The sequence below is a fragment of the Chinchilla lanigera genome, unplaced genomic scaffold (assembly GCF_000276665.1).
Source record: "Chinchilla lanigera isolate Chin_1 unplaced genomic scaffold, ChiLan1.0 scaffold00180, whole genome shotgun sequence".
Lineage (NCBI taxonomy): Eukaryota > Metazoa > Chordata > Mammalia > Rodentia > Chinchillidae > Chinchilla > Chinchilla lanigera.
The window spans coordinates 999,512-1,057,076 of record NW_004955581.1 but is presented as its reverse complement, the minus strand read 5'-3'; the positions used below and the strand labels follow the sequence as shown (position 1 = coordinate 1,057,076).

The 57,565-nt window shown below is 44.6% G+C and overlaps 1 protein-coding gene and 1 pseudogene across 3 annotated transcripts; both read right to left on the bottom strand.

Annotated features, from left to right (window-relative positions):
* Nucleotides 1–5,960: 5,960 nt before the first annotated feature.
* Nucleotides 5,961–33,005, bottom strand: LOC102029023 (butyrophilin subfamily 1 member A1-like). 3 transcript variants are annotated; one of them, XM_013509720.1, is made up of 9 exons: nucleotides 32,748–33,005; nucleotides 31,062–31,209; nucleotides 24,550–24,897; nucleotides 19,895–20,176; nucleotides 17,442–17,549; nucleotides 15,242–15,266; nucleotides 9,842–9,868; nucleotides 9,709–9,741; nucleotides 7,738–7,849 (listed from the first exon to the last, which is right to left on the bottom strand). In XM_013509720.1, exons 2-9 carry the CDS (start codon nucleotides 31,126–31,128, stop codon nucleotides 7,831–7,833), a joined length of 909 nt encoding a protein of 302 aa, XP_013365174.1. In that variant the 5' UTR covers nucleotides 31,129–31,209; nucleotides 32,748–33,005; the 3' UTR covers nucleotides 7,738–7,830. The 3 variants fall into 3 exon arrangements, with proteins under 3 accessions (XP_013365172.1, XP_013365173.1, XP_013365174.1); XM_013509718.1 differs by lacking the exon at nucleotides 15,242–15,266 and having other exon boundaries at nucleotides 5,961–7,849; XM_013509719.1 differs by lacking the exons at nucleotides 15,242–15,266; nucleotides 32,748–33,005 and having other exon boundaries at nucleotides 5,961–7,849; nucleotides 31,062–31,538.
* An 11,136-nt stretch (nucleotides 33,006–44,141) lies between these two features.
* LOC102028357 lies at nucleotides 44,142–45,105 on the bottom strand (annotated as a pseudogene).
* Between the last annotated feature and the right edge of the window lie 12,460 nt (nucleotides 45,106–57,565).

Sequence of the window (57,565 nt, the reverse complement as noted above, 5' to 3'; positions counted from 1 at the left end):
TGGGGCCTACCTGGCTCTGTGCGTGCTTTTCAGCTGGGAATCGTGGTAGTATGAGTCCGGCCCACACTTGGACCCAGGAGCCCTGCCGCTCCCGGAGAACTCGCTGCTTGGGCGCAAGGCGCGGGGGGGGAGTTCTGCTTCTTATACTGCTGGCAACAGTCCTCAGGTGGGCCTCCCACACTCAGACTCAGTTCAGCTGGGTGTTACAAGTTGAATACCAGTTGTCAACCCACCACACATTCTTAATATTGCATGCCCACACAGACATATAGGAAAAGGGAATTATCTTACAGCCAAGAGATCATACATAAAATATCATTAAGGGGTAGATGATCGTTTATTATGTATGTGACCTCCAAAGAGGAAGCAGTTCACTGTAGAGGACACCACAAGGGAGCTGATGAAGTATCTCAAGGTAATCAACAAGCTGATGCAGCAGCAAAAGAAGCTGCTCAAGCTTTCCCCTTCAGGCGAGTTTGATCTGGGAATGGTCCCTTGATCATACTCAGGCCAAATATTTTCAGGTAGAAATTGAATGGGCTCTCTGTGGGTGTCAGTTCCTCCCAATGGGATGGTTACAATCAGATGATGCTAAATTTTTCCTTCCTGGTGCTAGTCAGTGGAAAATTATTAAGTGTATACATCAAACCTCTCACTTGGGGAGAGACAAGACCTAGAAGATGCCCTCAAAGTTATTCACAGAAAAAGGATTTTCTTAGGCAATACAACAGAAAATTAAGACATGTGAGTTCTGCCAAAAGAACAATCTTAACTGGACAATTTCTGCTCCAGGTATACAGAGACATGGTAAATACCTGGGGGGAAGAGTGGCAGCTCAGTTTTACTCATACACCAATGAACAAGGGACTTCACTACTTACTGATCTGGGTAGATGCTTTCACAAACTGGGTTGAGGCCTTTCCTTGTAGAACAGGGAAGGCACAAAAGGTGGTAAAGGTTTTAATCTCAGTAGTCATCCCCAGATTCAGGCTCCTAAGAGCTTACAGAGATAAAGGGCCTTCTTGTAAAGCAAGCATCACGCAGAATGTCTCTCAGGCACCTCCATTCTTGATCAACTCTACTGGGTATGGAGGCCACAGTCATCAAGAAAGGTAAAATAAAAAAAGTGAGACCCTAAAGAGCCATCTTCACAAAAAGGCTCAAGAGACCCACCTACTGTGGCATAGCTTACTACCTTCAGCTCTTATCAAAGCAAGAAATACCCCTCAAACCCCAGTCCATTTGAAATGCTGTAAGGACACTGTTTTCTCACTAACAGTTTTCTCTTCAATAGAGAAACAGATGCCTTACTAAAACATGTCCCTTCATTGGCTAGATTTTGGCAGATGCTTCAACAGCAAATGGAAGTTCAGCCTCAATAGGAGGGAAATCTCATATTCCAACCAGGAGATTTAGTACTGGAAAAGAATCTCCCCTCATTATCTCCTTCTCTATGACCAGTTTGGGAAGGACCACACACTGTGATATTGTCAATTCCACCAGCTGTCAAGCTGGCTTGCCTGGGTTCCTGGATACCAGCACACCCAATCAAGGCCTGGGAATCAGAAGCTGTAACTGATGGTGAGGAAACCATCCAAATACTCCTGTAAACCCGTAGAAAACATGAGATTCTTGTTCACAAAGAAAGCAAAGCCTTCAGATAAATTTTTGCGATGTTACTCTTAGCCCTTTTACTCATCACTTCACCACTTAAAGGAGAGCACAGTTCCTTTCTAATGTGGGCACAGAAATGTACAGGGTTGTTACCACAAACATCTTACTGGAGATGTGGCCTGCTCCCTTTGTTGAGTACACTGGACTTCCTTGGTGGGTATCCCCACTTCCAGGAGATGATTAGAACAAACTACAAGACTATGTCAATGAGTTACAAGGTAACTGAGTGGCCTATAAACTATACCCTTAATGATCCTAGCCATAATCCAAGGTTTTCTACCAATGGCACTAAAGCCTCTCTACAGATATTAGTAAGACCACCAGTAAGTAAGAATAAGTGTCCCATCCTGAGGGCCAACAACCACAGATACCGAGATAGCCATTTTCAGATATGTGTTGATTTCATATGATCAACTCCCACTATAGGTCAGCTTGGTAGAAAGGGCCCCTTATGTTGGGAACAGAAAAATCACTTCTTTTCTCATTGGCCTAACTCCACTTATGCTTAGTGGTATAGGTGGGGCCTTGGTTGTTCTTGTGATGCCAATTCCTCATACTGGCTGACCCAAAGTGCTCCATTTGTAATCCTCCTCTGCTCATCTTTGGGGCATTTTTGAGCAAACCTAGACTTTTTAATTCCTAATTTTCAGTATAAACCTGGCTAAAAGCAACAAACCACATTCATGCTCCATGCTGAAGGTTAGGATGATTTAAAATTTCCTCTGGAAAATTAATTAGTCTGCTGGCCTTAATTTCAGTCTCCCATATAGTTTCAGGACTTGAGCAAAATTTAGGCAAGTTTTCTACCAGAGTATAGCACACATGGCCCAGAGTCCAACTGGCCATGGAGTCCTTGTTCTCTGCTGAAACCGCCTGACCTGGTCTTTACCTTCTGGTTTTTCATCAGGATTCTGGCCTTCTGAGCTCTAAACAGAACCTTGCATTCAGCTCAGCTCACAGCATCCTTAGGGCTTTTCTAGCTAACATCCATAAACCTTTCCTAATTCTACCACTGAACCAGGTCCACAGGCTTCAGAGCCACAGGGTCAGGTTAGCAGTCACAGCAGCGACAACCAGACTCTCAGTACCAGAATCTCTCTCTGTCACTTCACTTGTTGCTGGGGGAAAATATCCAACACCAGAAGCTTAAAGAAAGAAGGACTGGGGCTGGGGATTTAGCTCAGCGGCAAAAGCGCCTGCCTGGCAAGCGCAAGGTCGTGAGTTCGGTTCCCGGTACCAGAGAAAAACCAAAAAAAAAAAAAGAAAGAAGGACTGAGTTTGGCTTGCAGTTTGTTGAGTTTTCAGCCCATAGTTGACCATCTCCTGGGAAAAGCGGTATGAAAGAAGGGAATGGCAGAGGGCAGCTGCTTATTCCTTGGCATCGAGGAAGCAGACAGTGAATGCAGGAGCTGGGCAGTAAACAGACCTCACAGGCCACTCCCCCAGTGACCCGCCCCTTCTGACCAGGCCCCACCTCCTAACATCAAGTCAGTCTACACTGCTGTAATCCAGTCACTTCCTCAGTGCATCACCTGTAAGCGCCTGATGCTCTGGAGAAGCAGCTAGACGCACAGCATAGCTCTGACGGGGAACCCAGAAGATAGATGTCTAACATCGGTTATGAAATGCAGACTCTGTTTTCCATAGCCTTAACAGGGCCTGAACATGTCCTGTGTTCTCTGAGGTCCTAGGGTCACTATGTTGCAGCATTTAACCCAACCAGGTACCCAGGCGTCATGATCACATATTCTGCCTACAGGTGGCTGCATCACCCTGAGTGGTTCAGGGTCTACATTCCCTGGTTCACACAGTTCACACCACTCACTTCCCAGTCTGTGACACCAAGGAGATGCAGCACTTGCTTGGACCACAGCTAGTCTCAGACTCTCCTGTGAAGACTCCATGGTGCACTGGGATTGTCACAGGAATTCTGGGAGTTTTTTCCTTTCCCGGCTATTTTAGCATTTTACATCTACATATTAATACCCACAATTGCTTCTATGTTATGTGTAGTGTAAATAAACACACATAATATTTACAATTACTGCTGATTTTGTTCTTTTTGTTTGTTTGTTTTTCTTCCGGTACCAGGAATCAAACTCATAACCTTGCACTTGCCAGGCAGGTGCTGTGCCGCTGAGCTGAGCTAAATCCCCAGCCCCTACAATTACTGCTTGATAGATGAATCAACAAGTAGGTGTTTTCAGTTTCTTTCCAAACTATCATAGAATATATTTTATCTTTCCCTTGTTTCATCTTAATCTCACCAACTGTGATTGACTTTATCATTTTTAACCTTGAAATTCCCCCCAAATGATTTCAACAACTGCTACCAGTTCTGCAAAGAGCAAACCTACTAAATGGAGTGTTGTTTTGAACACAAGGATTAGACTCCGGAATCTGGGGATGCTTGGTAAGTACTTCATTCACTGTTGCTTAAAACTGAAATGACGCCCACTAGTCTGTGACTTCTGGAACGCAGTTCAAGCATTCGGGGCTGGTGAGGACGCTGCATCTGGTTCTCTCAGGACATTGCAGTCTGCAGGTGCTTTGGCTGGAGCTGCACGATACACAGAATGATGATGTGAGGCAGAGATCACTCAACAGGCTTTTGTGAAAGCAAGAACGTAGACAGCTTAGTACCTGGTGCAGGCTGACAGAGTGCAAGAAGGCCATCCATAAGGAACAGAGAGGAGTAAGCCTTGTTCATAGGGATTGAAGGAAGGCCAGGGACATTAGACAGAAGGGTCTTAATAAACGTCAGTGATCACAGTTCTCCGGCTGTCTTGTACCTCAGCCGGCAAATGTGGGGGACCATCCAGCTGTGTGCTCCTGAGAAAGGAAGTCCCTTGCCTCAGTCTGTCCCTGACCTCTCCTTCAGTCATATTCACTAAGATATATAGAGCTGGCTCTATTGAAACAGATGTGCCCTTAATTGGCTAAAAGAATATGATCCAGTCCAGCTGCAATGCCAGTGTGTCTCATTACTACACACGGGTGAGAACTGCCTCCCCTGCAGATGGCTGGAATGGAGGCTGGAGCAGAAGCCTGTGAGATTCCAGGGCTGAGACATGAGACCACAGCTCCACTGAGGCCATGGGACTCAGAAAGAATTATTCCTTCCTGACAGTAAAGGTGCCAGCCTTGCACACATCAAATTGTTGTACTGCTAACTGGAGAGCCTTTGTGCCTGATACAAAATTTTTTTGGGAGGGGTACTGGGAATCGAACTCAGGACCTTGCACTTCCCAGGCAGACCCTTGTGCACTGAGCTGTATCCCTGGCCTCTGATACAGAATTCCTGTTTCTTATTACAGCTGAAACCTGCAACGTTTCTTTGCCCTGGCACTCTACCACAACCCACACCCACATCCTCAATTGATACCAATAAAACGCAGGAGCTTTTGGACACGGAGCCATTTGTTCCACAGAGAATAGTGGCCATCCCAGAACTCTCATTTGCAGAACTTTCTCTCTTTCTCTATATCTTGCATCCATGTGCCATAATTCCAGGTGAGAGACCTGAAACTCTTGGTGGAGGTTTCAGTAGGCAAAGTCCTTGAGGCATCCATGTAAGTCTTTGGGTGTCCAGATGTCTGGGACCCTAAAAGATCCCTTGTCCTGTCTCATGTCTTGAAGACATCCTGTGTTTGCCAAGAACAGTGTTGGTGCTGAGCTGAGTCTCTGCTGAGAACAATGCTTCTGCTGGCAAAAGGTTCAGTGCTAGGAGAGTCACATCCAATTCGAGATTTACACACATCCCAGCTAGGAATTTATATGCCAAGGAGCACCCAGTCACAGACTCTGTGAGTGTCACCTCCCACAGGCGTCCCCCCCAGTGGCTCCCATGGAAGGAGTGAGTGATGCAGGTGACCCAGTACACTGTGGTCTGTAGGATGTGACTTCCACGCACTGTTACACCTGCTGTACTATGTTAGTCACAGCCCTTACTCTGTGAAGGTGCTTGTACACAGTGTCATCAGGACCTGAGTGAGAGAAGTTAAAGGTCCTCAGGGGAGATGGACACAGATGCCATCAGTCTTAATCTTACAGTCAGATAAGCTCTGCCTCACGTGTACATCCATGAAAACTGCACACATAAGAACACGTTCATCACTTCAGGAAGTGTCCTTGGTCCTCTCTCAGTCAACACATCCCAAACCAAATAATCCTGTACTTTGCTTGGAAAATGTAGAGTAGTCTGTTCAAGAACACCAGACGTGGAAACAAACAGTACGCAGCCTCTGATATTCAGTGTATTTTGCTCAGCATAGCTCTGATACTTATATTATTCACTGTAATAGCAGTTTTTTGTTTTACAATTATATTCAATTGCATAAATGCACTGAAACTTGTTTTTAAATTATTTTGATGAGAGTTGAGTACATTTGCAGTGTTTACAAAATTATAAAAAGCTGCTATGAGATTTTTGTGCTAGCTTCTTGATTCATGTTCCATTTGTCTACATCACAAAGCTAGCAGTGGGGATGCTGGTCATAGGCTGACTGTGTGTTTATGAAAATCTTCCAGTAACATTCTCATGGAGTTTGTCACTGTTTTCAGTCCCAGCACCAGTGTGTGAGAGTTCAGTGTCCTCTTTCCTCGCTGAGATTTGTCAATGATTTCCCCAGGCTGGAGCACGGGTGGCCTGTAGACTTCCACTGTTGAATATGATGGATGCTGGAGACCACTTGGTTCTATTCAGTACTCCCAGTTAATGCAGCCTTTTACTTCAAGAAGCGGGGATGTCCTTGAACTGAGAAATCCAGTTGTCTGGCCATTTATTAAATAAACCAAAGTACATATGAAATCTAAATATTTTATAAAATATGTTCAGTCCATAGAAGTAGAGAGTGAAGAACTGTTTACCAGAAAATGGGGTAAGGGGGGCAACAGGGAAACACAGTTAAAGGGCACAACTTTGAATTAGAGGGTGGACGTGTTCTGGAGTTTCACTACCCAGCACGGGAGGTGATGGCTCTTAGTATGATTCTGGTAAACATTACATAGTGTATACATATCCTATCAATAAATCATCTTTTATATTTTCCATATATATCATTGTCAAGTAAATATTTTAAAACTTAAACAGGACAAGAAAATTGAGAAGTACTGGAAAACGTCTTTGCAAGCATTCTTGCTGGTAAGATTCGATCTTAATGTGGCTATCCTTAAGTTAGGGTCTCCGTGCACTGATGTTAGCACAGATGTGGTTAGACAAATAAGCAGCACCTCATTTTACCAGTCAAAAAGCCACAGTTATTGGCAAAACATAAAAATACTGTCACTCTGTTCTAGAGCACGGTGAGAAATGCACGGCAGTGATCTACTGAGGAAGCAGACAGCTCTTCAGAATCTCATGCGCAAATCGGGGAGAAGAAGAAGCTGCATTTCTCAAAGGAAGGACAGACGAAAATGTATTAAGGGGAAGTGGGCTGCATGGCGAGCAGTGGAAATGGCCAAATAACAGGGAATATACTTAATTATCCACACGGCTAAGAAGCAGCCTGGGCCTTTAGTGACCGATGCCCCCAGCCCTGCCCTGCGGCATCCTGGCTGGGACGCTGCATGCTGTCCTGGTCCGTGGGTACGAGCCTGTGGAAGGCCCCTTAGCTGTGCTCCTGGGGGGCAGCTTCCTCTGGTGCTCACACTGGGAGGATGGTAAGGGCAGGACACACTCCTGGATAGGGACGTTTCATCAGAAAACATGGCCTCAAGGGCTGCGTGAAATTGCCTGTGAATGTATGGAGTATACTAAATTGCTTCACATCAAAGAAAGAGATCAGTCCTTGCTCATATTGCAGAAAAATCCCCACTATCAAGGGAGGCGCTACAACCTTAAGATCAACACGGGATTGAAAAAGAGCCTGGTAGTTATTAAAAATCCTGCTTATGTTCCAAAAACCATTCTCAGGATGAATATCCTCAAAATTTAGTTCCCTGTTGACTGAATCCGAGCACAGTCCCACCGTCCAGATTTCGTTTCTTCCTACATCCACCTCCCAGTAATGGTGCCCACTCGAGAAGGTGTTTTGACCCAGCACAGCTCGGAGAGAAGTAAATCTTCCAGGACTGTCAGGAACAGCTCGCTCTCTCGACAAATATTCAACACGTTTTCCACCCTCTGACACAAAGAGCTTAGGGTGAGCAGTGTTTTCATCCAGAACTATGTCTTCTGCAAAAAAGGAAGAGACCCATTACCCATAGGCCTTGAGAAAAGAGCTTTGGATTATGTGAGTGCTGTCAAAGGAGGGGCGAGGACACAGCACAGGGGTCCAGGAGTCCTTCCCACAGCCCACGGCCCATGACCCCGCCCATCTACAGGTGCAGAGATCTTTCCTTTCAGGGAAACCCCTTCAAAACCCTTCACCTCTGGACCTGATCTGTGCTGTCACCTCAGTTTCTGAGGACACGGTTGGTAGGAATGGGGGACATGGGGCCGACACCTGGGAAAGGTGTTACCAGTGATCTGATGCCTATGGTGCTTCCCGGGTTCTCACACAGGACACGGCGTCCACGGGGAGAGGCAAACTGCCACAGAGGGAGCAGGAGACCACGGGACAGCAGCACAGAGCAGCGTGGTCAGTGTGTTTGTTATGGTTTGTGTCTGTGTCCCCCCAAAGCCTCATGCAGCCATGGGGCAGGCTTTTAGAGTTTGATTGAATATGGGTGTGAGAGCTACACCCACCCTAGGGTGGATAGTTTGCATATGTAAGGAAGAGGAAGAGGCTGCTTGAGGCCATTCCTCCCCCATTCCTCGCTGGTGTGTGCTTGTTGCTTTTGCTGTGTTCAGAGGCCAGGAGCGGTAGCTCTCTGCCATGTGCCACTCTGCCTTATAATCTGCCAAGTACGGATTGAAACTTCCAGAAACTGCAAGCGAAATAAACCCTTCCTTCCTTAATTTTGGGCATCAGGTATTTTGTCCCAGCAACGAGAGAAAAGTATCCAAGAAAGTGTTCATGGGGAGGAACCCGGGCAGGGCAGGGAGGAGAGTGAGGGGAGGAGAGGAAGGAGGGAGCTGGAAAGGAGCAGGGCCAGAGGGTGAGGACTGCTGGGCCGGGGGGCTGTGTTTAGGGTTGGACCCTTATTAGGTCATAATGGGGAAGAGTGAGGTGGTGAACATTGGAGAGAATTAGGATTCCCAGCTATTTATTAAGGCTTTCTGTAAAGACAGAAAAGACAGTGTAACAGCAAATGGAGAAATTAAATCAATACCAGTTATTGTTAACTGGTTTTCTTTCTTTGAAGGAGAAAAGCCATCACATGTGAACGTAGAGGGAGAGCCTGACAGACCTAAAGGATGTCATGCTACAGGAGCCAAGAGGAGGAGGGGAGACTTTCCTATATTCAAGGCTCTTTCATAACTCTGAGGTGTTCAGGTGCTGATGCCCCTGGGTCAGGGAGGGGAAGCCCCCTGCTCCTGACTGGCGCAGACCTTGCCCTGGCACTGAGGTGAGTTCCCTGCATCTGTGCTCTGTGAGGTGCTGTGTGCGGGTCTGGAATCCTCCTTGGCCTGGGTTCACATCCCGGTGCTACTAGGAAGGGAGGGGTTTTCAATGGTGGGGCCTGGTGGAAAACCCTGGGTCACCGGGCACAGCCTGTGCAGGAGAACTGGGCGCCCTGCTCCTGTTTTCTTCTCCGCCTTGTGGTCAGTGGTTCTGCTTGTCTCCCACCCTGACTGCTGCCCTGACTCAGGAGTGAAACCCACAGCACGTACTGCCCATGACCTGAAACTTCCAGAACCCTGAGAGAAAGTGAAACTTCCCTTTGTACAAGATGATATGGCAGGCATATGCGAAAGCACAGCAAAGCATGAGTCCCTTGTCTATTCATTGAAGAGTGTTTTCTCACATCTCCCACCTTCAGTGTGTTGGTTTTTACATAACCTCAGGTGCACATGTCCAACATCAAGACGCTTCTTGCTTCACATGCATCTTCCAGATTATTGGGCAAAACCTTTCCTTTCACACTAGAATCCCACACAGGTGAGGTGGCAAACATGAAGTCACTTTAGGTTGTTTCCTTTGCAATTACCTGCAAATCCTCGAGCTGTCTTCAGACCTACAACTAGATGGAGACATAAAAGTTAGCGGAGTGGCTGGGCAGGCAGGGCCGATGTAGGTAACAGGTGTGGGGTGTCAGTGGTGAGAATCAGGACTGTACTTACCGTTCTTTTCCAGAAGATTTCTTTGTTCTGCAAATGATCAAACAGAGAGATAAGTATTTTGATAACACACAGACTGAATTTTCAGTTTAGCCCTGGAAAGAAGACAATTTACCAAGTTCTTCAGTAAGTCTCTCTAAAAGTAAACAAGATACAAAATGTACAACAGACATTCTGAAAGGGGAAGAAACTGCTCAAAAACAAAGAACAACTGGGATGAGGGAAAGGAAAGAAGAAGAAAGGGAAAAGAAAAAATACATAAGATAGATAAGATAATTATACCACTGACTTCTATTAGTTCATTGAAAGGACTGGTTTGTGTTTATATTGTCTGATTGATTTATCATGCCTATATCTTGTAATCTCAGCAACTACTTTGAAAATAACAGTATGCCATATATTTACCATTGTTAATCTCATATTATCTTGTTTTGAAATTCTGTATCACTGTTTTTATGTTTTTTTCTCTTAAAATGTAAATTTTAAAAATGTCAAAGGAATATGAATTTTTGAAACCCTAAGAAAATTTTCCCTAGCCTTTGTCTTGATATGATTTTTAAAATATATGGAAATATTTGTTGAGCTTTCTGGACTTTGAAGCAGAGGACAAAAAGGGCCACTTGTCCTCAATTTTTATGTGGAACACCACCAGACTTGTTAGGAATAATACCATTAAGGCAGTATTATTTAAGACCTTCAAGTTTCACAAGCAGCTTGTTATTGCTAACCTATTGGTCCATTAGTTCAGTTTATATCTTCACCAGATTCCTGAGTTTACTACAAATATTTCCTATATGCTCAGCAAACATTTCTGAGGTCCAGCTCTAGCCAGGTGCAGTCTCTCCTCTCACAAGGAGACCTCTGCAGCCTTCATTACAGCCCAGTGCAGGGAGCAAAGTGGAATATAAAACAGAAAGGGACCTCAGCACTCCCGGAGGGGGATTTTTGTGTCTGTTTCATTACAATTATTTCTTAGAAGAAAAATAGGTTCATATACTTGGAAATGTCAGAGAAAAGAAAACACATTTCACTAGTTTCCTTTACCTGCATTTAATCACTTAAGGTATCTCACACTTACATCCAGAATATTTTTATTCCACAACAAATATACAATCCAAAAAAATCTACCTCATCATTTGTCACAGTCACGGAGACAGTAATTTTAAAGTACTTGCTCATAAAAATCAGTAAGTATCACTCAGTGCCATCAAATAGCTAGATGATATTTCTTTTTATTAGTAATGTACATTGAGCTAGTCCTCTCTTGGCACTGATGTAGCAAAGTTTTTCCTAATGATAAAACAAAGAATATTTAAATTTTCCTCTGGTAAAAAATAAAGACATAGAAATCAGCCTTGTGAGCGAATGTGTAAAGTTAAATAGTGTCTGGAGGGGGCTGGGGATTTAGCTCAGCGGCAAAAGCGTCTGCCTGGCAAGCGCAAGGTCGTGAGTTCGGTTCCTGGTACCGGAGAAAAACCAAAAAAAAAAAAAAAATAGTGTCTGGATATAACAGCCAAAGACAAAGCAATAAATTAAAAACATAAGAAATCCTAGATACATTTTCTTGGTCCAATGTCACACAAGACCCTGTCCCATTATAAACGGGGCTGTGACCTGCAAGAGATCATTACTGGAGGAGAATTAATAAAAGATCAGATGTAGGAGCTGAGAATGCGCTGGATCTCCGGTCAGGGAGTGGACAGTGTCCACAGATGCCCAGGCTGGAACAGGGCCACTCCCTCTGCCCTCCTCCTCACCCCCTCATCTCCTGCTCCACCTTGGATTTTCCCCAGGCCCTGATTCCAATCTCACCAAAGCACTAGGACGCTGTTTTCTGTCCTCCCTCCACCGTCTCTGTTAGAGTTTTGAGTCTTACAGTTACGGCTCCCTCACTGAACTCTAATTCACAAGTCAGTGGACTCTGGTGCAGTCACGTTACAGCCCAGGCCATGGGATCACAGTGCTGCCCTCTCTCCACTCAGAACCCGGCCGCGCTCTGCACCACTTAGAAGATAAATATGCAAATTCTAAACTTCCCTGCAGTGGTGCTGACCATTGGCCCTCTGTCCACCCCTCCACTCTCATCTCTTCTGCCAGTTCTTCCCTATCTTTCATGTTTAGCATTTGCTATTTTTTAGTATCAAACATAGGAGATAGGACTACTTATATTTTACTTACATATATATCATCATTATAAACTGCAGTGTGTAGTATATGGGATTGTTTGACAAATGACAATAAAAGTATGATGAGTACAAAATAACTTTTCTGATTGGAATAATTTCATATGACTTATTAATTTAAAAATAAATGATTTCCTTCTCATAGCTGTGGTTTTATTGTATGTTGAATTCCAAATATCCTTTTCTCCGAAGTAGTATTAATTCAATTTAAGGAAAAGGAATTTAGCAGAATTATTGGAAATGTAAACATACCATTGCAGAGGCTTTCATATTGGGATTAATGTGGCCAAGATAAATTCAGTCTGGATAGATTTGTGTTGGGGAGGTTGATCTAGAGCCTGATCATATTTAATCAATTGTTTGTCTATGGGAAAAGATTTATTTAGATGGAAAACCTGAAACACTGAGTGTAATTTAAAAGTTAAACAAGAAAGGCAAGGTTACAAGCATCTTCATACTTGCAGCCAGGTCCACAGCCCGAATTTTTCTGATGTTTACAATGGCAGAGGTGATACATAAACTCTCTGAGAGCTTTTTGATGGTGCTTTTCCTTAATTTAGTTTTAAAATTTGCTGTCCACAAGGCTGTGTGAGCCTGGAGAAGCTCGGCTTTGGGAGAGAAGAGAGACAGCAGGACCTGGGGAGCAGCTTCCTCACCCCAGAGGGAGCAGCCTCACCAGGAGCAGCTCGGAGCAGCAGTTCAGGGTCTTTAGCTGCGGGGCTCAGGAGAAGCTGGGGTAGACTGGGGTCTCTTGAGTAAGCAGGACGCAGCTCTCCGCAGGGCTTGGAGCCTTGGTGGGGACACTGTGTGGGAGGAACAGGGTCCTGGGCCCCTTTGGAACAGGGCAGGGGCAGCTTTCTGACATGAAGAGCCAGGGGAAGTGTACTTCGAATCTGCACTCTGTGAACTTTATTTCCAAGAAAAATGTAGAATTTAAAGAGCAAATTGCCCTCATTCCATTGACTATGGTGAAAGAATCCTGGGTGTCATAACTCGTGTTTGCTGCTGAGTTGTGATTGCCTCTGACCCTGGGCTGTGATGGAAACAGGAGAACCTGTCCTCCCCCATGGTCACAGAGTCAGCCAAGAGCGTTTCCTGGGCAAAGACCCCACTGTCAAGTTCATGAGCTCATGTAGAGATTGGCTTCCTAAGGGAAAGTGACCTATTTAAATATAAAATGCCAAACGAGCACCACGTTTCTTAGAGTGCATCTGAAAAGCACATAGCAAAAGCAATCAGGAGAGAACAGTGAACATAGGGTTACAATAAGTTTTAAATAGTTATTTTGTTACTCTATGAGGGTAAGTTAATGATTTAGGGCACGTGATGTTTGTAATATCATAACATTAAAATTAGGAGTACATGCTGGTTGAGTCTTTTTAACTTCAACAAGCATATAGGATGAAAATGTTCATTCTCATGATAATTTGTTTTGTATGTAATGATTTTAATGGGTGAACTTGTTCTTTTGTGGAAGAAATTTCATGATCCCTAAGTAGATATCATAGATCAATCGTAATTTCATTGGGATCCAGATGTAGATATAAAACCGTCTCCTTTCCAGGACCACTAGCTGCACAACTACTATCAAGAATTGAGAAACTGCCTCTGAGTCAAGGTGCTTAGATGTGTCAGCATTCAATCCTGAGTGTAACCTTGTGTCACAAACACCAGCACCATGACCACTTAGAAGTCAGATATATATTCGAGGAGGTTGATATCATGATGTCTTTTGAAAGAGCACCAAAGTTACTAAGTATCACAATTTCACTTAAACCCAGATCTGCACTGTCAGTCTGGAGCAGATTGTCCTCATATCTCATATTTGTCTTCACATCTTAAAAATGAGTGCTGATATTATGCACGTTGTCCACCTTGAGAGAAGCTAGTGACTGCCTTGCTGACTGAACATGAAAAAGAACCACACAAGGCACAGAGAATTTCTCTCTCTCACCCAAACTGTTCTCATTAAGTGGACTACCCACTACTTAATTTATTTTTTTTTTCTTTTTTTCGGTTTTTCTCCAGTACCGGGAACCGAACTCACGACCTTGCGCTTGCCAGGCAGGCGCTTTTGCCGCTGAGCTAAACCCCCAGCACCCCACTACTTAATTTATATGGTGATTAACAAATTCACTTTATAACTGTGGAGGCCAGTAACAAAATAGTGCGTAATTACACATGGGTGGAGTTTTGGTGTGATTTATTCAGTTCTCAGAATGTTCTCCTCTCAGGGGATTCCCTCTTGCTTCTCTCTGAAAATATTACTCCTTACAAGGAAGTCTCTTTCCTATCCTAGGATAGGAACAACCCTTCTTATAGAGATCACCATAGGCTGATGGAGTCTCTGCTGCCTGGGCAATTTTGTACAAAATTGATCAAGCTGTTTTCATGGCGATGCGATGCTATATTTCCTGGCATTTAACCTACTTTTCATTTCTTAGCAATCACCTGGCTAATGTGTGTCTCCTCTGATGAAATCAGAGCTCCTCCTGCTGCAGGCCGCTCCTGCCTTGCTCCTGCTGGTTTTCTCCTTTATGTTCCAACACTTTCCTCAGCTCGGAGCTCAGATCCAGTCTCACTGCCTCAGCCAAGTCCCTCCTGACCTCTAGCTCTGCTCGCACTGTTTTCTCAAGGAGCCCTGTAATTACTCTGCTCCACAGCCTTTATAAAACACTAGCTTCGAATTTACTTCAAAAGCATAATTTTTACATCTATCTTTCTTTTCTTTTTATTGAAATGTTTCTCACTCCGTAGTCCAGGATGGCCTTGAACTCCTGGCACTCCTCCAGCCTCAGCCTCCAGAGCGATGTCAGTATGCGCATGCGCCACCACGCCCATCAGTGTTCAGATACCAGTTACCTCTGCTGTTTCTTTGTCAGAGCGCATGCAACAGGCAGGCAATTACTCTATAAAGAAAAAGCCACTGGTCCTCATCCAATGGGATATGCAAGACCTCAGATTCCAGGTGCTCATGTGGTTTAAATGAAGCAGGTTGTTTTTCTATATACCCCTAACAACCTTCGCCATGCGATAAGTACAACTGCTTTATAAAAATTAGTAGGAAGATATTTGAGTTGTCTCTAAACAACACTTCAGATTAAAAGAAGGCATTCTATTACATGTAGATTTCATTTATCTTACAACTGTAAAAGTGCATAAGCTGTGGACTGTTACTTGATTTTAAAGATTCAAATATTGCCTCTCAAGTATCACTTACTGTGCTGTTGCTTTATTTCTTCCGCCTAGGGAATAAAGCAAAACAAAACCAAAGTATGTGACCCAACTTTTTCTTCTCCTTACTCACAATACACTCATCCCCTCCCAGAATTTATGCTCTTTGACAAAAGGGACCTTTTAGCCTGAGACTTGACAGTTCAGCACTGGTGGGCACAGAGATGGACTGCATTTTCTGAGCAAAGCAGTTAGAACTCAAAGTGAAAAATGTACTGTGTGTATGATTGCACTCATTGGAAATCATGAATATTAATAGGCTCTCCTCATTTCTTAAAATTTGGCAATGATCAGCTCCACATGTGAGAAAATAGGTGAGCAGGAAATAATAACCAATACATTCTTCTCAGAACATTCAAAGGATTTTTCTAAAATAGGTCTGAAGACTTTCAATTCTTCACCATGCATTGAGGCAGTGGCCTAGCAAATGATGAAAAGAATCTGGAGTAATGAAAACGGTTACGAGTCACAGCACACAAAAGGTGTTGTGTTGCTTAGGGCAGGGGACATGGCTCAGTGGCACAAGCACCTGCCTGGCAAGCCCAAAGTCCTGAGTTTGATTCCCGGAACCAGAAAAAAGAAAAAAGAAAAAGGTGTCACTTAATCTACCTCTGGTCATGGAAGGGTACATCTTGGATGGTCAAGTCAAGCCATCAGCCTTGTACACTTTCTTGGGACTAAAAGTGTAATCCACATCTCCTAGTGTCTCTAAAATAACGAGGCAGGTTTCTGATCCTCAACTTAAAGGATTTCAAAACTGTACCCGGTTCAGCTGGGTCAGACCATGTATTAATCTGAGCCTGATGCTTATTCAACCACCAGGGTGACAGGTGCTTGGCAGGAGAATTAGGACCAATGGGGATTCCATGTCCTGGCCACTCGATCATCCTGAATAAATAATCTCTGTTTGTGTTTCAGCAACAAACGAAATAAAAAAGACCCCAGAAGAACTACTTTTATGCTAACTAAATAAAAATCTAGTATGTCTCCTGGATTAGCTAATTCATATAATAAATATCTTGCCAAAAGCTCTTCTCACTGAACATTTGGCTAAGGATGACTACACTCCTCCCAGCTGCACACGCTTAGCACTGGTGCATGGAGTGGTCAGAGGCTACTGGCTCTCGGCAGGAGCAACCTCATTGGATCTCAGCTTCAGCCTCCCAAGACCCTGTCCTCACACGGATCTCAGTGTCCATTTGTGCAGCCTGTGAGCCCCTCCACACTTACATTCAGGTCTGCTCGCTCTGCTCACCTCCTGTGAAGTTGCTAAGGTGGAGCAGGCGGAGGCTCCGGAGAAGAAGGACAACGGCTTGTGTTACATGAGAGCAACATCAGAGTAACTTTTAGCTCATCATCTCCTGTACTTTTCATGCGTTCCCTGATGGGCGCTGAATGTTATGGTCTCCTGAGGACCCCTCACTCTTCTCCTTTCTCCTGAGGTGAAGGGTCATCTGGCTGGGTGGCCGTGGTGGCTCCACTAGGCTGCTCTGGCCACAGAGCATGATCAGAAACCAGGCTGCCTCATGATCAGAAACCAGGCTGCTCTGCTCACCTGGACCTAGTGTGCCCAGAGAGGCCAGCAAAGCCTGAGACTAATTACAAGACACGGGAGGGTTCGTGAAAATTGGGTGTCATATGACATTTATAACATAAAACGTGAAAAACACCACAGGATTTAATTTTCTAAAGAAAAAAGTATATAAATAAGAAGCACCCTACCATTAAACTGGTATTTGTGTATCAGTCAGGTCTGAGCTGGACACTGAGCTGGACACTGAGCTGCACACCCAGATGGACGCTGAGCAGGCCCCTGGTAGCCGTGGTGAAGGACACCTGGCCTCTCATTGTCCAGCTACTTAGCTCCCTGCCATGTGACCACGAGGGGCATGGCTGTGGGTCTGGGGGCACTTGGAACCCTCTAGGATGAGGGTCACCTGGGCCCCATGGGAGAGGCAGGATCAGTCCAGAAATAGTCAAGAGAAGAGGGACCGGGAAGAGAGAAAACACTGAAGAAATCCCCGATGAGAGCAAAGACTGTGCAAACCAAAGAGTTCCTCCTCCTCGGGGTTCTTCCATTGAAATTTAGATGAACAAGATTTTCTAAGTTCACTCTTGACTTATACATAACTACTGTCCCACGATCCCACCACCAATGAGTCAGCCCACGCTGTTTTCCCCTTTACCTTGGGCTCTTCTAGATCTCAGTAGGACAACACAGGTGATCATCAAGATGACGGCCAGGAGCACAGGCGGTGCCACTGTCCAGGCGCTGACCCGGGGAAACAAGGCCTCTGAAAGACAGGAAGCAGCTGCTGTACCCAGCGGGACACCGACTGACTCGGCTGCTGGGCTCGAGTCCGGGGATGATTTCTCCAGGGAGAGAGCAGGGCAGAGACGCTGAGCCTCAACCTCACTGCGACTTTGAGGAACTCAGGATCTGAGAGTCTCCGGTGTCCCTGCTTCCCCGATGAGACCCAGGAGGACCCTAAATAATTTAGGAGATACGTGAACATGCTGAATACAGAAATCAGTGCAACAGATATTCATGCATCTACCATGCAGATTGAATCCCATATTTATACATGTACCATGCAAGTATCCATAAATGCAAGTACACTGAGTGTTCCGAACACAAGTACACAAAAGTATTTATAAGTACAAGTACACTGCGCTGTTGCTTTATTTCTTCTGCATAAGGAATAAAGCAAAACAAAGCAAAGTATGTTACCCTATTTTTCACTCTCCATACTCACAATAAACAGAGTGGAGGGGAGACCCTTCCCCTCACTCTTCAAGGGAACTTGCCTGGGTCCTCTCTGTCCAATTATTTCCACCTGTCCATAGCTGTGAGCCCAACCTTATGCTGAGGACTCAGGTGGGGACGCTCTACAATTACAGCGGGGATGTGGACTGGTGTCAGAGGATAAAACATGTAGATGTCAAGTCCACACCTGAAAGGCAATTCCAGCTCACAGCAAGGGTTCATCTGAAAGGTGTGACTGTCTGTCAGTTACTTAAATTTGAAAGAACAACTCTGATGTCAGAGTTTACCTGTGTGATGGTGTGAGCTCAGAAGAGAAATGAGGACATTCTCATTCACGAACAATTTTCATTCCATAATTTGAAAAACATGCTTATGTATTAATAAGTGAATCAGATAATTGCTGTTTAATTGCTTATGCATAATTAGTTCAAATTATATAAATATAAAGATGCCTTCTTTATCTACCTCATGCTCTACCATACAGGTTTCAGGAGTTTTCTGGCTTTAGGATTAATGAAAATTATATTTCTTTTTGTTGTTGTTTTTTTTTTTTGTCTTCCAATACCAGGAATTGAACTCATGACCTTGTGCTTGCCAGGCAGGCACTCTGCCGTTGAGCTAAATCCCCAACCCCTAAGACAATTGTATTTTTACCTACAACTCTTTATTCTCTCAAATATGTCCTGCCATCCTCTATTGGCATGAAAGCCTAACTACAACATGTGGGCTACTGCATCACCTCAGATTTTGTTTTTCTAAAGTTCACACTAGAAGCTTACTCCTCTGATACATAATTTTATCTTTATAAGCTCTCTCTATAACTGCCTTTAGTGAGTGTATGTTGCCAAACTAAATCACATGAAGGACATTTTTTTACTAGTTCTTAATTTCTATATTAATTTGGGAATATATTCTGGCATTAATTAACTTACTGACTAGTGAGGACATTCAAAGTGAGAAAGCAATATCTACAAGTTTATATAGTACTTGGAGATAGAGAAAAATAAAATTCAAAATAAATAGGGAGCATAGAGAAGCACTTAGCGCATGCCGAGCTGGGCGTGGCTCCTGGAAAGGGCGCAGGTGTCGGGGACCAGCAGGAACTGCTGCTGTGGGAAGACAGAGGAGCCCAGCAGTCAGCGCCATGGGCGTCGGTGCTGTGTGGGGAGGGAGATGGCGGAGAAGGAGAGAAAGGGGCAAAAGCTGAGGCTGGAGAGGACAAATGCACAGGGAGTGAGCAGCGAGTCCACAGGCTCCGCAGTTCCTCCGAGACTGAGGAGAGCAGTCACGGAAGCTGCAGGGAGCATCCGAGCCACACGGGACTCCTGGGAGCGGTCACTGTGGACGGAGCACAGCGCAGACTGCGGCGTGCAGCTCTTCTCCGCCCTCGGATGCCTGACGTGACTCACTGCTCACCACGGTCTAACGACACAGACAGCGGGGTTATTGCTGTTCAACAGCGGACTGGACAGACAGTGGCCAGTACTTGTCCAGTGTCACAGGGCCAACAGGTGGCAATGCCGGGACTTCAACTTGATGTGACATGAGGAGGAATAAACTCTCTGTTATGCAGGACTCGCCCTTGTAAATGTCATTTGACAAGTTTGCCTTGAACTTCAACACATTCCAAAATACTCTGTTATACTTACATGTTTTGTTTATCCATGACATCATTTATTATGAAGTGACATAATGCTTCACTGTGCAAAAAAAATAAAATAGAGAAAAGCAGGTATATTTACCTGGCTTGCCAAATAAGAGTTGGAAGTGTGTGAACTGGACCATTCTTCAAGTCTTTCCATCAGGGTCATCGCTAGTGCACCTCCCCACCAGGTGCTGACATCGCACGATGAGGGATCTGAGGGAACTCACCGGCCACTGAGAGACTCGCCTTCTTCTCCTCTCTGAGCACAGGGTTCCTGATGGAACAGGACACATCTGCTCTTGAGCTTTCCTCCACTGTGACGGAGCTTTCCACGTGGATCAGGCCATCATCCTGTACAGAATTCCTCACAGAGTCAGGTGACAGGGGCCGTCCTTGTGGGTCCCTCCACTGGAGCTCAGGGTCTGGGTACCACCCCGAGGATGAGCAGGTCAGCATAATGCTCCCGGTGTGCGCAGGCTGAATGTGGATGTGAGGAGGGGCACCTGAGGCTGGAGGAATCACAAAAGGGAAAATAATGCTACTCTGTGAATTTAGAAACATGTCAGATGGTCCAGTCAGCTTGGGCTTACTAATTAACCTCTCTTTCGAATCTCAACTCTGTGTTTGCAAACACAGGTTTATAGAAATGTTGGCCATAAAGTATTTCCCCACACAACGGCTTAAATAAATGAAATTAAGCATAGCAGCACTTAGCAAAATATCCAATACCAAGTAGTCCTGTATCTTTCATTTGGTTTTCCTCCTTCCCCTCGGAAGGGTTATTTATCCTTCCATCCGATGACTCCTGAGATGGGTGGTGAGATACTCTGTCCAGTTGGAGCTGAGAGCTGCAGATCACACAGCACCCCTTGGTTTTCTGTGTAAAATACAGTTGATCTCACAGCACTCACTTAGCTCTTCTTGATCTGCAGCAAAACTTTCCACAGGAACCTGTGACGTGGGGGCGGTCCTGTCAGCGTGGTGCAGTCCATCACACACCAGCAACGTGTGTGTGTGTGTGTGTGTGTGTGTGTGTGTGTGTGTGAAGCACATGCAACATGGTTGTAGAAACTAAAAACTGCTCCATTTTACTTGTTGTCAATCCAGTTAAATTTTCAGAACAGCACCAGGTAGAACACCATACTGCAGCAGCATGTTGAAATGCAGTCCCTGTCTGCGAGCACCACTGCCAGCTAAGCAGGTCACAGGCCTAGTGCGCCTAGTACTCAGGACTGGACTTAAGATGCTGACGGAAGCGATGCGCTGGCTGTGCCCTGCATATACTGCACCAAGTGACATGAGAGGAAGGCAGCAAGCCGTCCCTTTCAGCTCCAATTCCCTCTCTACGGTTGGCTTGGGTCCTCTTCAAAGTGGACAGGACGGCTTCACTGAGGGGTGCTGGCATCTCAGATTGAAGGACAGGGAGACCTCACAGTGTCCACCCATTCTTCTACCCCAGATTCACTGCTTCTTGCTCCTCGCAGGAGCACTGGGTCAGGACGAAGCCCAGCGTGCAGCAGGGCGGTGCACACAGCAGATGCCTCACCTGCTCCCGTGCTGTGTCTGTCCACAGGACCGGTCTCGGGTAAGGAGGTGGGGAGAGGAAAACGCAGTCAGGAGCAAGAGGGGAAGCTGCAGCACTGAGCTCTGGAGGAGAGCAGCCCTGCTGAGGGCAGCACAGCGTCTCCTTGAAGGGAAACAGTGAGGAGGAGGCAGGGAGAGGCTCTGGGTCCCTGCAGAGACCGCATCTCCAGGAGGAACAGATTCCTGACCTGGGCCTCACTGCGCTCCTCCAGGAGGACGGGGCAGACTAAAGAAATGAGGGTCGGTGGCCACACGACTAAGAAAGCACAGCTCCTGAGAGGGTCCATGAGCTTCAGCTCTGAGCAATCAGCCCAGGGGTTCAGGTGTCCTCTGAGATGTGCTCATGTGGAGCAAGGAAGAAGACTGGATCAGCATAGGATGCAATTTTTCTAGTGTATCATAAGAGAAAAGACAACAAATCTGAAATGTTTCCCACATTATTAAAAACAGAGACAATTTCCTGGAGAATATAGAAAGAAGACACCAGTGAATTTAGGGACCAATCCTTCTGTGGAAAAACATGGATTCTGCAGAACATATCTGTGATTGGTTATTATTCCACATTTTGAATCTCAAGGACACAGTATAAAAATTTACATCTGCAAATGTAGTACTTAACTACAGGGGCACAAATCCAAAACACAGTAGAAGCTAACGTTTTCAGTGACTTGCGTTACAAGTGTTCCAAAATCTATTAAACTTTCCTAAAAAGCCTTTAGCTTGACAAACAGGTGATGTCTGCCAGTAAGAGTAGTGTCACAGCTGAGCCGATGGCCTCTCTCCCTTTCTCTCTCCTTTTCTGTCTCTCTCCATCTCCTTCTGGGATTGAATGTGATCATGTCCAAAATGCCAGAGGTTACTCAGGAGATGTCTTCTGCAGAGGAGGAGGAAAAAAATGGAGGAAGAATCCCTCATTTCATATGACATTAGGGACACGTGTAAAATGTGGAAAACGGTGCAAACTTCTGTTGAAAACCACAAGAATAAGTTCTAGTGGTATTAGCAAAGACTCTGATTAAGAACAGTACAGTGTCACATCTCCACAAGATGCTCAAAGGAGACAAAAGCCAGTGACAGTGGACAGGTTTGTTGTTAAAGTTGCATAAAAAGAAAAAGATTCCACTGAGTCAATAGACAGCACTGATGCTATTAGTGACAGTGAAAGTCTCCTACACGATGACCCTCCTCTCTCTTGTCTCCCTCACACCAGCCGGAAAGCTGTTCAAAGGTAAGAGCAGGATAATTTGTTATTTTTATTTATACCTTGTATTTTGTTCTCACTACAATATTGTAATCATTTTATATGGGGTGTAGAACAAATCTTCTGGGTTTCATTATTTCTTAAGCAGAAATTTGCTTTGATGCACAAGTGCTCTGGATACAAGCGTGTCTGTGGAACACATTATGTCTGCAAACCAAGGTTTCGCCGTATCTCACTGCTCATGGAACGTGAGAAAACCAAATGAACCTCCTGGACAGGCTGAGTTTGCTCTGGATTTATAGTGAAGTGGGAGGGATTAAAGTGCATTGTCTCTGGTAGATGTAAACAGTGGAAATTAAAAGCTTGACATTGGCTTCCTTTTAATTTAAATTTCTGTTGTGCCTGATGTACCTAGATTGAACCTACAACCCCTCCTGCCTAACCCCTTTGTAGAACTCAGAGAGGTGATGTCTCTGAAAAACTCTCCTGTTGGATCCATGAGATCAAAACAAAGACCCTAGCAGGTGCTCTGGGAATCAGTGTCAGAACAAACTCCAGGGCAGGTAGGACAGCTGGTGCCCAACTAGGATCTTCAGGATGGGAAGTGTGTGCTGCTGAGTACGCGGAAATAAAGTGGAGCCCAGGGGAAGCTGATTCCTACTCAGTGTGGAATCGCTCTGTGCCAGAAGAGAAGCCTTGGGACAGGACAAGCTGGGCTGCTCCAGAGGAAGGAAGGAATGGGCCAGGAGATGCATGCAGGCACTAGCCTCAGATCCACGGCCGCTCATGAGGGTTTTTATTTACATAAGTACAAGTTTACTGGACACAGTGGCACACATTCTAGAGAGTGTTTGCAGAGCCTCTAGGAATGGTGTGTCGGGGTCTCCCCAGGTGTCCCCACAGAAGAGTGAAGCTCTCACCGGAAGGTGAGGCTGGGTGGGGGAGGAGCACGGTCAGGCTCAGCCAGCCCTGCAGGCGCCTGGGCAAGTGCATCTGGCCAGTGCTGCTGCTTTGCATGCAGCGAGCACCTGCAGGGTGGACTCCAGTGCAGCTGCTGAAGGGTGGGGGCCTCCGAAGCCCACGCACGGGCTGACCTCTGCTCAGGGCCACAGAGATTGTGTCAGGAGAGCCATGAGATTTCAGGTTAGCAGGAAGTGAACATAGAATTTTTCTGTAAAAAACTTGACAGCAAGTCTCTTTTCAGGAGACTCTCAAATGTGTAAGAATTGTATGACTTTCTGCCTTTTTATGTAACTGTGAGAAAGAGGTCACTTAGGTCCCAGGCAGAAATGCTGCAAGGCAGATTATTCTCCCAGCAGCCTCTGGCTTTCAGAGATTGTCACAGACAGAAAGCACAGGAGACCCACGGAGGTTGGTGAACCTGAAGATCAAGCTCTTCCTGCATCTTGAGTTCAGGATTTTGCTGCTAGCGATGTTTTGGTTGGTTTCTGCTGAATCCATTTGAAAGGAGACAAAGACAGACGCATCCTTGAGCTCAGTGGATGGCCCTGTGACATCTGTAGAGTAGGCAGTTCAGGTTCAGCTCATGGCTGAACTACAAACCCTCCCTTAGCCTTCCACCTGCTCGGGACAGGCGTTTCCCTGCAGTCAATGACTGGGGAGGAGGAAGTTCACAGCGCAGGCTTCTGGAGAGATTCGAGTTTTCAGGGTGTCGGGGAAAGAGCGGGCAGGAGCACACATGATAGGAAAGAGCACAGCCGGGATGGAAGCAAATGAGGTGCAGAAACCCAGGCTTTGAGAGTGGGCTGCCCAGTCCTTCCTGTCCCCGTGCACCTCCTTCTGGGCCTAGCAAGTGAGCAGGAAATCCCTGGACTGAGATGGCTTCCTAGACCCTTGGAGTTAGAACATAGTAGTTTCCATGATCAAACCTGCCCTTCAGCAACTATATTGTCAGAGAAAAATGATATTTTTCTTCTGTTAAAGAATAAGTCACTCTATAAATACTAATTAGATGAATTTGAACCCTAACACCTGGCATTCCATTATGGTGATTGTACAGACCCAGCCACATTTTCCAAACATACAGTGGAGTCCTGCTTGGATGAAAAATATCAATTTAGCATTTTCAGAGCTCACCTGAGACAAGCAGCTCAAACTGTGCTTGGTTGGGCTGTGTGGATCTTAGAAAGACACAGCTGTACTGTCCTTCATCTGCAGGGAGGACGGGATGGATCCTCAGGGCCACCTGGCCGTGGGTGATGTTCTCCCTCAGGAGCTCTGTCCTCCCTTGGAATTCTAGACTCTGCTGCTCCGTGTGGTCCCGAGAATCCCTGTACTGGTGCACCAGTGCCGATTGGTGGGCTTGGTACCATCTGATCTCCATGTTCTGAGCATCCGCAGGTGGGCTGAGGTGGCAGGGAAGCACAGCCGCTTCTCCCACCCGGGCAGTGACTGATGAGCTTGGTCCCTTCACTTGGAACTGCCCTGGAGGTGATTAAGAAGAGGACAGAGTCACTGCTGAGTGTGGCAGGCATGGCGGTGGCTTTCTGATAGGACAGGAATTACACCAGATCATCTATCTGGATGAGCTTGGACAGCTGAAGAGCAGAGCTAAAGTAGGAGGTGTGGGTTTACTTTTAGTCAAAGAGATCAGAGGGCATCAGGCTGTGCGATGTTCACAGGACCGTAAGCTGAATTAAGTTTTTTACAGTTTGCTTAGGGTTGTAAGTCAAATTGGTATGAGGCAGTATATTTCAATCTTATCACCCTGAGTGTTGCAGAGTATTCTTATTTTACAGATGAAGAAATTCAATCAGTGAGTGCTTTAATGCCTTACCACAGAACACATAAAAATAGGATATAAAATGAAAATTTTAGAATGGATTTAAATATTTTCTTTCTTGAAAGCATATAGTACTCTGCGTATGTAATCATATAAGCCAGGTGTTTTCCTCTCATGCAAGTACCAACCAGTCCCCACCCTGCTCAGCTTACAGTTCAGACGAGATCGGGCACGCACAGGGTGTATTGCTATAGACAAAACTAGTGCTTTTCTAAGCAAAGCATGGAAAGGTATTCTCTATTCTCATTTATAAAATTAGTATACGTGACCTGAGCAGAATGCCTGGACCCACGGGCTGGTATCCAGTCAGCTGCACAGCTGTGGATCCCATATCCTGGCTCAGCCCCCACCACTGTGGGGCTGGCTCATGTCCTCTCTCCATGGGTCAAGAAAGTGTCAGTCCAACGACAGACATGGTCATGGACGGAGCAAGAGTCTGGACTAGGAGATTCAATGTGGATGGCTAGAGGAATAGTCTCATCATAGCAGCTGCAGAAAGACCCACTGAGAAGGAAAGATTTGGAAGATGCCACCCAGCTGAGGAGAGGGGAGCCATATTGGAGAGACTCAGGGAACACCAACAAGAAACACAGAGGAGAGAGGACAAGATGGCGGAGCAGTGAGTTCCCGCAGCTGTGCTTCTCCAGGAAAAGGGGTCTGAAGTCTGGCGTGGGAGACAGCGGGAAGAACATGAGGCTCTGTCCTGAGTGACCTTCAGTGGTAACGGTGGTGAGTATCTGCCTTACAAATGCCCAGGACACAGCCCTGCAGTGCAGGCTTGGCTGGGAAGACATTGTGGGGAAGGGCTGGAGTCTGAACTTCAGTCCCAGAGCAGCCCCCTGGGGACTTCACACTGCCAGGGTCCCAGGGTCGGGGAGGGAAAGTTAGCCACTGGAGGCTGTGGGCAGAGGAGGGCAGATGGCAGTGAGTCCCGCCGAAAGGTGGGGACTGGAGGTCACAGACACAGGACCATCGATCTGGCACCAGAGTTGTCCTGAGTTACTCAGGATTGGAGGCTCACACTGGTGCTGTGTTCCCACTGCTAAAGGGAGACCCAAAATCGGAGCCCCCAGATCAGGGCCTGTGGTGTGTTATTTCTCAATTTGCCAGGTAGCTGATATTGAAATGCATTAGTCTCTTACACCTGCCTTGGAATTGATTGCGTAGGAATAATCCTGACTCAGTGGGTAATTTAAAGCCGGTGAACTTGACTGCAAATCCACCACCACACCCGGGGAGAGGGACAGGGGGAGTTCCTTACCCAAGGACTCAGGCTGATCAGACTCTACAAAAAGGCCTGCACCCTGCAGAAAGAGGTCCTGAGTCATGTTAACCCCGGCTGTGCGGTGGAGGGGCACAGGTGTAACTGGGTGTGAACACTCAGACTACAATCAGGCAAAGAAGCTACTTGGGAATCACATATGCAGCAGCTCTTTGGAATATCTCATCTGTGTTCCCATCAGACATCTTGTTGCTTTAAGCTCTTTATGTCTCTTGAGTTATTTAGTAACATGGCATTATTTTTTATGGAATCATGAGTATATTACATGGCTACTCTTGTATATTTGTGCTTTCATTGACTCTGATTTAATAGGTGTCTAGGTTCTGTCCGTTATCTGGAGAATAGATGAAGAAGGGAGAATAAGTCCAAGGACTATTGTATAGAAATGTTGCAAGACTGAATCTGAGGATGTTGGCACAAATTGAAGCAATTCTTGTGGCAAAACATCGGGACAGAGTTAAAACTGCTTCAGAAAACAACAGACTCACAAGCTTAAGGAACATGTGGTATTGCTCGTTTGAGTGAGGCAAAGGAGCAACACAGAAGATGATAAAGGGTGGACAGAAAGAGACCAGGGGACAGATGTCGTCCAGTGGGGAAGTTGTCCAAGGGGGCACGGAGAGGGGGAGGAGGGGGAGGGGAAATGAGAGGAATAAAGATGTGCATGCCCAGGATCCTAATAACTCTAGTCAGGGCAGACGTTCCGTGCCACACCGTGAGCCAAGACACACAATGTCAACTAGTTTGTACGAGGTGATAGGGAGCCAGAGGAGGGGGAGGGGAGGGGAGGAGACTAGAAGACACAGCTGCGTGCAGTGTGACACGTGACCACTCCCAAGATGGGTGTAAACTGCATGAGTTGTAAACATGTACTAACAAAAATAATTAAATTTTTAAAAAGAAAGTGACTACAAAAAGATGTGTACAAAATAGTATAAAATTTAAAGGGGGTGTCTGTGTACGGCATTATGAAAAATAAAAAGTTAAGAATATTGGAATTTTTCTTAAGTTTTCCAAGCAAAGTTCTTCATTTCTCCTTCTTTCATTAGAAACTTCCTTTCCCTTCTCTGAGATGTAAACCTTTTCAGCCCCATGAGCTTCTTCGGAGTTTATAGCCCAGACACACCCTTCTTAAGGGCCCGGGAAACATCAATGAGAGCGTGAGCTCCGGGAGGAGAGAAACACCGCCCTTCCTGCACTGCGCAGGTGAACGCTAGCGCTAAACTCCAAGCAGCATCTGTCGGTGTGACATAAAATTAGGAAAAGCTCTATTTTCCTTTGGGAAAAGATAGTTCACTGATATCACGTCCACTTCGATTTCAAGATGAATGTAGGAAGGAAGATGTGCAGCAAAAGGTGTTGCTCTGCTAATTTCTGTAAGAACACTCCTGCGTGGCTTAATACTTAACAAAGTTGTGTAGTTCCTTCTACACCGGGGAAGGCATTTTTGCAGGTGGGCAGGAGATTCTGTCCTTTAATGATTCCCCAGAAGTACACACAGGAGCTCTTCTACCTGTGTTCAGCAGAGCAGGAGCTTAGGCCACCTGGGCCAGCAGTCTGCTGGGGCCACAGGGGAAGCACTGGGACTTGTCTGTCCTGCGCTCACTCTGCAGCTGGGTCAGGGCTGACCTGCAGTACTCCACACAGCGCTGGCATGGTGGCCCAGGCCTGTTCCAGCACTCAGGAGGCTGAGGCTGGAAGGTCACTGTGAAATTAGAAATATATTGGATGGCCTTTGCACCTGTATTACAGTTTATATCTAGAAATTCCCATGAAGCCCCAACTGATCATAGGCAGGGCCTTCAGGAAGGTGTGAGATCACAGGGCCGTCACAGCTGACGGGCTGTCAGGAGGCAGGGGCGCTGAGAGACAGTCGCTGTGAGGGTGACACAGGAAGGCTGGACTCTCTGCTTCCTGTCCCACAGGCCTTGAGCGCCTCCCCTCCCCCAGTCCCCTCGGCTACGCGGTGCTGCACTGCGACCGCCGGACTGCGGCTCAGAATGGGAGCAAATAGAAACCTCTCCTCCTTTAAGTGGAGTCATGGATTTTGTCGCAGCAATGAGAAAGCGACTAAGACAGTGCCTTTTTGACTTACAAGGAAACGTAACACAGTAAAACACAGCAGTAAACCAAGATAAAGATCCAGAGAATAGGGATTTCCACACAGGAAAGCAGCAACGGAAAATTCCAGATTGGTGCATAGGATTAGAAGATAGTGGAAGGAGAATACTAGGAATAAAACACAAATTTTAAATATATAAAATATATATCACAGAAACATAGGACACTACTGAAATATTGAGAAGAAACAAAACTTATTGTCACCATGGAAGTGAAAAAACCAAGGCTGATGCCAGCTTCAGGAAAAATGAAGTGTTCCCCAGACAGAGAGCCTGGTGAGCCCCCTGTGTTACCAGGGACGGCGCTCCGTGGTTGGGGAAAGGCCGAGTGTGAGTGAGACCTAAACCTGCGCTCAGCATGAGTAACTGTGAAGGAGGAAGAGAGAAGAGAGCGGGAAGGATAAGCAGAGGTCTCTCACCTGGGAAGTCCCTGCCTGAGAGAGGGAAAGGCAGTGTGGCTGCCGTTCATGTGTTTAGGAATATGAAAGTACTGGATGCAACACCCAGATGAGACTGCAGGGAATTTTATGAGGGTAAAGAGTAGAAATTCTAATTTTAAAAAGACTTTTAGTACTACTTGCCTTTTAAAATACTGATGAAAAGAAAAGTCAATTTGGCAGAGAAAGCCTTCCACACAGTTAGGATTCCCCTGGCCATGTGGACACCGGGAAGCAGGAAGATGAGCTTGATGAGCTTGATTCCACGACCCTTGGAGGAATAAAACTAGTAAAATCCCTGGAGCGCAGGTCTCCCTGGGACGAATCCGCAGGGCGTGTGGTGAGTCTGAGTTGTAGGTACAGTGTTTAAATGGAATTCTTTTCTAGAGCACTTATTTATAAAAAGAGATTAAATGACCCAGAGTCATGAAAATTTAGTATAGGTCCTGTAAAATTTGAAGACACTGCAAAATTAATTCACCAGACTTAGCTTTTTAATACTAGTTTGTAGGAGAACATGCTCATTTCCATAGATTATTTTTGACATTCTGAGTTTATAGTTTACATTGTTATTTCATTTTATCCTTTTTTTTCCTAAATATTTTCTAAGGAAAAACAAGTGAAAGGAAATTACTAGGGAAATGTTTTTCCACGTATTTAAGGGTATTTTTTTTTCCTTTGTTTCTTTTTAATGTCTGAATGCTTTCCATTGGACAATACTGCATCTCAGTAGAATTTGCATTTTTAGTTACTAATAAACTTGATTATTTCTATTTGCTCACTGATAGTATTGAGTTTCTATCTTTGTTGGGAAAAATCTGTTTAAGTCCTTAGACAAGTCTAACTGAACTTTAAAAAATGTGTATCCAATTAGGAAGCTTTTTCTCCTGTTTTAATAATCCCTCCTTCAAGTGTGAATTGCCCCTTAGTGGGTTAATGAATGATGTTTTCTGGGAAGACAGCAGCTAATTTTATAACACAAAATGTCTCGTATGTTTTGTCAAATTGTGTTTATGCATTTTATTGCTCAGTTACATATATTTCATTAAAATAAGGAGAGAGTATATGTTCAGATGTCCTGACATTTCACTTTCACTTTGGTGTTTTTCATTTCAAATGGAGCATCATACTTATTTCAATCAAGCCCTGTCTACAGGGCAGGTACCCCAAAATCCCACTAGTTTCCATGTCAGGAATGGTATTTAATCTTAGGAGCTTACACTCTTTTTGCACCCGGAGCAGTTGTTAAGAACTCAAAGGTGGATCGCAACCCTGTTAGAAATGACAACCGCAGAAATGTGAGAGCTTGTGACTCCTTCTTTTCACAGCCAAATGTGAGATAAAAAAGAGGATGAAGGATGAAATGATATCTTCAAAAACAAAACGGAAAACAAATCAAAGACCCCGTGAAAGGTGCCGCAGCGGTGTGGGCAGAGCCTGGCCCTGGACACGGGTCCCACTCCGGGTGCCCAGCAGGGGCAGCACGTGACCTTAGAGAGATTCATGCAGTTTCAAGGGTCAACTTCAGACAAGGTTTTCAGAGAAGAGTTCAAGGGAAAAGAAATGCAAAAATATGGAAATAGGGCTGTGCAATTGGGCAGGGGAAGGAGAAAAGAAGAGAATTAAGATGTGCTGTGTACACGGACTGATCTTCCAGGGTGACTGTGATTACAATGTACTGTAACCATGTAAAAATAAAAAATAAATTTAAAAAACAAAAAAAGAAAAGATCAGGTGAAAAACTGAAAAGAAGTACTCAGAAAAGATCCCTTGAACATGGTAACGTGTACTGTGTTAATAAAGTGAGAGGAGCTGCAGCATTCCGTCCTCAAAAGTGAGGAGACAGGGAAGGAAGGAGGACAGACAGGGCGCCCGGCTGAGGCCCAGACCTCGGGGGCAGCGCAGGCTGAGGCCTCTGTGCGCGGGGAGCGCAGCGGGGTCCCGCCCGCCGGCTCCTCCTCACTCACCTGCGCCTGGCCAGGGCAGCAGGAGCCAGAGCAGGAGGGGCCTGAAGCTCGGGGCCCAGCGCTGCATCCCGGTGGCTCAGGGTGAGGTCGGACCCTGTCCTCGCTCTGTCACAGCCGTGGTCCAGGTTGGTCCCCTGTGGTCACTCTCCTGCAGGAAAAGGGGAAACTGGGTCCTGGAAAGATCAGCCATGTGCAGGGGACTGGAGCAGGGTCAGAGTGCTCTTACTCCATCCTTTATACATTAAAGGACCAATGACAATAAATGACAGCTGTGACAGGGTGGGTGATATCACGATGAACCTAAAACATCACTGCGTAAGGAAAACACTGACCCTGAACTCTTTTTACTTGCAGAACTGGTTTTCTGAATTGAAATTAAGAACTACTCATTTAATCTTTCTAATATTTCAACATTACAGTCATTGGAAACCCCCACATAGAACTGTGGAGCAACGTTACACAATTATGAGGCCCAGTCAGAGCACGGGGATTTATAAGAATTTCACCCTCTGGTGGGACTGGAGCAGCGCTGATCTGATGCAGCGCTAATCTGACAGCACCAGCACCCGACTGAGCAAAGTGCGCCATTTCTTATCCACACTGGCTTATCTCAGGTTCCAGGTACAATCAGGACCATAAACTCTCCTCGCAGCCTCATTCACATTTCCCCACGTACAGACGGCACCGAAGTGCTCTCCAGTGAGGGCAGGTGTTTGCTCTGACTGTGGAGAAGCATGATGAACAGTTAACGCAAGCAGCAAGGCTGCAGCAGAGGAGCCGTGCTGGGTGGGCGGGGCCGCGCCCAAGGTCCAGTCGGGGTGCTCCGTGCCCCGGGCCTGGGGGAGGAAACTCGGAGCAGCGGGCAGGAGACCCAGGGCACAGAGGGCGGGACTGTGGGGACAGCCGGGCAGCGCTGGAGCCAAGGGGGCACGGAGCTGCTCCGAGCGCTGCTGGTGGAGGCGCTGACACAATCTCACTTGGAAAGGGGTGTGCACACTCACAGGACGTGGGCACAAGCAGCCCATTTTCCGTGCTAAATTTATAAAATGGTTATTAAAACAGGATGGTAACAATAAAAGCAAACTCAAATTTAAAAAGTAGACAATGCCAATAAAAAGCCCACAGGCCTCCCAGCAATTCTGTTAAGGAACGCAGTGAGGAAAACTCTCTCTTCCCTCTTGCCCTCAGGAACCCAGAGAGAATGCTGATCCTGGAATACTCAGGGTTCTCTGCACCAAGTGCTGAGGTCCCAGGTCTTTCTGAGGAGGAGTCACCACACAGGGACGCCTGGGCAGAAGAAGAGCGGAAGAGTTACTGTAAAGGCAGATGCACTGTGTCCACTGAAGTTTAGAAGCTTAACCTTGCAACTCAGCAGGGAGCCACAGTCCTCACTTTGTAAACATCTGAGCCTGTGCAAGAGGAGGGCGTGGAGACCGTGTGGGCAGGTATCCTGCATACAGTATAAGGGAGGAGAAGAGGCTTGTTTCCCTGGTCTTACTCTTGCTGCTTTTGCTGTCTTCTGCCTTCTCAGCTGTTGCTCCTGTGCCACTCCACCCTGCCTTGGAGCCAGCCGAACGAGGACTGAAATCTCCACAAACTGGGAGATAAATAAACCTCTCCTTCCTTAATTTAGGTGTGAGGTATTTTGTCTCAGCAACAAGAAAAAGTAACAAGACAGTTACTCACATTCCAGAGGGGCAGCTGCCAGCAGGGCCCCCAGGAAGCTGCTCCAGGGCAGGAGACAGCAGCTGAGCTCAGGAGCAGCTTGTGCCCGTGAGGAGGTGGCTCTGCTCTGTCTCGCCCTGTGGACGGGCTCCTCTGAAGGAACTCTTGGTTTCTGCGTCGCAGGAAGGACAGCTGTGTGGTATCAGGTGCCAGGAACACAGGGCAAGTCCAAGGTGTCTTGATAAGGAAAGTGCTCGGGTGTGGACTTAATCAGCTCTTCAGGATCTGGAACTGACTAGCCTCTTGCCTGAGCCTCAAAATAAAGAAAATACAGCACTTTTTCTTTTAAGGAAGCTATCATATTACCAGTACCTTGATGTTTTAAAATTGGCTTTGAGCCCATTTTCTGTTATACTTGGGTCCCTTACATGGTAGAAGAAATTTTATAGAATAAGAAGGAAGTTACTTCAAGTGGTGAAAATAGTATTTTCTTAGGATAGTGAAACGGAGGAAAACAAATCCTAACACAATTAGTCGTTGTAGATATGCTGCACTAAAGTTTTTAATTTTTATGTCATTACACAAAAAATGATCTGACATTTTAGCAGATCATAATTACTTTCACAGTGTGCAGGATACTTTCTTCGTGATAATGATACCTCCATGTATTTCTTGGATTAAATGAGAAGGTTCGGGTCATGTTGTTGGCTGAGGTGAGCTCGAGGAGCAGACGGGTGGATGGTTCTCTCCCCGGAGAGGAAGGGGGATGACAATACGATGCTCAAAGAACGTAATACTCTCCGTTGAGTGAGGAGGGAGAGTACGGGGGCACCAGGACTCAGCTGCTCACTTTGCTACCTTGGAAGGTCGTGTTGTTCTGTCCTTGCCCCTGTCCCCACCCTGCTCTGCACTGCATTCTCCTCGAATGGTGGTATAGCCAGGGAGTTTGTGCACAGGTCTCCGCTCTCACCAGGAGCTGGGTACACCAGGCAGAAGCAGCCAGGCTCCGCAGGGCGTGTCCAAGAGTTGAGGCTGCTTCACCACTATTTTCCAGCTCCTGGGGCCATGGAACTGATTTCAGAGGTCAGGTTTCCACACTGTGCTGGGCTCTGCGCTCTTCCCCTGTGCAGACGGAGAAGCTCTTTCTGCTGCCCGGGAAGCCAAAGTAGGGTGCAGTTCGCTAAGGGTGTCCCTCCCTTCCCGCGCCTCCCTGCTCCCCAGGACCGCCGTGCCCTGACCCCTTGCTTCAGCGTCCTTCAGGGCTGTCCAGCCTCTGCCTTCCCCTCCATGCCCACAGGGGTGCAGCAGGGATGCCAGCCTGGGCCTCCAGCGCTGCTGCAGAAACTCTGCTGCTGCCTCCTTAGGGAAGGGCGAGGCCCTGGCTGGGGAGCAGACGGGGTGGGGCTGTGATCCCCCGCCCAGCCCACAGCTGGCCTTCCAGAACACTCCTGGAGCCCTGCACAAGCACAGGCCTGCAGCTGCTCCGTAAGCAGCTCTTCCCACACCCTGCCCGGTGAGTCTAGCAGGGCTCTCCGCAAGAAACTCGCTTCCTTGAGCTGCACAGGCCCCTGGTAAAATACAGACTCACTCCTGTGGTGCTATAAACCACCAGGGATTCATGTCTCAGGCGGTGCGGCTCTGAAGGTCCTGTGAGTCTACTTGGGACTTTCACCCTGAGAGGTGTGGACAGAGAGGTCATTTCAGAAGATACAGCAACAAACACTAAGGGCTGTTAGTGCTGAAGAATCCCAGATCCCGGCACCCACCAAGGATCAGCAGCAGGACCAGCGCCCAGCAGAGCTGGCCTGTGGCATCTGCCATGAGCGGGGCTTGGGTGGTGGTGGCCGCAGTGGCAGTGACCAGCAGCAGGCTGTGTCAGCTGTTGGATCCAGCATTCCCCAGAGTCATCCACCTGGTGACATTGGGACTTTAGAAGAGCTGCGCTTTGCTGACTCATGATTTCCATCGGAATCGAGAAAAGAACCCTGGGCTGCCGGGCAGCATTTTGTCAAGGCCAAGGGGCCCTTGCCTTTCTGAGAGTGTCCAGAAAGAGCGCAGGCAGTCATGATGCTCGACACAGATCTTTGTTGTGGGTGATGTTATGGTTTGTGTCTAGATGTCCCCCCCCCCAAACCTCACGAACTTTTAGATGGAGCTTTTTCAGAGGCAGTTGAATCTAGACTTTGTGATTCATTCCTGCTTCAATACTGGGATTACTGGTGCTGAGATTAAGGGCGGGTGATTGCTGGGTCAGTCCACTGGTTGGATTGGTACTGCCCTAATCCCAGCGGTCTGGATAAGACAAAAGCGGCAGAAAGAGGCTTGTTTCTTGCTTTCGCTCTTGTTGTTTTTGCTGTCTTCAGCTGCCATGAACTGTTCCCCCTCTGCCATGTCCCACCCTGCCTCAGACCAGCCCATTATGGCTTAGACCTCCATAAACCTTGAGCTAAATAAACCTTTGTTCCCTTAATTTTGGGCATTGGGTATTTTGTTTCAGGAAAGACAGAGAAGTAAGACAGATGACAGGGTGTCACCTAAACCTTTGCTTCAGCAACAAGCACATCTGGCATAGTCCCTTCCATGGCCATCGCTGGCTGTATGGCTGAATCCACCTAAGTGACTCCAGTGCCTCTTTCTTTCCGTCTCTCTCTGTCGCCCTTCCTCCTTCCCTCGCTCTGCCCCTTCCTGTTCCTTTTTCTGTACTAGACTTCTGTTTCTATCTCTGCATCCTTTTCCTTTGTTTCTTGAAACTTTTTTTTCTGTTTCCTGGTTATGACTCCTGGTATTTTAAAAGACTCTCTGTTGCTGATTTGGAACTGTGCATTCTTGGGAGTTGGCCTACCTCTCTTGTAGAGAGATTTGGGGAAGCACTTGATATTAAAATGTGGCTGAAATTAACCTGAAGTTTGCTGTTGTTTGAAAACAACTCGGCTGTGTAGAGACCGTGACTGCAAGAGGTCCCCTTGAGGCCACCAGCCTTGCCTGTGTGTCAGAACACCCGTCGGGAGGGTGGAGTGAGACCGGGAGCAGTGCTGTCATAGAAGATCCTTGCAATAGGGCATCTTGGGGACACAGAGGAGCTGGCTGGGTCACTGGAGTTAACAAAGTACCCAGCAGGCCACACCTCTTAAGTATTTGAGGCTGTGTTGCTGTGGTTTAGTTTGACATGTGTACTCCAGGACCTTGGGCTTGTTGGTTTGCTGGACTGGAGGAGCATTGAGTCTTTTACTTTGGGAAGTGGGTTTTCTGGATGGGATCTGAGTTTTCAAACTTCCTCAGGCTTGATTTACTCTACCAAGTCCTGTGCATTTCCCCTGTGTCTGTACACAAGATTTCTGACCCGACTTCTGCCTCTGCCTCCTTTTTCTTTGTCTCACAAGACGTCTTTCTTTTCTGTTTCCTAGTTAAGGGCTCCTGACTTTGTGAAAGGTTCTCCACTCTAGGCCCACCCAGTCAGTATTAACTGGCTTTATAATTCTAAATTCTGAGTGTGCAGTTTTGGGTGAACTGAACTGCCCCTCCCTTAGGGAGAGTCCCTGAGTGATCTTATCCGGGCCCTCAGTGGGGCCAAAATTACTCAGAGTGAATCCAGTGCTAGACAGGTTGCACCTATTTATCAAAGTAGTGTTTCTGTGGCTTGGTTTGGAGCCTGTGATTCAGGCCTCTTTAGATTATTACTTATGTGGAGCACTGAGTCTCCATGGGAGACATATTTTCTAGATATGGCATCTTCGTTACCCTTAATTTTTTGTGTTTGATTTTTACTACCATCTCCTCTGTATGATTCTTGTATCTGTGCAATTGATTCAGGATTACTTTAGATTGTGTATATGGAGAGATACTGGTTCTTATATGTTTGTTGTCATATTTTTGTAACCTAACCTGTTTTGATTCTAATGATGGTATTTTTCTTAGACACACTGAGCACTGTTGTAGTCAGGGTTTACAAGGGAAACAACACAATACAGGACACATAATTTATAAGATTATTTATACTAGTCACCCAAAGATCATGTACAAAGAGAGCACAAAAATCTTTCCACATATTAAAGACCAAAAGAATCTAGCTGAGGGCCTGGATCCCGCAACAATACCCTGCACGAGTCCAGCTAAAGACCTAGAGCCCATCACAATGCCCGCCACAAGTCCAACTGTAGAGCAAGGGTGTGGAGAAGGACATTCCTTAGTCACTCTTTTGTGTACTGCATGAGGCCTGACCAAGCCATGATTGTTGGGTTTGAAGGAAGTCTAGCATAAGCATAAGCCCCCGGGGTCAATACTAGATGCTTTGCTGAGATATGCACGAAGGAAGATAGCATGTTGGCTTACTGGTCGGGTCACATTCCTATGATAATTGAGTGGTATTGTCCTTGCTAAATAGTTGATATCCTCCATTCCTCTGTTGCCTCCAGGATGCCTTTGAATAAAAGGTTACTGAAGATGGTAATCAGGGGTCAGTCCTAGAGGGCTAGCACCTGATCACAGGATTTTGGCTGTCTTGGTTTGATTTTTTTCATTACTTTTCTTGTACATCCATGGGCACCTCTCTCTGGAGACCTGTTCACTCTGGACAGAGTTGGATGAGTAGTCCAACACAAGGGCCCACAACAATGTCTCACGCAGGTCTGTTTCATGGATCTGTGCCAGGAAGACCCAAAGGTCAGTGGTGGAAGCTAGAAAGTCTGTGCCAGTGGGATAAAGTATCTGTGCCAACAGGCTGAGGGATCTGCACTGGAACCAGGAAGTGACACTCAAAGTAAAGACCAGAGAGAGAGCCAGTGGCCCCAGGAGAACCAACAGCTCCCTAACAGCACTTCTTCTCCAGTTCTTCTTCTTATTTTGTTGGCAACAATCCCGGGTGTGGGAAGCCCACCTTAGGTGGCGGGCGGGCCTCCCATACACAGCACCATGCTGGTTCAGTTCAGCTGGGTGTTACAAGTTGGCCACCAGTTGTCAATCCACCGCAGGAAGGTTTTCAACAAGGAAATATGTTCAGTGTGTACAAACTTTTAGGAGATTGTCCTCAATCTATTAGCCCTCAACGTTGAGAAAGGACTAGACAACATAAAAGAACTCAAAAATGTACTCATTCCATAAATGTCTGCAATGTTCTTTAATGGATTTGTTCATGAGATACCAATTAATGCATAAAATGTGTTTTTCCAGACGTTTTAAAACCATGTGTATTAAGTAAATTTCAAATGTCATTCTTTCTTTGTCCAATCCTATCTAAATCCTTTTAGAGAAACATTTTCTTTATTAATAAAGTAGATATATAATGTTAGGCATTGATGAACTACAATGGATTTCACTTGTTTTTAGTGGCTTATTCTGGTTTAAGTACAAACCATGATTTCACCATGTGTGTCTACCTACTAAATGTAGAGGATTTCTTCAGCACATGACATTCTTGACATCGACTGGGGCCGCTATAAGGTCCAGAGGCCACATCTGAGCAGGGTGAGCACTGCACAGAGAGTTGTAAGTAGGACTGCAGTTGGGTTGAAACTCTTCAGACATTGGGAACATGCTGTGTACCTGTGCAGAGGGGTGCAGAAGAGCTACATTTCAATGATGCATTCCTCCATGGGGAAGAGCAATGCATAGGAGGAAGTGTTTCCTCATTTCCTGTGAACTCCCTGCTGTACTCTCTGTAGCTCTGTATGGGTATTATGGAATCCCACACAATTTTACTTCTGCAACTTTCAAGTTTTCTTCCCCTGTATGCCTAATTATGTATTCTCTGGAGTTGGTGTTATTTTCTGCGACATGACCAGAATTGTTTTTAATGCTGTTATACCTGCACATACAATTTGTTCCTTTATTCTCTTCTCCCCATAGGTAAAATGAAACTGAGATATCGAGGTCTAAGATTAATTACTGTTGCTTTTGTGTTTCATCTCTTCTCTTTCTTTGACAGTTTACACACGTGTTTAAATGTATGTGCATAGTGTACATCCCACTGTCTTGCCTACCTTTTGTTTTTATGCTTCAAATACTCATCAGTAATATTATTAAGAATAAATACCTTGGGGCTGGGGATTTAGCTCAGCGGCAAAGCGCCTGCCTGGCAAGCGCAAGGTCGTGAGTTCGGTTCCCGATACCGGAAAAAAAAACTAAAAAAACTAAAAAAAAAAAACTAAAAAAAAAAAAAAGCAAAAAAGAATAAATACCTTGTTCACTTTGTGTAGTTCAGTCCCCAGACTAGAGAGACATACTAGTTGGTCGAAAATTACTTGACAAATGCTCAAATGAATAAATGAATGAATGATTTAGTGGAGAAGTTTAAGGGTTAGAGAGTAGCATGACCTCTAAAAATTGTGCTTTGCAGTGAAAGATTTACAAGTGAAATTTGGGGATTAAGGAAGACCCCACACAGACTTCACAATGTGCAGATTGGAAAGATATTGAAGGGAAAGTGCTTCAGTGACAGCTTGTCCTGCAACATTTAGGAATTTTCATTTGGTGCCTGGGGAGGAATATTAGAAGGGACCACATGCTGTGCACACCCAAGAGAGGAATTAAAAGGGAAATGACTGAGGGACTTCGCTTTTTGTCTTTCACAGCAGCAGAGTCTCTTTCTGTCCCAATTCATTCACCTCGTGAACACTACCATCTTTCTAGTTCTGAAAAGTCATATTTATAAATTATAGATCATGAAAAATCTCCAGGTTAAATAACCAGCACAAGGCACTCTTTTTTTCTTCTTTCCAGGTTTTCCTCTCACTGGATGTGCACTTTCACAGGATCCCCCTGACAGGGATCTCTCCTTGCTGCTCAGCAGACAAACACTGTTCTGCTCCATTGTGGGTGCTTTTCTACCTTCTCTTCCTTCCTTGGCTTCTTTTCTAGCTTTTCTGGGGCCATTTTGATAGCAGTAATCACAGTGATCATATGAAGCACTGGCCAAAATCACATTCACAAACACGCACATCTGAGCTCAGGCTGATGCTTTCGTAAGCTTGCATACGCTTCTCTGGCATCACAAGCCTTTGTTTACAACTGCACAAGTGCCCAGCATCTGGGTCTCAGCTCAAGTCTTTGGTTGTAAGCTGAACCTCAAGTTCTGGTCATAACCCAAGCTGTTCCTATGTCCTGTCCGTCCAGTCGCAACTTGAGAGTCCACTGTATTGTGTCCCAGAGTTTCACTTCTGGACCAGCTGGCTCTGAGGTCTGAAAGGCCTGGTGGAGGAGAGCGACAATAGCTAAATTTTGAGAAAGAACATCTGACAAGTACCCTCAGGTACTGATCCAGGCTCCATGACTGAGTTACTAAGAAACTGAATAGAAGCATATGAATGCTGTTGCTTTTTACAGCAATAGACCTTTACACATGAATGCAGACATGTCTCTGATAAGTTAATTTGAGCAAAGAGACAGAAAACCAAATGGATATTATCCACAATTATCAAACAGGAGAGAAAAGCCAGGAGCCCCGGTTCCCGATGGGTCCATGGTGCAGAGGCTGAGGGACACAGAATGGCACTGTGGTCAGACTTGCTGTTGTTAAAGTACGCAGACCCACAGGAACGTTTCGGTGCCAGGTGGAGATGCTCTGCCTTATGGATTAAAATATTGCAGTAATCAGGAGGCAGAATCTAAGCACGATTCATTACTCATAATAAGGCACAAGGAGATAAGAAACACCTGGTTAGAGCAGCAAGTCTGTTCCCTTTGGAAGCAGACAAATGCAGCAGTGACAACAACAGTGCCGGTAGGACAGGGCCTCTCTGGCGCCAGTAAGGAGGGGTCCAGACTGCCCCCTTTGCCTGACCAGTTCCATCTACTTAAAATTTAGGTTCCGTGAATAAATTTGAGAGTAAGTGATTGAGTCTGTCTGTATAAAATAGGTCAAGGTGTAATTCCCCATTGCTGACCAAATATAATTCTTTATTAGTTTGTTATACCTCAGTGGTCTCTAGGGATAATGCTCCAATGGTCTCTTCTGGCAGAAAAACATTTGTTATGTTTCTATTCCCAAGACCAATTTAGGTACCAAAAACTTTGGTTTAGTATGTTTCACTTTAATATCTCTTTCCATTTTTATAGAGCTAGAACAGTCTAAGATACATAATTTTTAGAGACCAAAACTCCTGAGAAGGACTTTTATATAAAGTATATTCTAAGTAAATAGGAAATATTTTCAGATTATTTATTAGGCAGTACCAGGTTTCATTTTTGCTCTGATTTTTACTTTCTGGTTTTACAACTGCTTGGCTATTCATGTGTCATGCTACCCTCTGTAAATGTAAAATCATAGCTACCCTCTAGAGATTGTTTTCCACTTACCCCATTTCAACCTCCTACTTACTCTTCTGTAAAGCTACGACTTATATGTTCTATTGATCTGACCCCTTATTTCTATTCACTTATATTCCTACCTTCCTTCACCTTGAAATAACCATTAAGTCATTTAATCTTTTCACACCCATTGTTTACGGAACCCAATCACTATGGCACCCATGCAAATTGTTCAATCATATACTTGGATTAGATTTACTTACTAATATATGAATCAACATTTATTTCTTACTAGATGTATTCACTTTAATAGTGTGTTGAAACTTGCAAAGCTCATTGTATAAAACTAAAATAACTGTCTTCTAAACATGTTAACCCTAATTCTTCAGGGTCTATGAACAAACCCTAAGAAAATATATGATAAGTATTTCAAACATAAAGTTCCATGGCTTTTATCAAAATCGTCTTAGGTAGGAACTTACAATCTAAATTTCCAGCTAAGGGAATAGAGTATTTTTGTAACTCTGTGTGATTGTACAGCTGATGATTGATGGTAAGTGTAATTTGAGAATACAAAACCACTGATGTTTTCCATTTGTTTTTCTGCTTCAGGGCCAAGTCAATAGTGTGTCAATTTCTTTGTGATGTTATCGCCCTTTTTATTTAAGGAGAGAAGCGTGAGTGCGTGTTGTCGGGGATTTAGACTAGTTGCAATATTAAAACATGCTGACAGGTGCCAGATGTCCATGTAAGGCTTCATTACTTTAAAATTAATGACAATGATATGCAGTTCTAAGAAAGAACACACCATGGTTGCAGTGGAGAACGCAACTACAATCACTCCGTAAGGAAAGACTACCTAAGGGCGCTTGCCTTTATCAAAAATAAGAAGTTATAAGTACTGAAGAATTCCTGCTGTAACTGGGGCAGAGCTTTAAATACTTTGTGGAACTGAACCTTAGACAGTGTGTACATATGATAAAATAATCACGACACTAGAAATAAAGGATTTTACATCAGAAATAACAGTGCCTTTCAGCATCACATGAAAAATCTTTGCATTAGGTCTTAAAAGTAAGTAGAGTCTTAAGGGCTATAAATGAATTCAGAAAAAAGATATTTGAGATACGAAGCAGAGAAACGAAAGTGTGCTACTGAGGTACTTTGAATATCAACATAAATAGAAGTGAAGTGGACATCTGAGAGTGGAACCAAGTACAAAGCACTGCTGGCTGGGAACAACTATGCAGAAACTACATATACACCAAGGTGTTGAGAGTTTACTCAGTATAAAATAGGGAAGCACTTTATGTAGCAACAGCGGTACAGGTGTTCACTGTCAGTGGGTTTTGACACCAGCGCTATGAGCGTACCCTGAGGTAAGACCATCAACAAATGGTGCTGGGAAAACTCGGTACTCATAGGTCAGAGAATGAAGCTAGACCTCTATTTTCCTCCATAGACAAAAACGAACTTCAAGAGTTAAAGACATAATAATATCTAAAACTACGAATGAAGGTACTGATTTTTCAACATTTTACACTCTTTCAATACACAGACATCTACTCAGTGTGACACGTATGAGAAAGTTCCAGGATGTGGAGATGAGATGACACTTGTAAGTCCCACAGATGATTTGCTGATTCTTGCAGTAGGAATGAGTGCTCCACGAAGTACTTATTACAAAATGTGAAAAATGAAGACATCGCCCTGGGTGTCTCACGTGCAGAGTGGGTTTGAGGAATAATGGAAAGTAAGGGTAAGTGTAAACATGCTCCCTACAATGAAAGTGGATGAAAATTATGCAAAACCCTCAGTTTTTAAATTTTTTTTTTGTGGAAGTGTCAGGAGTCACTGAAGGATTTTGCTTACTGTGAGAGCGCATGATGATCCCTTCATTAGAATGACATCCTGGTTGATTGTTGACAATTATTTGAAGAGGAGAAATTATAAGAAGAGGAAAATTAACTGCAATTTAAATGTGCACAAGATATTCGAAATACTTCAGCCAAGTAGTACCACAGACGATATTCATGGTGAAGAAGGAGAGGACTGTGCTTCCTCAGTAACCTTTCTTCTGGCTTTTTGCTCTTGGAGAGTGATCAGTCACTGCCCATCGCTGAGGTGAGGTAAGGTGCATTTGGTTCACGGTTTCAGAGGCTCAGTTCATGGTTGTCTGGCTCCAGGGAAGAAGCAACATTGGAAAAGCATGGTGGAGAAAAGCTGCTCCACCCATGGCAGACAGGAAGCAAAAGAGAAGGACGAACTGGGCAGCAAGGAAACACCCTTCCAGGTCATGACCCTCGTGGCTACTTCTGCCAGCCGGACTCCCCCTGCTGAGAGCACGTTTAGCTTGGAACTCATAAGTGGGTCAATCTGATGATGGTTATAAAGCCTACACAATCTAATCGTCTTCCAAAAGCCCCACCCCACCAAGAGACTTAGGGGGGTGTTTTAGATCTAAACCATAGCAAAGGTTACCATGAAACACACTGTCTGGATGAGGAGTTTTTTCTTCAGCAAAAATTAATTTGGAAAAGTCCTGAATTGAAACATTATTGGTTGAAGAAAAAGATAGGAAATTCTGAGCTTTGAAGAAATATCAAAAAAAGATATGTGTGAATACCAGATTAATGATATTTAGAGTGACCACAATCAGAAATAAAATGAGAAAGGTATAAAAAAAATCTTAGCCTGGAGAACTAAAGAAAGTATGGTCCAAGTAACTGACATAAGCAATGTAAATCAGATTGACATTGAAGGGAAGAAATAAATAGATTTTAAAAACATAGTAGTTAGGGTATATTCAGGAAATAAGGCAAAGAGAAAGTGAGAGATTCAAACGAAGGGCCATTACATGAGGGTGATGATAGAGATTTGAGAGTACTGGAATAAGTAAGGCTCAGGAAAAGCATAAATTCTCGCAGATACGGTAAAGAAGAGTCTTGTAAACCAGGTTTTTATCTGAATAACTATCAGTGCTGGTGTGCTTCTGTGTTAGAGGAGTATAGCAGGTTGCTGCTGTGAAAGATTAGCAAGAAGAGAAGGAAAACTATAGCAACACGGGTTGGTGCCTGGGGCTTCCCAGGCCAACAGTGTGAAATTGCAAAGGAAGAAAAAGAGGGAGGGAGTGGTGCCTGCCTTCAGTAACCAGACAGGGAGCTTCTGAGGAGCTCACAGAGTGTGCTTTCCTGGACAATACAGTTTCTGCAGGGCAAATTTCATGTCTTTGCTCCTCAGACAGTAATAACAGGATTCAATATAGGGGGGAGGATGGAGTAAAAACTAGATGCCAGGCGGCCTTGGGTTGGGGAATATTGAGAGGCGGGTCTCAGGTACACGAAGCTTCCAGTTCCATAAAACAGAAGGACTGTGGTCAGGCGCGAGGAGCAGGTGGAGAAGGCTTTCCACCTCCCTTCCCCGGAGGGGATCGCATAATTGCAGAGCTGACCCAGGCATAGGAGAGGACCGTGAGTGCAAAGGAACTCAGGGCAACGCAGCTGCTCACACAAAAGCCCACCTCCTCATTGAGGTGGTAATCAGTGCAGGCCAGGTGCCTGACAGGAGGGAGGACCAGAAGTGCTCCACAAGGTTGGGGCTGCACAAGGGCAGGGAGAAGGGGTTGAAGTGTGGACGGCTGAGAAGATGGCCCCGCTCACCCAGGCCATGGCTACCAGGTCAGAAGAAAGCTTCTCGTTCATGATGCTCCCATAGAGCAGGGCTCGAGGACGGCCACGCACTGGTCATATGCCACGGCCATGAGCAGAAGGGACTCCGTGGAAGACAAGGTGATGAACACGCAAGGCTGAGCCACACACTCGAGATAGAAAATGAGCCCAGAGCCCATGATGGAGGTGACCGGTACCTTGGGGATGGTGACCAAGGTGTAGCACTTGTCCAGGAAAGAGCAGTTCTTCAGGAAGTGCATGGAGGACTGGAGACAGCTTTCCTGAAACACAACTGTGATGATGGAGATGTTTCCCAGGAGGCCAAATAAGTAGACAAACAAGAAAAATAAGACAACTACCAATCTCAGTTCCTGGGCATCTGAAAAGCCCCTGAGGATGAACTGAGTCACTCTTGTCTGACTGGACACTGTTCTTCCCTTTGAAGCACGGTTCAGAGGCGGTGGCCTCATACAGTGCACCAGGGAACAGAAATGAGACCAGCTAGAGCGTGTCTGTGAATGTCCACTTTGTCTATAGCTGCATGATGCCTGGGAATGGAAAAATCAATCCTAGGCAACCTTATTTAAATGATTATATTTTACTGAATCATGATTATTTTGAGGAATCTATTTGCAGCATTTAATCCATGTCAGCTGACTTAATTATGTTGCTGTATCTGGATTACTATGAGAGAGTGAGAGAGGCAGAGAGGGTAGGAGGAAGGAAGAGAGAGAAAGAGAGACAGGGTCAGATGCAGAGACAGAGACAGAGACAGAGATAGAGACAGAGAGAGGAAGGAGGAGGTTTATGAGAGGAAGGAGGATGAGAAAGAAGAGGAGGAAGAGAGGAGAAGAGGAAGAGGACGAGACACCAGTTTTCTTCCTCTTAAATTCTGGTGACTGGAGGTAAGAAATAGTCTCAAGGATTTACTTTTCTACACATTGACACAGTTCAACATTAACTCACTTGATTATGTTTCACCCATTTCCTCCTTGACTTTCCAGCTAAGGTTTCATGGTTCCGCCTAACGTCTTTCCTGTTGATTACCTTCTCTCCCACCATTCTTTACTGATATCAGTTGCTCTGTCCTTTCCCCCATATACTTTGAGTTATCTTTATTTTTACTAACCTAAAAGTATCTCTGTGTGGATCAATGTGAAAATGTCTGTTCTAAGCAACTGTTCTTAACATAAAGATAAAACACTCAAGTTTTAAGACTTATGTACCGAATCCCTATAGCTAGAGAATGGAATTTTGCTTTTTTTCCTACCGTTTTTTTCTTTTTATGAAGGCATGTTCTGTATGAACAGTAACAGAGCTTTGTTCTTTATCTACATTATTATCTTGGGGCTCGGTGACCACTGTGTACTCTATACACAAGAAATCCATGCTTAAAACTAAAAGCAATACTCTGTGTAGGCCTCCCTTCAGATACTAGTTCACCTAGCGTCCTGTGAGAGAACTTGTTTTGACTAAGTTTGAATGTAACAAAATATAGTTGGTCTCATCAGATGGAATTGTATTTAAGATGTTTGCTAACATCATTGGTAGAAAATAAAGAACATTTATGAAATTTTATAATTTTGGGAACTTACACCATCTAAACTTTGAAAATATTATTCCTTGAAGAATGTCTTTGTTAACACGAGTAAACATTAACAACCTAGGAACCAAATAAATTCAGGATGACATATAGTAAGTTCACAAGCATTTAAATGTGCATTGACAAATGCATTTGAAATAAAAGAAATGAATATTTACAAGCAAAAAAGAAAGGTCATTGTAGCCATTTTTAAGTCTTAAAATCTATCCAGTGTGTTATTTATATACTCTGTTTTGCTTGAAATATTTAATCATAAAATTACTGTCTAAAAATGCTAAGGATATTCAAATAGTTGATATGGAAATGTATAAATAGTAACATTAAATGCAACGACAATATGTTGAAAACATTCTGCTGGGAAAATCCCATGGGACCTCGGCATCTTCCTAAGAGGTGGCAGGATCTTCCTGAGATCCGGAAGGAGGAGCTCAGCAGCTGCCTGTAGGAAGATGGCTATTTTCAAAATATAATCTTTTCTGTAGTCACCCTATCGTTTTTGCAAAGTCACAGTAGGTGCCCCTAATAAAGTTGATGTATTGAGCAAAATAAGTCTGAAGACTGTTAGAAAGCATAGACGTAAAAAGCATGTCTGTCTGGACATGACCGCTCCTAAGACACAAGCAGATGAAGTGCCCATTGTATACCCTGCAGGCAATAAAGAAGCAGCATGGCCATTTGAAACAGGCTAAGATGAGTGGGACGAACAAACTGTTATTAAAATGTCTTTTCCTTCATTTGAATTTTTGTAAAAATGGACTTACAGCTTAAGTTTTTGTCCCATGAAAATGCATAATAAAAACATGGCATCAAACGCATATTTTATCTTTCAGTAACTGTCTTATTTAAATTAGTTTAATGTCTTTAAACTCATCTTTGTTGCTTTTAATAGCAAGATTTCCTATTTTCTTGTACAGTATTCCGCGTGAATACACATCATTCTTTTCATTTACTGATACATTGAAATTACTTTGTTATTCCTATTTCTTGGTTATAGGAAGAACATGATGTGGTGAACACAGCAGTGCAGAGATCCCTTGGACATACTGGTCTCAGTCCCTCTGACTATGTGCCAGGAAGTGGCATAGTTGGGTCACAAAGTAATTTTCATTTTAGTTTTTCGAAAGCTTGTATTAGTTCGTGTTTGCAGTACATAATGATCACACTCGTTACTGGAAGTTGGCACATGTACACGGCACATCTTAATTATTTTTACTCCCCCTCCCCCCACTTTCCACCTCTTGTCCCCTGCTCATTGGCAAAAGATCTATCTCTCTGTTTGCTATGATCTCCTCAGATTGTTTTTGATTTGGAATTTACTGTTAAACTGTTTTTCAAATTCTGTAGCCTATTACCACATATTTCTATGTCAAATTATGAGCCCATTGTAATGTCCAAACCCATTTAGAGAGAGTTTTGATCTTTTTTCCAGAGGCTACTTTCTCAAATCTCAAATTGAGAGCATTTAATTATGCACTGTAAATTTATAACTATGATTACTGCCAAGTATCCTTTATTCCTTTTTCACTTTTCCAAAAAGAATAAATTTTAAAACTGTGTAAGAGTCCAGGAAATGTAAATGTTATTTCAACTGTAAAGTATCACAACTCATTTTCTACCCTCTTATTAGTAGTTTTCTAAGGAGCCCTTCCATAGTTTCCCATCATGGAAATGAGTAGGAGAGCAGATAAACATGTTTTCTAGCCTCATTTGATCATTCCATAATGTTTTCATGTATTAAATCATGCTCTGCTTCATAAAACCATACTGTCAACTAAAAATTGTTGTCAACTAAAATTAGCCATACTGTCACTGCTGTCAACTAAAAATTAGCTCAAAACAAGGACAGCAGCACAAGCATAGAGGCTGCCTGATTCTCCTTAACGGTGACAAAGTGCAGACCACCTATGTGGGGACGACAGGAGGAGTGACCGACCACGCATGCAGCGTGAAGTTAGCAGTGACAGCAGCCATTAAAAGGATTCAAAGTCAGTTGTGAGTGGAAAAAACATTTTTCATATACAATAGAAAACTCACAAAGGAATAGTGTATTAAGCAAGCATATATCCACAATATCTCATATATATATATGTATAGATGTATAGATGTGTATATATATATAGGCTGTCCACTGTATAACTACTAAAAATTGTCAAATAATTTGTGAATAAAAAGTTCAACCTCTTACCAGACAAAAACTTGAAAAAATATGTAAAATGAGTGCACCATTTCTTTAAAAATTGGGGTTTTGGAGTTGTAAATATCGAACCCGGTAGGTAGGAAGCATCTCCAGGGAGGTTGAGGATGATTTTTGCTGTCCCTGAAGCCCCAGCACTGTCACAAAGGCATGAGGAAAAGCTTCTGGTCAGGACAGAGGGCTGGAGTCCTGTGGACAGGAGAAGCGGGGTCCCGCCCTTGCCAGGGCTCAGGCGCTGCTCCTCCTGAGGGACAGCGGGGTGCACGCTCCCGCCCTGCATCACACCGTGCCTGGCCAGAGGTCCCCGTGCGTGAGGCTGCAGAGCAACTGCAGCACGCTGCTCTCTGGTGCGTGAGGGCACTAGTTTTCCCCACGGTAACATTTTCTGACCTCTTAGAGGACACATTTGGAAAGGCTGATGTGCTGGTATATTTCACTTCCTTTGTCCATAGATATGTAATTTCTGTCCCTGGCAGCTGTATGAAAAGGACAAGCTTACACTCTGACCAACAAATTCAAACCGGTGGTGAAATACAGTGTTCAATCCTCAGCCAGTGCTCGTTACCCGGCATGCTGGGTCACTGACCTGGGGCTCAAACTCCACTCCTAACAGGCACCCCACCCACCCCTCCCCCAGTGATTCTGTGGCTTTCTGTGAGCTCTGCAACATTTATGCTGATTCACACCTTGGTTCCTTCCTCTACTACCAATCATTTGCTGTGACTCTGGTGTTTGGGGAAAGGGGAACTCTGGTCCCTAGGGCCCTGCAAAGCTGGAAGAGTTCTAGGCGTCAGTGTGGCATCTGCAGAGGGTCCCGGCCTCAAACCCAAGGTCACCTGCAGGTCATGTGTGTTCAGGACCGATGAGGGCCATGCCTGAGAGGCTCACGAAACAGAAGAGCTCTGTAATTTGTCCTCAGCCAGAAATGCACTTTGGCATTTTGAATTGTTTGGGCTGAGCGAGTGCGTATTGAGAATCTCCTCACTCATTTGGTGCTGTGGGAAGGATTACGTCCTCAGAGATTCCTCAGCTGTGCCTTCTGCAGGATCCTGGGTAGTTTGTTAAACAATCAAATACACTCAGACTTCTTCTTAAGTTTGACAGTTCACAGAGAGAAGAAACAAAAGAAGCTCCCATAGAAGAGAGTAGATCAACTATGTTAACTATCCTGTATATACACACCTACAAAATTTCTCCTTCTTTCCCTTCTCTTTCCCCACATCCCACTTGCCCTTTACCCTTGAGCATTTTCCTTTCATTTCACAATGTCTATCATACCTCCTAGTTTTTATTAACTCTTTCAGGTCTTACACTACTGAGACAATACATTGCTTACACATGCAGGTCTGATTTATTTCAGTTATGAGTATGGTCTCTAGTTGTGACCATTTACCTACAAAAGCCTCGAGTTTATCTTCCTTTATACCTGAGTAACATTTCATTATATAAAAATGCCACAATTTTTTCATCCAGTCCTCAGTGGATGGACATTTGGGTTGCTTCCACAATTTAGCAATTACAAATTGTGCTGCTATGAACATAAGTACACATATATTGCTGTGATGTGATGTTTTTAGTTCTTCTGGGAAGGTATTCAGAAGGGGACTAGCTGGGTTAAATGGAACCTCTAGACCTAGTTTGCTGAAGAATCTCCAAACTGATTTCCACAGTGGTTTCACCAGTCTGCATTCCCACCAGCAGTGGAGAAGACTTCCTATTTCTCCACAGCCTCACCAGCATTTGTTATTGGTTGATTTCTTAATGCTAGCTAGATTCTTACTGGGGTGAGATGAAATCTCAATGTTGTTTTAATTTACATTTCTCAAACGACTAATGATGTTGAACATTTTCTCATGTATTTGTTTGCCATTTGTATTTCTTTATCTGAGAAGTGTGTATTCATCTCAGCTGCCCATTTTAGGATTGTGTCTTTGAATTTGGGGGGGGTTGATGGCTTTTAATTCTTTATATGTTCTAGATAGAAGACCTTTGTCCAAGGGACAGCCAGCTAAAATTTTTTCTACAGTACTCTGAAAAAAGAAATTGAAGAAGATTTCATTAAATGGAAAAATATTCCTTGCTTATGGATGGGAAGAATCAATATTCTGAAAATGGCCATACTACCAAAATTGTTGTACAGATTCAATGCAATTCCCATTAAAATACCATTAGCATACCTTACAGATCTAGAGAAAACATTTCTAAAATTCATCTGGAACCAGAAGAGACCCAGAATAGCAAAAGCAATCCTGGGCAATAAAGACAAGCCAGGTGGAATCACAATCTTGACCTGAAATTATACTACAAAGCCACAGTAATAAAATCAACCTGGTACAGGTTAAAAAACAGACCTGAAGATCAGTGGAACAGACTGGAAGTAACAGCCACAACCACAAACGCACTTAGCCACCTAATCTTCGATAAAAGGGCCAAATAAACTCACTGGAAGAAAGATAGCCTCTTTAATAAATGGTCCTGGAAAAATTGGCTTCCCACTTGCCAAAGACTGAAAATAGATGCAAGTCTATCACCATGCACCAAATTCAAGTCAAAATGGATCACAGATCTCAACATTAAACCAGAAGCACTGAATCTATTGGAAGAGAAAGTAGGTAAAAACCTTGAAGACATAGCGGTAGGCAGAGAGTTCATGAACAAAAACCAACCCACACAGGAAATACTTCAAAGAATCAACAGGTGGGATCTCATCTTAATGAAAAGTTTCTGCATATCTGAAGAAATCTCCAGCAGAGTAAATGTAATAGTGGTTTCCAGAGTCTGAGTGATGTGTAGATCTGAGTCACTGTCAGGAGCAGCAAATGCTGGCATTCTACTGCACAGTCAGGTGGCTAGTTCACGGAATGTGCCATGTATTTCAGGATACATAGAAGAGACAGTTTTGAAAGTTCAAAATGTTGCAGAAAAACTTAGTCTGGGAAAGGAACAACAGCTGTGGAAGTCAGGAGGCAGTGAACAGCTTTGTTTTACACCAGCGGTCCTGGCTGGGATAACTTCCAACAAAGGCCAAGCATTGAGTGTCTATGAGCCAGAATTTTTATATGAGGCATAAGCAGGGGTTACAAAGGTGGGACAGGACGGCCTGGCAATTCTTCTGATTAGCTAGCAGGGTGAGATCATTGGTTACAGGGCTAGATGAATGGCCATCAGTTACCAGACTAGATTAATGACCACAAAGCTTGGTATAACCAAGTATCCTGAATGTTTGGTTATGCTCTCATGGTTACAGGGGTCAAGAGAGCAATTATAGCACCATGAAGCAGTTGCATACCTAAGAAAACAAAGTTTTAAAGGAAACAAAGCTTTAAAAGGACAAGTTTTCCTAGTCCAGTTTTCATTTTCATTTCCCCTTCTTGTTGTTACTCAGAAAAATCTTTTTCAGTGTTGCTTCTATCTAAAGCTGCACAAGAAGGGGGACCTCTGAGGACCGTCTGGAAACTTACACTGTTGATCCATTCTGAATCCAATTAATCAGGCAGGGCCCAATCAGGAGAATTAGTATAAGGTCTGTCAGGGGCCCCAAAAGAGGCCCTAGCCATGGTCTCAGGTCAGATGGACCTTGGAGCCATCCCTGCTTCTGATTTTGCTCTTTGGTTCAGTTATCTAATCTCTCTTGCAATTGTTGCAGACTTCCTTGACTATTCCAGACTTATTAGCAGAGAAGCGGCAGTTTCTCCTAGGGCATTACAAACTCCTCCTTGTTGTAGAAAGACTAAATCTAAGCTTCTCCTGTTTTGGAAGACAACTTCAAAGAGAGTCAATTTCACTTCCCTCGGTTAAACTGAACAGCGCCAAACTCCAAACCCCAGCCTTAAATGCGGGCACATTTCTAACAAGAAACGTTTTCCAGTTATAATTGATAGCCACAGGTTTGTTCCAAATGAGGAAGACAGTTTCAAACAGCAAGTCCAATCCACAAATCCGTGTACAGAGTAAGGAAGGGAGGCTTAGTGGGTGTCTTCCACCTTCTGGGGCAACCATCAAAGGTTACACCAGAAGAGGACAGGGAGCAGGAACCAAGCTGGATCACACCTGGAATCCCATGAACGTTGTCCTCCAGCTTCAGGCGTGCACTGACCTGTCAGTGTCCAGAGTGACAGGAGCAAAGTTTTGAGTGCATTGTCCCTTTAGAGTGACCCCAGAGAAGCTGTCCAGGGTTTGAGTGATTTTCAGCAGACATAAGGCTGGATTTCCGAAGCTCATAGAAAGAGTTAATATGTACCTGGGTTATATGCGTACACAGGAATGTCTACAGATTATAGCTAAAAAGATTGGGTCTTTTAACTGGTTACAAGCTATATGTAGCTTTATGTTTTATTTCTGTGTAATGTATCTAGTCCACTATAATAATGAGGTCAGGGCCAGTGACCCTGACACAGAAGCCTGTGGTGGCTTGAGCCTGCAGGACAAATGGTGGGGACTGGTCTGGCTCTGATCTTGTTGGAAAACTAGGTAAAGATTTTCTGTCTGAGGTTGATGCTTCAGCCGGCTGGATCCCCAGAGAGGACTTGGGCCTCTGGACTAGATTATTTTGTGTCACTGGTGGCAGGTTTCCAAACAGAAGTTTGCTGTGCAGGTCATCCCTGCAGGAGAGTTTTGGCCAAAGTTGTTTTGTCCACGGTGACCACAGCATATCTAGCCTGTCAGACTTCATTCCTACAGAGCTACTTCCATCTGTAAACAGGGTGTACTCAGTGTGTCAGGGGGTCACTTTTCAGAACAGTTCATCCCATAGAGCTTGTGGCAACTGTGCGGTTAGGTCTCGGTCTCAGTGAGCTCTCTTGATCAGAAGGGTGGGTGCCGCCAGTGCTCTCAGGCAGGGAGGCCAGCCCTTAGCACAGAGTCTGGGCTCTTTGACAGATAAGCAATGGGCCTCTCCCGAGAGCTGATCTTCCGGGAGAGCCCCCCCCCCCCATGCTATGTATCTTTGTTCATCAACAGACAGGTTAAAGGTTCGAGTCACATCAGGATGCCTGGTGCCGGGGCTGCTGACTGCACCTGTTTCATGGTCTGGGAGGATTCAGTTTGCTCTGAAGTCCGAGCTAACAGTTCCCTGTCAGTTTCCTTTCCTGTCAGCAGGTCATGCACAGCCTTAGCCTTCTGGGGGAACCCCAGTATCCAAATTCTACAGAAACCTGCAGTGCCCGGGAATTCTCTAAGCTGTCTTTCAGTTTCAGGCCTTGGAACGGAGCAGATGACCTTTTCTCTCAGGGCCCACGTGCCTGAGTCCTTTTGCTAAGTCAAACCCCCACTAGTGCACTTTCTGTCTACATATGTGAGACTTCTTCCTGGAGACTTTACAGCCTGTGGCCAGCAGGTGGTGGAGAAGGGCCTGTGTTCCCTGCCAGCAGTCTGATCTAACTGAATTGCAAATCATAATATCACTGACATGCTCCATGAGAGTGCAATTAAAGTCTGCATGTGGAAATTGGGCCGGGCCAGGCCAGCAGCTGGTGCTTCCCCAAAAGTGGAGGAGTTCTTGAAACTTTGTGGAAGATGAGTCCAGGTAAGTTGGCCTTTTCATTCCATCTCTGAGTCTTTCCATTCAAAGGTGAATAGGGTCTGACTGACAGGTGTGAACTGTAGACAGACAAAAACATCTTTCAAATACAGACAGCTGAACCAGGCAACATCTGGGGGAAGCAGGCCCGGGAGGGTGCAAAGGTCAGGGACAGTCGAGTACAGAGTTGTGCTGGCTGAGTTGATGGTACAGAGGTCCTGCACTGGCCGGTAGTCACCATTAGGCTTTCTCACTGGGAGGAGAGAAGTATTCCAAGGTTAGGGTTAGGATTCCAAACTGCTTCAAGTGAGACGTGTGGGACTGGATCCCAAGCAGAGCCTCTCGTGACACCGGGTACTGCTTAACAGCTGTGGGGGTTGAACTGAAAGAGACATAATTGATAGCAAGCCCCCGAGGTGAGCGCTCTGCCTGGACTCCTGGAAGCAGGTCTCTCAGAACCGCAGGGTTATGACCATCAGGCATTTCAAGCTGATCGAAGCATCACTCTTCCCCTCAGGGTCCAGTCAGAGTCATATCAAGTCTGGACAGTGGACACGAATGTGAGGGTAGCTGACTGGTTTAGAGCAAAAGAAATAGGTGCTCCCAGCTTGGAAAGGAGGTCACACCTGAGGAGAGGGATGGGGCACTCAGACATGTACAAGAATCCATCTTTGACAAAGTGCCCACCAATCTCGCAGGACCTGCTGTGACAAAATTTCTTTTCAGTGGGGGCTCTGGTGGAATGTGGATTTGCCATTGTAAAAATGAACAATTACACTATATTAGTAGATAGAAGAGAAAAAAGATTGTGGTTATTTCCATTGAGATAAAATAGAAACTTATAATCTAGTCACTTTCAGCTTGAACAACAATAACTTGTAATAAGTTATTATATAAAAGGTAATTCCCTCTACTTGATAGTGGGCATATATGCAAAATCTACAGCTAGCATCACATTTAATGGGAAAATCCTGAAGCTCTTCCCTTACAACCAGTAATAACATGAGGGTGTCTATGATCTACGTCTATTTTCATTTTTTTCTTGAAATTCTAATGAAAGTAAGAAGTTAAGAAACATGAAGTGAATGCAGCCAATGATGCAGTAAAACCAGAAGTAAAATTATCTCTATATACACGGTTCTGTATTTACAAGGTTCTGCCAATGTAAGCGAGCTAGGAAAAAGCTCAGCTCGGTGTCCTGTGGCCTGGCCTCTGGCATTTGACTCCTCTGTCACTGACTAGTTAATGCTCCTCACTTGAATCAGGTATTTGCCGGTCTATATCTGTAACAGAAAATGTAAGTGGCCAGCCCGCAGCGCAGAAGGAAACGTGGTTTCAGGACTGCAAGCGGTGGACAGCAGCTGCCTGGGCGAGGGAGTGAGAGTGAGAGAAGTAGTCCGCCCGGAGGTCTGCGCCCGGTCCCTGGGGCCGGCCTCTGAGAGAGGAGCAGCTGCGCCTCTGGACGCCCTTGGGTCATCGCGGGCTTTCTCACCAGCAGCCCAGTGTTTCTCTTGGAGAACTTTAGGCACGGAGCAGACAGACACATTAGTAAGTTTTAACTTTTTACGCTGGTTGTTGGATTACCATTTCAGTCAGGGAATAATTGGCCGGGCAGAAAATTCTTCCCCCTTTCTTTTCTTTCGGTTTTTTTTTTTTTTTTTTTCCGGTACCAGCAATCGAACTCACGACCTTGAGCTTGCTAGGCAGGTGCTGTGCTGCTGAGCTAAATCCCCAGCCCCAGAAAATTCTTATTTAAGTGGTATAAAGAGAAAATTGTCTTGACTGACTCTCATTCTAAAGTGTCTTGGACACGTATCTCCGAGGTATAGGTCACAGAGAAATAAAATTTTGAATTTGAGCATGTTTTCTGAAACATACTTTCACAAAGATATATTTCAAGATTTTGGTTTTCATTATAGAGTTTATATATCAAGGATGTATCAGGATTTATTTACATATTCCACAAAGGGTGCTGACTCCACTAAAACCAATGAATAAGTAGCTGAAATTTTTAGGCAAAGTTTACACTAGTTATATGCAAGAAGTTAAAATCTTCCAAATATTGACATTATTCATGATAGGAAAACATTCATTACTACTACTAATTTTATCCAAAGTCTTTAAAGCATGACTTTTATCCAAAGTCTTTAAAATCATAAAACTACTGGTGAACTATCCAAATTTTCTAAAGATTTGAACTTTCATGCTCAGATTTTATCACCAGGAACACATACCATCATTTATTTTACTTGGAGAGAGGCTTACTCAGCTCATTTTTTATAAAATGTCCGCCAGTCTGCAGTCTAACTACGGTGTGACTCCAGCCACTTTTTTAGTCACAGCATTGTTGCATGCAAAAGCGACTCACTCAGATTTCAATTCGTACAAGTGCACATGTGACCTATCAGAAAACCGTCCTGCTTGGACATGCTGCTAAAGCAGTGTATGTGCTCTTCTCATTTTGTCATCCAGCACATTGAAACGCTGTGTACTCAAGAGATGACATTTAATGATACTCAGTTTCAAAACAAGAAGGAAACTAAAAAATTACCACTCAAATATAGTGTACAATATTGAGATAATAGACTACAGTTCCAATGACATCTCTCTTTACATACCTGTATCTATACAGGTATAGATTCCAGTGACATCTCTCTTTACATACTTGTATCTATATGCACACGTGCACATGTATACATGCACATTAGGTACAAGTATATATACACATTCATACATATGTACATATATATATTTGTATTTTGGTACATTAAAATATTCTCTAATACTTTTAGTGTTTAGAACATACACACTCTCCATTGTAAAATCGGCAATAAATCTCTCACTCCGGTAAGTTTATTAACTTCTCTTTGAATGATTGATTTTAGATGGTTCTCTATCAGTAGAGCATGAGAGTGAAAATATTGGATTCCTCCAAATGCCCATCATTACAGTTCTTATGATCATTTATTTCTCACCTATAAATTTTTCAAAGACTAAAAATGATCATAAGAAGAAAAGAGGATATTGTGGGAAAATAGAAGGATATTGAGCCAAAGTATAAAGGAAAAACATTTATGAAAGAGGCTATCTTCCTTCCAGTGAATGTGTTTGGCCCCTTTGTCAAATGTAGAGTGGCTGAGTGTTTGTAGTTGTTTCTACATCTTCTAATCTGTTCCACTGATCTCTCAGGTCTGTTTTTTTGCCAGTACCATACTGATTTTATCACAGTAGTTTTGTAGTATAATTTCAGGTCAGGGATTGTGATGCCCCCTGCCTTTCCTTTGTTGCCCAGGATTGCTTTTGCTATTCTAGTTCTCTTCTGGCTCCAGAAGAAGTTTAGGAATATTTTCTCTAGACCTGTGAGATATACTAATGATGTTTCAACTGGGATTGCATTGAATCTGCACAACAATTTTGGGAGTACGGCCATTTTCACAATATTGGTTCTTCCTATCCATGAGCAAGGAATATCTTTCCAATTTCTGAAATCCTCTTCAATCTCTTTTTTCAGAGTACTGTACTGCTGATGTCTAATGGTTTGTTGAAAGGAACAGTTAAGGCTTAATTTTTTTAACCGATTTTGTATGCTGATATCTGGTAATCTGAACAACTAAT

Excerpts from the sequence above, each read along its gene's own strand:
- LOC102029023 (XM_013509718.1), bottom strand. The coding sequence starts at position 31,128 with ATGCAGCGCTGGGCCCCGAGCTTCAGGCCCCTCCTGCTCTGGCTCCTG. Across the intron at positions 9,869-17,441 it reads GAGATCTAGAAGAGCCCAAG|AACAAAGAAATCTTCTGGAA; the intron begins GTAAAGGGGAAA and ends GATCATTTGCAG. Across the intron at positions 7,850-9,708 it reads GACAGCTCGAGGATTTGCAG|AAGACATAGTTCTGGATGAA; the intron begins GTAATTGCAAAG and ends CCTTTTTTGCAG.